General features: G+C 38.5%; 4 protein-coding genes across 4 annotated transcripts; 1 reads left to right on the top strand and 3 right to left on the bottom strand.

The window, feature by feature from the left end:
* Positions 1 to 35,659: 35,659 nt before the first annotated feature.
* Positions 35,660 to 37,591, bottom strand: LOC149822923 (peroxidase 70-like). The gene is made up of 3 exons (XM_089980176.1): positions 37,199 to 37,591; positions 36,877 to 37,071; positions 35,660 to 36,487 (listed from the first exon to the last, which is right to left on the bottom strand). The coding sequence occupies exons 1-3, from the start codon at positions 37,406 to 37,408 to the stop codon at positions 35,906 to 35,908; spliced, it is 987 nt and encodes a 328-aa protein (XP_089836302.1). The 5' UTR covers positions 37,409 to 37,591; the 3' UTR covers positions 35,660 to 35,905.
* Positions 37,592 to 53,921: 16,330 nt separating this feature from the next.
* LOC149822921 (peroxidase 70-like) lies at positions 53,922 to 55,638 on the bottom strand. Its single transcript, XM_089980175.1, has 3 exons — positions 55,276 to 55,638; positions 54,958 to 55,152; positions 53,922 to 54,571 (listed from the first exon to the last, which is right to left on the bottom strand). Exons 1-2 carry the CDS (start codon positions 55,483 to 55,485, stop codon positions 55,021 to 55,023), a joined length of 342 nt encoding a protein of 113 aa, XP_089836301.1. The 5' UTR covers positions 55,486 to 55,638; the 3' UTR covers positions 53,922 to 54,571; positions 54,958 to 55,020.
* On the bottom strand, positions 53,990 to 54,853 carry LOC149822922 (peroxidase-like). Its single transcript, XM_089980409.1, has 2 exons — positions 54,674 to 54,853; positions 53,990 to 54,571 (listed from the first exon to the last, which is right to left on the bottom strand). The coding sequence occupies exons 1-2, from the start codon at positions 54,851 to 54,853 to the stop codon at positions 53,990 to 53,992; spliced, it is 762 nt and encodes a 253-aa protein (XP_089836535.1).
* An 11,171-nt stretch (positions 55,639 to 66,809) lies between the features above and the next one.
* On the top strand, positions 66,810 to 69,552 carry LOC149822920 (Pentatricopeptide repeat (PPR-like) superfamily protein). Its single transcript, XM_089980408.1, has one exon. The coding sequence runs from the start codon at positions 66,810 to 66,812 to the stop codon at positions 68,712 to 68,714; it is 1,905 nt and encodes a 634-aa protein (XP_089836534.1). The 3' UTR covers positions 68,715 to 69,552.
* Positions 69,553 to 72,089: the final 2,537 nt, after the last annotated feature.

The raw sequence follows: 72,089 nt of genomic DNA, 5'->3' as shown, positions 1-72,089 counted from the left end.
TGAAAAATTCTTATCAAGGAAGAACTCTGATATTTGACTGTTGCCGTGCTGAGACTAGGACCTCTGCCTCTGGGACTTATGCTATGCATTGGCTTGCGCAGAGGGATGACGCTCATGAGAATCGAACCTTAACTGCCCGTCAAGCAAGGCCCTACCCCCACTACGCCAACCTCCTTGGGGCCATGACAAGGCCGACTTGACTGTTTTTTAGAAATCCTTGCCCTTTCTCACGAAAGACTTTTCCCTTTCATGAGAATGAAGCAAACGGGTCCTATGTGTTCCCCCACACGCCAAGTGGTTGAAAATAAGACTCAACCAACAAGTTGGAAAAGGGCCAGAAATAACCTGTTATGCACTATAAACTAGGTGTTTGACATAATGCCTCAACGGAGACAAGGAGGAGCCTTGCATAGCAATGTGACGGGTAGTATATGGTTATGTGCCTGTGTATGTGTGTGCTCACCTTGGAAAAGATGCCCAAGGAGTTGGTATGCAGTGAACCTGCACACTCACTGTTTGAGGGATGTCCTAAACTAGCCCTTGATTAAGGGCTGGGGATAAAATCTGGTATTGTGCACACCAGAAGAGTGAAAGAATACCAGTTATATAAGTGCTAAAAAGTATTATTTGAGGAACCACATGGGAAGAGTATGAGTGAACTCTTGCCCCCCTCTGTAAGGGAGATGAAACAAAATTGAGGGAGAGGGCAGCTGGAGAGGAGAACACATCATGGATGGTCTCCACAGAGATCTATGCTTAGCCTCACTTCCACCTGGGCTTATTTTTCCAAGCCAGCAATAAGAAGTAAAATATGGCATGCAAAATCAACAAGTATATTTAGAGACCGGTCTGAAGAAAGTACCTCAAGGAGTTGCTTCCTCAAGTCATCACCGAGGCTGTTGCAACCTTCCATGCGTAAGACTTTCAAGGAATTCAATCTTTCAAGAAGTCCAGGAACATCAATTAGGTTCTTGCATCCTTCTAGATCCAATATCTCTAACTTACTCAAGTTTGAAACATTCGAAACTGTTTTCAAAGCAGTGGTTTTATTGGCAACAACAGTGACTATGGATGAGGGGAGTTGAGGAAGGGATTGAAGGCTTTGGCAATGACTCACATTAAGCTCTTTGAGTTGAGAAAGGTTAACAATGGAATCTGGCACTTGTTCAAGATCAAAGCAGTATGATAAAGATAGCCGGCATAGCTTCTCTAGGCTACCTATGGAATCAGGTATCTTTCTTATTGAGACAGTTCTATTGAGGATGAGCTCTTCTAGAGACACCAACATTCCAATTGAATCTGGTACATGCTTCAGTGAATATGAATCATTCACCGTAAGCTTGCGGAGGTTCTTTAAGGATTCTATTGAATCAGGCAATTTTTGAATTTTAGCACAGCCGCCAATGAAGAGCTCTTTTAAGGACTCCAATCTCCCAATGGAATCTGGAATTTCTTCTAGTAATTTGCAACTCCATAGGGAAAGTTTTTGAAGTTTTGTCAAGTATAAATCAGGCATCTTTTCCATTGAGCTGCAGTCAACGATGAGATCCTCTAAAGATTGCAGTCTTCCAATGGAAGCTGGCAGTTCTTTTACTGCTCTGCATAGCCATAGCGATAGCTTGCGAAGGTTCTGCAAGTCACCTATATCGCTTGGTAGCCTTCTTAACAAGGTGTCATGATCAAGGATCAACTCTTCTAAAGAAACCATCGCTCCCATGGAAGTTGGTAGCTCTTCAAGTAATCTGCACCAAGCTAAGGACAACTTCTGTAGGTTCGTCAACATCCCCACAGAATCACATACTTTTGTAAATTTCATCGAACAATCGAAGATGAGCTCCTTTAAGGACTTCATTCTTCTAATGGAATCTGGTAATTCTTCAAGTGATCTGCATTCCATCAGTGACAGTTTAGAGAGATTCTCTAGATTTCCTAGAGATTCAGGTAACCGTTTTAAACTTGTGGAACCATCAAGGAGAAGCTCCTGCAGAGATCTTAACTCTCCAATAGAATTTGGTAGTTCTTGAATTGATGTGCACTCCTTCAACGATAGCTGACAGAGATTCTTCGCATCTCCTATGGAAGCAGGTATCTCCATTACTGAACTGCAATCGAGGATGAGCTCTTTTAAGGACTCCAACCCCCCTATGGAGTCTGGCAGTTGGTTGAGTAATCTGCACCCACTCAAGGAAAGCTGATAGAGATTCTTAAGGGCCCCTATCAACTGCGGCAAGGTTGAAAATTTACAGCAACCTTCAAGATCAAGTGTTTCAAGAGAACTCAACTGGCACATACCATCTGGTAGCTCCTTTAGAGATTGGCAATTCTTCATGCTTAAAAGGACTAGCTTCTTAAGATGCATGATAGATTCATTAAGTTCAGCTAAACTACTACAGTCATCAAGCACCAACTTCACAAGGCATGGAAAACATGAAAAATCTGGAGTTTCTAAAAGATTTTTGCAGTGAGAGAGATCAAGAACTTTCAAACAGTTCAACATTTGCAGATCTATTGCATTCAATTTGCTCCGCACTTGAGATATATTGCCAAAAGATAGGTCAAGGACAACAAGTTGCTCCAGATTAGAATGTAAGTGCAGCGAATCCGAGGGGCACCAATGCCATTGTAACCATCTAAGCTCCGAGGGAAAATGTTTAAAGTCACCTTTAAACTTCAAATAATTTATGTGAAGTAGCCTGAGTTTAGCCATTGATGAAAAAGCTTTTTTGCTCAAACATGTCCTGCTATTATTCTTGTAATTAAGAATGATCCCTTGAATTTCAGTCCTTGTTTCCTGCAAATAGGAAAAAATAAAAAACCAATTCAATATGGTTTCGTGTCTGTGACCTAAGCCTTCTATTTTCCTCTAGCCAGCTCAAGGCTTGGGGTGTCATCTCTGGGAAGCTGATCTAGGCCATGGTCTACTCAAATGACACTTTTACAGTCATACAGCCAATAAGGGAATTAAAACCGGTGGGAAATTTTCAAAAAGACACCTAAAGTTTGGGTATTAATAAAAAAAGAGCGCCAAAGTTTTGGAAACTTTAAAAAACTTACCTAAAAAATATCATGGTTAATTAAAAGGGCCATGGAGTTTACTATATTCAAGTTTGCTGTTAACTGTGATGTAGAATTACCATTTTTCCCTTAACATCATATTTTCAAAAAATGCACCTAAAAAAGAGGAAAGGAGTCTTTGAAGGGTTAACTAGTAAATTAACTCTCTTAACTCATCTTTTAGGTTAGTGATAAACCTAAGTTAAATGGATGGAAGTTTGTGTTTCACCAACTGTGCAAAAATTTAGGTGCAAAAATTCTCACACAGACTGGATTAGTTCTAGCCATCTAGATGCATTGGTTGGACTGCAAGGATCAACATATGATGCACAACACCATAGGTCGTAGGATAGGATCCTTTCCACAGACACACGTTAGTATCCACCATTATCCATTATGTTCAATCCACAATGCTAGTCCATTTGTAAGCTTAGACATAAACTTGCCCAAATGGAAGTCTAAACACAATAATGCATTTCAAAAGTCTCTAGTAATGCACAAAAGGATAAAACATTGGACCAAATAGCCACATCTCTTATGAATAGATTGAATTACAAGTATTTCAATGTTCTCCCATGACTTACTAAGGCTTGTCAATCCCTTAAATTGATCTTTTAATAATCAAGAGGTATGAATAAAGTTGCACCTACTATATTATTAGTATTGAGTTCATACAGTGACTGACTGACACTCAAGAGGGCATGACCTTCCTGGTTAGGGGGCGGTCATAGTTTAATTGCCACCTGACATGGGATGACCACAGTTCAAAATCCATGGTGGATGTCCCTTTGCACAAGGTTGAAGCTGGGTTCACTCCCCAGTGGGCTGAGGAGATTTCAACAATTTTACCAACTGAAGCCTTACCAGTATGCAGTCAGTGATGGGAGGCTTTTCTCTTGGCCTAGCCAAAAAGAAAAAAAAATGGAATTGACCGACACTTTATGAGGGCAACATAGACAAAAACATCGAGATAACAATGATATTTTGAGTCTATAGTCTTTTTTGAGTCAAAATCATACTCACTGATAAGTAACTTTGTTTTGTTTCTTTTATATTTAAAAAACTTTTCTAATTTTTTTAGTACTTTTTTGCAAGAAAATACTATAACCTATTATTTCTTAACTTCTAATATTTTTTAGAGATTTTTTTCCAAAAACAATTTAAAAAAACTTCCGAAAAAACCTTGCAGAATGATATTGGTGACTATGGTCAAAATCTATCTAGTTTTTGGCTTAAGTTTGTGAATTTTAAATCTGTTCAGCTAACCTTGCCTTACATGAGTCTCAGACACTGATAAAATAGAAGTTGATATTAAGGAATAGAGATTTAGAGTTAGGTCTTACTTTTGAATTGTGCAACACTTTCTGTATTTCATCCTCATTCCATAGCCTGCTGCGCTTCCCCGGGTCTAAAGCACTCTCTTGCCGGACTATCTCCATTCCCATCGCGCGAATTTGATCATGCATCCTGAACTGATTGGAGCTATCAATCTTGATGAGGCACTTCTGTTGAAGAACCTTAATTGCCATATCTGGGTAAAAACCACAAGCCTCCCACATGTAAATTGCATTTTCTTTAGAACTCCCAACAAAGAAGCAAGCAATGTCCAAGAATATCTGCTTCTCTTCCTCTTCGAGATCTTCGAAGCTTATTTTCAGTCTTTCATGAACTTTTTTGTCTTGAATCTGTCTCAACTTTTCCATCCTTTTTTCCCAGTCTTTTGGAGTTCTTACATTATCAAAGTATGAGCCAAATACTTCTACAGCTAAAGGTAGGGCCCCTGTTAATTTCAGAGCCTGATTTGACAACTCGATGTACTCAGTTGGTGGTTGGTCACTGACAAAAGCATGGCGACTAAACAACTGAAGTGATTGAGTCTCATCCAATTCCATAGGTTTGTAAATGTCATATCCTGTCAGTACCTTTTCATCTCTTGTCGTGACAATAATCTTACTTTCTGCACCAAACCATTGTTCTTGCATTTCGCGTTTGCCAACCAATGCATCAAGCTGGTCAGCATCAGAGACATCATCAAGAACAAGTAGAACCTTTTTACCTCTCATTCGCACTTTGATCAAGGCAGTTCCTTTCTTAACATCACATACCGATGTTTGTTTGTCTGTGCAAACATCTTGAATGAGCTGACTTTGTAGAGAGGCAAGTCCGTTAGGCTGCTTTGACCTTTCCCTGATGTCTGAAATGAAACTAGTCACTTCAAATTCACAAAACAGTTCGTTATAAACGGCCATGGCGATGGTAGTCTTCCCAATCCCACCTTCACCAAGGATTCCAATGATGCGAACTGCACTATCTTCCTTGTTTAACAGATTCATCACATCTGACACGCGGGATTCGATTCCAATGGGATCTAAATCGAAAGGAATTTTGTTTAATATGCTAAGAACTCTTTTAACAACAAGAGAGATCAACTTTGCTTCATGCCTGCCAGTTCAAAAAAAATAAAATACAGTAAACAATATATTATAGAGTAATGCGCTCGTTCTGCCTCGTTAGGCCCCTTGCAAAATCATAGTTTTTTGTATTTTTTCTCACATCTAACACCATAGATGTGACCTATAGGTGTTTTTAGTGAGAACCGGCTTTTGGATCACTGGAATCTGACCTGTATACAGGTTTTTCGGTGATCCAAAACCAATGGCTATGAAGGCATCAAATTTTCCCGACACATAAAAATACATTTTGTATTAGAAAAAACATGATCCAAGAGTCAATAATGGAGCATGCTAAACAATCTAACGGTTCAGATCTATCATAAAACACTTCAAACTATGAAGCCTTATGGGTAGGAACGAGAAAGGAGGGCCTAATATGTTCAGTTCTCATTATATATATATATATATATGAAAGATATAAAAAGCATGATCAACTATCTAGGCGAGGAGGCACATTAAGTAACTCATTCCTAGACAAGTTCCTCGTTGTAAATTAAAGGGAAAAATTTTAAAAGCAAATTTAAGGCATGTTTGGTTGAGTATCATTAGATTTGTAATATCATGCAAATGAGAGAATGAACCATTAATTTTAAGCAATAACAAAAAACACATAAACTTAGTCATGGCTAATTATAAAGACCCGGGGTTTACTTTCATCAAAATAGTTAAATGCATGCTACAATTATCAAAACTTAAGTGTATCTTTTTTTTTTGGATAATCGAAGGGAAAAAAGACTAGACTGCATGCACATTGTTTGGCCTCTGGTTGGTAAAACCCTTGAGGTCCTCCATGCCCACCTAAGAGTACACCTCAATTCGACCTTGCGGCAAGAGATGCCACCCGTGGGTTTCGAATCTGGGACGTCTGGCCAACTTGGGTTCATTCACAAGTCATCCACAACAAATGAGTGGAGCCCTTGTGGGCTAACGTAAGTATATTTTTTATTATCACCAAAAGTTTAGGTGTGTTTATGAAAATTTTTATAAGTAAAAAAGTATTGCTTTTAAGGGTAAATTAGTAACTTTATTCTGTTAACTCAACATTAATTAAGGATAGCCATGTTAAATATTTGACATAATCACGTTTTTAATTAAAAAAAGCATAAAGCTAGGTGTAGGGTTTACTTTCGTCGAAGTAGTTGTTAAATGCATGTTACAATTACCAAAACATCAGTGTAGCTTTTTTCTTTTAGAATAACGTAAGTTTATCTTTTATTATCACCAAAAGTTTTAGTGTGTTTTAAAAAAAAAATTATAAGCAATTTTTTTTTGCCTTTGAGTGTAAATTAGTAAATTTATTCTATTAACTCAACTTGAGTTAATGATAACCCATGTTAAATTGACGAAAACATGCATGTTTTTAATTAAATAAGCATAAATCTATGTGCGCTTTTAAGAGTATAAAAAACTTGGGTGTCTTTTCTATTATCACTTATGTTATGAAGATACATGGACACGAAGACACGTGATGTGGGTTTGACTTGAAAGTTAAAACAGTTTTCGACAAATAAGACATGAGGACATGGAATTTTTTTATTTTTATAAAAAATACTTTTAATAGTAAAAATACTTTTTATTGAAATTAAATTAAATAGATTAAAATATTATTAAAATATTACGGACTGTATGTATTAGTAATCTATGTCAATGTGTCCGAACGTGTCCCTTCGTGTCATGGGGACATGCACCCGAAATGGTTCATCCCTTTGGCATAGATTATCACCAAAACTTTTGGTATGTTTTTGAAAATTGCACCCCCAAAAACATAGAAAATCGCCAAATAATGCCTTGTACATGACATGGTACGATGTAATACATGTAAAATCAATGCATGAATAGAAGTCATGTTGTCTTACTTTTTTTTTCTGCTGTCATGTGCAAGGTTCTGTTAATTCCATGGATATCCCAAACTTGCACATATGACAACACTAGCATTTTGCTTGGCATTTTGACAATATTTCTAGTCACCATATTACTGCTTTTGTTGGATTTTTGTTATGGCAAGTGCAGTATATATAGGGCATGTATCCTAGCCTCTGAGTTTTACGTTGTGGGCATGACGACCGTAGGTATGGCAGGCTGAGCCAGTGCAACCAGGTCAGGTGAGGTTTCTTGGGGGTTATAAATCCAAAAAAAGTGCAGTATAAAGTGCAGTTGGGTGATCCAAACCCGAATTTATGCACAACACCATAAAAAGTGCTGATCAGAATAAAATTCGGATATACTTAAATTTGATCCCAGCGATATGTAGGCTGGGTTTGGGTTATGATTTTTGTTTGGTATCCAACTCGACGCAGCATTTTTTGCTGAGTATTTGACCTGAGTGTTTTATATGTATTTTTAATACAAGTAAACTTCTGAAATGCATCTGGGTTTGGAATTTCACTTTCATGAACTGTCCAATCTCGAACCAGACAATTTGTTGTTCGAGCAGGTTCAGGTACACCCTAATGGGTTGAGTACCCAACCCGTTAGACAGCCCTAGCAATATCACTAATATTTGCTTTTGGTTCCTTCTTAAGTAGGGATTCATGAGGCCAAGACACTGGTTTTCTTGTGTCTTCTTAATCTTTTGTCTGACAAGCTACATACGGTATCCTGTTTGATGTATACATAGGCCACTAGAACATGAGCACTAAACTGTGAACTATGAAATTCTTCATGTTTTCTTTTTCGTCTATACAGATGTGATCTACATGCTTGGTTTTAAAGGCACTGGCTCTTGAATCATGCATAAGCAAGTTTTTTCTAAGGCTTGATAATCAACAGCTTGGAATTTTGGTAAATATTAAAGCACTTAAAAGTCTTTTTTTGTTGTAAAAGCATGAACAAACAATCGATTTGAGCAAAATGGATCATGTGGAACACATTTTTAATGGTCAGATTTACAAAAGTATCATAAATGCCCAGTTCACACTAATTCTCCTATTTCTAGTTTTCATATTTTGGTGGTTATAGATATATATATGAGAGAGAGGGATTACATACCCACTAGTCTCGGTCTTGAGGTTGTACCCACAAATCTTCCCTGCTTTTGTCAAGGCATACTTCCATTTAGCCACCGTCTTCTCATCCAATTCTTTATTCCTTTGGTGTCTCTTAAATGCCTCCTCATATGATCCTCTCTGATGGTGAACATCAGAAGGATCGATATCCAAGAATATGGGGATGATCCACCTCCGAGAGTCGACTGTTTCAACAATGTCGACCATCTTAGAGATCTCTTTGAGGCACCATCTAGAGTCCGCGTATCCCTTTGAGAAGATGGGTATGAATATCTTGGATCTTTCAATGGCTCCAAGTAACTCTATGATCTTTTTTCCCTTTTCTAAATTCTCATCATCTATAAAAGTGTGTACTCCGCGCCGTTCCAGCTCTTTATAAAGATGACCAGTGAAACCCTTTCGCGTGTCCTCCCCTCGAAAGCTTAAGAAAACATCATGACTTTCTGGGGGTGAATGTGTTGATGGTGATTGGGTTTCTCTGTCAAGGATGATTTCTGAATTGTTGGTTTGTATGTCAAACATACTTTCTGGTGGTGGTGCTGCTGGGTGTGGCGCTGGTGGTAATCGCAGGGTTTGTAACAGTGTTTTGCTGTCATGGATGATTTCTATAGTTTGTAATTCTCTGTCAAAGTTGGTTCCTGGTGGCAGTGGTAATGATGATATTGTCAGTGGTAGGGTTTGTCCATCAGAGATTCTTCCTATGAGAAAATCTTTTGCATGAGAATATAGCTGGAAGGAAATGTAAATGACAAGAATGATGATTAGTGGTGTTAATATCGGATCCATCTCCTTGTGTCAGATGATAGAGAAGGGATCTTTTGCTCTTCTTGAATCTATAGGAGTTTGCTAACACGAGAAAAAAAGGAGGAAACAAGTCAAGATGGCTTGGTGTTACGACACTTTTTGATATAAATAGTGCAGTGTACGTAAATGATGAAGGTTTTTTTTTTTTCAGAACAGATAAGGTGATTTGACAAAACACAATTTTTTGTGTTTTTGGAATCACCACCATTCATCACTTCAATCACCACCATGATCCATCCATTGTGAAATAATGATCACACCGTTTCACAGTGAACGGTGATGATTAAAGTGATAGACGGTATTGATTTCAAAACATAAAAAAATTGTCTTATCAAATTATTCACCTGATCTATCCTCTTTCACTCTGTGGAACTGAGAAAACCACCAAGAATCAGAGACCTGGTCTTTGCTTGTTACCATCGGTCGCTATTCAGGTGTCGTAAAGCCCCTTCGACGTTCTTGACTTCTTCTTCTTATCCACAACCCCTTGATCAAGTCAACTGAAGATAAATCATTTTAATCGTCAGCTAAGCATTTTTTTTTCATAGATAAATCAACTGTTACTGAATGATGCCAGCAAATACTGTGAAGTTTATCTTTTTCCTAATAATGTCAAGCAAAAGGATAGCTTGATCAGACACGCTTCGATGGTTGACTTGTTTTGAGTGGGAATCTAGGATTGCCTCAAGAATGTCAACCCCCAATCAGGTTAGAGGCAGGATCAGGTGCAATCATATTGCACAAATATGATTGCACTTGATCCCAATGGATTGCATTTTTTTTTTATATTTACATGGAGAAACCGCCTCTAGGATTAGAGACCTAATTAATCACGTTGGCTCTACCTGTAGTAATTACGGTCGCTACCCTAGCAGCATAAAACTCCATGTGTGATTATGACTCGTATAAACTCGTAAGGTAGTAAGATATATGTTTTAGATGTATTTTATGTGCATTATTTTATAATCCTATCTATTTCAACTACAAAAACAATATATCTTTTCTATAAGCAAGCCGGCTCGAACTTGGCATGTTTTAGATCATGCTGATTATAAGCTTGAACTCAACTTGGATCGCCATAAGAATGAGCGAAGCTTGAACAATTCAAGCTGGTCTCATAACACTCGTTTAAGCCTTTGAGCTCATAACTTTGTTGTGTTGGGATGGGATCTAGGCCAGTAGGCAGGTGGTTGGGAGACAAGCCGAGCCACTCATATCTCGGCTCATGTTGGGCTCCTAAAAAACTTGTTCAAACTCATAAAGTAGGCTTGGCAAGCTAAATATAAACAGTAGGCAGTAGGCTCGGCTTTTTTTATTTTTTTCAGCAAAAGGCAAGTTCGTATTCATGTAATATATATAGCAATTATACATCATATATTTACAACTTTCATGACTGAACCAGGGGGGGGGGGGGGGGGGGGGAGCCCAGTCCTGCCTCGGAAGCCGGGTCGGACCCGACCCGGATCCGAAACTCGGTAGGGTTTTAAATGGGGGGTTCTTTTTAAGAAATGCATAGCTCCTATGTGTAATGCAAGACCTGAGCTCCCTTCGTCGAAGGCTCTGCTCGACCCCGGTGGAACCTCAACCCTCAGGTACTCTCTCTCTCTCTCTCTCTCTCTCTCTCTCTCTCTCTCTCTCTCTCTCTCTCTCTCTCTCTAACCTCCCTCATCGACGCCATCATGGCATCACCCACACACAGGCCCTGCCCTGCCCTGCTACCAATATATGTGCATGTTTTATTCGCTTCTGCTTCTTGATGATTGTCACTTGTTATCGATGATGACATTGGTTACGATAATTGATTTAGCTAGCAAAGTTGTTTTTGTTTTGCTCATTTTCCCAATTGCTTTCGACTTTCTGAGAGTTCTTGTGCTTTTGCTCAGCTATGTTGCCAAAACGCTATATTTTGTGATATGTTGTTTTGTTTGCGTATCCACCTCATTTGAGAAATGATGTTAGTGATAGTGGTGGTGGTTATGTTAAAGAATCTTAGTAACTGTAAACTTTGTAATAGTGGCCTGTAAACTTTCCAATACTTCACCATCAGGTTTTGTAAATGTTCCAATGAATACTTGAGATGCAACATGATAACTTATATAATACGCATACCCAACAACTTGATTGCTGTTAATAGTTTGAGGCGAGGAATTGTGATCACTCTCATTTGAACTTTTTTAAGCTTGAGTTGGTGTTTTCATGGCCGTCATTAGAAGCTTGATGGTATCATATAACCTAAATGATGAGATGGTATTTGAGTCTGCCTTCAATGATGGTTACATGCTTTGCATATTTTTTTACCTAGTCTTAGTGTCTTACAAGGTACAACTTACTTGTATCTTTTTACACTGAGTTACGTTGATTATATTCCTCTACATGGTTATTTTCTTTTTATGCAATTGTTTTTTCAATCATTTTTTGCTCTTATGCAGTATGACCATCAATGACTCAGTGCCACAATGTGATTCCCATCGATCGAGTGCCCCAAAATCTTGTTGCCAATCTGAAGATCTCTTTGTTCTCCGGAGCCTCAGATTTCGTTGATACCGATTTATGATTGCCCTCGTTGACGGGTAATGCTTCTACCGATTGTTCCCCTTTTATTTTTCTCACTTTCTTATTTCAATGCCTTTGTGATTCGATTTTTGTGGAATTCTTGATTGAGTTTTCATTTTTTCGAGTTGTTTTCTCTTGATTCTGTCTAGGTTCCTTATTGGGTATGCGAGTTATTGAGTCGGTTGCATGTTTCTTATTTTTATTTCTTGTTGGTGTTGGATTTTTTTCACCTATTTAGAAGTTTTGGTCTCGCCTCTGCGTTTCTTATGGGATTTATGATATTGGTCTTCTTTGATTTTGCTTCTTTTTCTTTAAGAATAATATGTTTTTCCCCTGTAATCGAGAGTTTGATCCTGTTAAAATGTTGATTGATTGGGAATTGATGCCTCTATTTCTATTTAATTGTGACTATTCGTTTTGTGGATTGGAGGGTCTCGTTGTGATGACGATAGATAGTTTGATTTGTCCATATGAAATAGATTTTTATTAATAATTGTAGCCATTTTTTATTTTATCTAATTTTTTTTTTCCGGGGAAGCTGCCCCCGAACCCCCAACTATCACAATTTTTTTCCCTACGCCCATGTTTGCCCCCCCTCACATGAATCCTAGCTACACCCCTAGACAGAACTAAAACAAAGCAAAACATATATGTGAAATGGGATCAAGCAATTAGTGATCGAGGAGAAGGCATCAGAATCCCTCCAGTTGATATCAAAGGAGCAGCCGCAAAGTGCCATAGCCAATCACATGACAATATTGTATGGAGCCCGCAGCTACAAGGTGCAGCCCCCACATGAAATGCTATCACGTGATTGGCTGTGTCGAATAGTCATGGCACTTAGCTGCTCTCTGGATGGATCCTTGCTCGAATCTCTCCATGTCATTTCCGGCGGGGGATTCGGGATCTGGTGATATGTAGGGGTGGCAAAATCTGACATGACCCGCCAACCCGCTTCTTAGCCGGGTTCGGGTTTGGCTTAAACAGGTTCGTGTCGTAAATGGGTCAACCCGCCTAACCCATTTATTGAACATGGGGGTGGCAAAACCTGACACGACCCGCCAACCCGCCTCTTAAGCGGGTTCGGGTTTGGAAAAAATGAACTCGTTTAATAAACGGGTCGACCCACCTAACCCGTTTATTAAACGGGTCGGGTTCATGTTAGGGGTATGCCAACCCGGCTGACCCGTTTAATAAACGGGTTAGGCGGGTGGGTCAATCCGCCAACCCGTCAACCTGCCATCCTGACCTGCGAACCCGTTTACCCGACCCAACCCATTTATTAAATAGGTTGGTGGGTCGTGTCGGGTTACCCGTTTATTAAACGGACTGGGTTCGTGTTTGCCACAACTGACCCGTTTAATAAATGGGTCGGGTTCGGGTTGAGGTATGCTGACCCGCCAACCCGTCGGGTCGACCCGCCAACCCGACACGATTGTCACCCCTAATTAAACGGGTCGAGTTCGTGTTAGGGGTGTGCCAACCCGCCAACCCGACTGACCGATTTAATAAACGGGTTAGGCAGACGGGTCAACCCATTTACCCGAACCCGACCCGCCCGCCAACTCGTTTACCCGACCGTGACCCACCCGCCAACCCGTTTACCCATTTACTCGAACCCGACTCCCCAACCCACCCGCCAACCTGTTTACCTGAACCCCACCCGCTAACCCGCCAACCCGTTTACCCGACCCGACCCATTTATTAAACGGGTTAACCGTGTAGTGTCAGGTTACCCGTTTAATAAATGGGTCGGGTTCGTGTTGAGGTATGCTGACTGGCCCACCTGACCCGTCAACCCGACCCGATTGCCACCCCTAGTGATACGTCCAAACACTAATTTTTTATTTGTTGAAATCACCATCATCTATAGCCTTAATCTTTGTCTGCTCATGACATTAGTACTTATGTGGGCCCCATTATTTGCCAAAAAGGATCACATCTTTGACATAAAATGAGTTTCATCTTATATCTATTCTAGCTGTCCAGCTAAATCATTTGGATACAGTTAGGATGAGTTCACATCCAAGTGAAATTTTGGTCCTATCCTAGTTGGTGATTGGTTGGTTAGGATTGAACGTCCCATCCTATGTCAAATGATGAGATCCGTTAGGATGAGTCCACGTCCGAGTGAAATTGTAGACCAATCTTATGTGTTGATTGGATGATTAGGATTGAACGTCCCATATCCTATCTCAAATGATGGGATCCTATTCGTTTTTACAATGAATGCATAGGACTGATTCCAAAACACAAAAATTTAGTGTTTTGGCCAATATTATGGTAATCTATCCTATACCTAAATTAACTTTCAAAATAATTTAGAGATTTGATCAATTTAGACTCAAATCAAATAAAGCAAAATCCGTCAATTTTATTTTTAAAAAATCATAAAAACCAAAATGATAAAAAAAAATCGAAGGAAAGGGCTGATTCAACCTGAATTGAGCTGATTCTACCCTATCCAAGGTGAATCAAAGTTTTTCTTTTTTTCTATATTTTACACCAAAAAATCGCAGCTCGGGGTACATAGACTTAGTCGCCGTCTTCCCGGGGTATCAAACACCATGGCTAGGACCCTTGAATCGGTCAATTGTATAGGACCAAGTCAGTCCCTTGATTTTGATCCAATTTTCAACTTTTTATTTATTTATTTTTTTCAGTTAGGCAAACATCCACCAGTTACAATCACATATGCAGTCAGACTCTATCTAAAGGAAACCAATCCAAAAGTTTACAATTCTGGACTGGTTTTGGCTTATCACTTGATTCGGTACCGTTTGGCTTATCAAAGATTAAAAAAAAAAAAAAAAACTTGGGGGCGCCACTTGTTCCTTTATTTAAATCTTGCACTTAAAAAAATAAAAGTAAATTAGTTTTTTTTTTTAAATCAAGCTGGACTTGGGCAGAGACCCCTGCCAGTTATACAAACGATACCATGGAATTTGAACTTGCAACGTCCCACACAAGGTGACGTGCACTAGATGCTCTTACCAAACAAGGGGAGGCCCCGTTTGCAATATAAAAAAATACCTGGGAAAAAAATGTAAGATAAATTTTTTATAGAAAAAAAAATCAAATATCTTTACAACTGACGTTTTCTTCTTCACTAGGAAAGTAGAATTTTTTTTTTTAAATACGAGGAACCTTCGCCGAAAAGCCGGCCACTTAATGGACCCACCCCCAGCGAGGCAAACCGCTGGTGGAGCCCACGATCACCCTATCTTATGTGACCCACCTTCGAAAGCTACGGACATATATACCCATGCGCCAGTGAGTTTTGACTCGGCGCCTTCATCTCAACGTCTCGACAACCACCTCGCTGGCCATGCAGGCAACCCCAAACTCTTGTTTGTTAGAAATGTAAATAAATGGTTGTTCCCACCAAGAAGTTTTTCCTTCTCCGGAAACTTTTACATTCAATCAAACACAATCTTAAGGAAATAGGCAGAACCCCTCTTGAAGAGAGGGAGGAGCAAAATAGTACAGATATTGATAAAAAAATCTCACTCATTCTTTGACATTAAAAAAAATTTCTACCTACATATGCAATGGTTAATATGCACATTAATTATATCATGCAACATTAAATTTTGTGTAAAAAACTTTTGAAACATGGATGGCCATTGATTTTTGGATAGTCCAAAAGACTTCATACATCAAAAGCAAGGTCAGATTTATCCAAAAAAAAATTGAAAGGAAAAAATAAAAAACAATAAAATTAAAAAATTAAAAATTAAAAATTTGCTAATTAGATTTTGCATATAAACGACTGTAGCAAATCTTTTCTTACTGCCTTAATTTTTCATTTTCCGATTTATTTCATCCGGAGGTCTGTAGGTTATGTCCCTCCGTTTAAACTGGATTAAAATGAGATACTGATGACAAAGTTCTATGGGACTGTTCTTTGATGGCAACAAAGTTGCACATTGTCAGGAGCAGGGACTTGTTTGAACTCCACAGATTACATGCCGGACCAGTTTCATGCATGTAAGCTCATGCACACGTACACACACATATAGGGGTGGGCATCGGCCGGGCCGGGCCTGGCCCAGCCTGTTTAGATCTTGGCTGTTGGGTTTTAAGTGTGGGCCGGCCTGGAGATAGCCCAACCCATTTACTAACGGGACAGGTTTTGACCCCTTTCTTAATGGGCTAGGGTTTGAAGAGCATCCCATGACCTGGCCCATTGGCCCAATAGGCTAATGTGAAGCAGGCTGGGTCCAGCCTATCACGACCCAAACCCATTTGTAGGTTATTTTTTAATAAATTAATTCTTATAAAATTAATGCAACTAATTAGGTAAATAGTAATAATTAACAAGTTTTCATGTACCCAACTAATTATCTTTCTAGTTTTCATAAAATTAATGCAGCTAATTAGGTAAATAGTAATAGTTATCAAGTTACTATGCAATTAGTTATTTTTGAATTTTTATATTATAAAAAAATTAATAGATAGCTCAGACCCATCGAGTCGACCTGAGCCCCGTTCCATGCATATAACGGGGTGGGATTCAGTCTGGTAGATAATGAGCCCAAGCCTAAAACCTTGACCCAAACTTGGCCCATGGCGGGCTAGGTCGGCTGGGCCTATCGAGCTGCTCAGCCAGTTGCCCACCTCTATATACATTCACTCAGAATCCTCACCTATAGTGACAAAACATTGAAAATGGCATTTCTTGGCTGCTAATATCTCATGAGAAATAAAAAAAAAATCATATTTTTGGGGGGTTTTGAGCAAAATATCAGCAAATGAATATTAAAGAAAACTATATTTTACCAAAATTAAAATAAAAAATGACTATACTGTACAACAAAATGACAAAATTTTCAAAATCTGCCGGCTGCCCAAAACACCAAATAGTTAATTTTTAGGACCTTTTTACCCTACACACACACGAACGTCACGAAGTTCGCATGATATATCATTTCACCCAGCGGCTTAGGCAAAAACTAACTTAGATGTAAATTTGCAGGTATGTTTTTGTGGTCTTCCATAAGTGCAAAAATAAATGTTATTTATGCGGTCCTCACTGTCTGTCTATCATAAAATCACAAATACCACTGGTAAATCGCATATGTTATACGGAAGTTACATTAAAATCGTGTGAACCTCTTTTTTTATTTTGTAATCTCGTTTAAATGTATATTCAAACCTTTTTATTTGTAGTCCTCACAAAGCGTTCTGATAATTTTATGTGAACCTCCTCGTGATGGTAATGTCACAAATATTTTAGTAAAATTATATATTTTATACCAAAATTGCAGAAAACCGTGTGAACCTTCTTTTTCCTTTCTATAACCTTCATTGAACTGTATATTCACATGTTTTTTGCTATTTTCACGAAGAGCACAAATATAATTACGTGAGCTTCATGTCAATCATAACGTCGCAAATAACTCAATAAAAGTGCATATATCAGAGACACAAATATGTGACTACTTGCACAAATATTACAATAAGATCGCATATCAAAACTACGATTTTTCTTTCAATTTTTGTAGTTTTTCTACTAGAATAAATCCGCCTCTTAGGGGTATAAAAAGTGATTTTCTGCACCCTGGGGCTATTTTCACATATTCTACAGTTTCTTTGTGGTCTCCTTTCTTTCGCATATTGTAGGGTTTTGCTTAAGATGGGATGTTTATGAACTTCACATTTTATAGGAAAAGCCACATAAAAAGAGCATATTCATAATTACTTTATTTGTGCTGTTATTACATTATTTGCGATTGTTTAGAAGTGCTAACTTCACAGAGATTCACATGCCAAAATTTGTGTAGTTATCAACTTATATGCAAATTTAGTAAACTCTTTTCTAAGTTTCTAGGTGACACTACAAAAAAAATGCGTATTAGCGATGAACATTTGCGATGAAAAAATTCTATCGCAAATTTGCGACAGATTAGCGAGAGAAAACTATTTATAGCTAACATTCGAAATATTTGTAGAATTAGCGACGAAAAAAATTTCGTCACGCATCCGTCGTTAATTAGCAACAGATTCTCGACGAAAAAATTTTGTCTCAAATTTTATCGCAAATTAGAGACAGAAAGTTTTTCATCGCAAATTTGCGACGAATGCATGATGAAATTTGTTCTATCGCTAAATCCCAATACAAGAAAAATGTTATCTGTAGTAACTTTACGATGGAATAGCGATGAATTTTTTTATCCCCAATAGATTTGAGGATTAGCGACGGAACAATGATGGATTTTTTCCGTCGCTACTTTTCAATTTACGCAAAATTCTCCCTCGCTCGCTCGCTCCCCCAATTTTTTTATTCCCAAGGTAAATTATCGTGACAAAACAATGTTTTGGTGGGATGTGTGGGTAGATGAGATCAGTGTCAGTGAGGAACTTTTGGCCCTAAATGCTCTTTTATTAAAGGCATCATGATCTAAGCTCACTCAAATCTGATAACACACTATAAATTTAAGGGATCTTCTCTTGGCAAATATGTTGCAATGCAGAGGAAACACATGCTTATTTGTTGAGAGGTGCAAGCACAAAGAGGGTATGACTTTAGAGGAATGGAATAGTGTTCTGGGAGGAAAAACTGATTTGGAGACTTATGCTATATAGGATCCTATGGGAGCTAAAAGAAAGACTACATCTGAGTTGGGTGGGTCACTTAAAATTTGACGTATGATCTAATGAGGCATATTATATTGTATTTCTAATTAGTGGTTGAATCCTCATTGATTTCTAGCTTGTTTTAATTTTTTCTGTCCTGATATCAATAAAATTATTTCCTTCTCTAAAAAAAATCAACAAAAAAAAGAAGATTTGATAATGTTGTCTGGGTTAAAAAGTTTGTTGTAGTGTAGTAGAGAAGAGTCAAACATAACGTTGTGCCCCCTTGGGATTTGCCTATTTGCAAGGAATTTCTCATTTGGTGTTAAGCCACCTACCCCATGTGGTTAACAATGTAACATGTTTTCTTCCTTCCTTTTTTTCTTTTTTGAAAGGCAAGCTGGGGTTAGGCAGACCCCTACCAGTTATACGAAGATACCATTGGGATTTGAACTTGCAACGTCCCAACACAAGGTAACATGCACTAGTGGTTCCTACCAGACAAGCAGAGCTCCCGTTGTTAAGTTCTCTTCCTTTGTTCTTAGTCTGATTTCTTGACTCCTTCCTACCCACCCTCATTTCTCTTGTTATATATAGCTAGTGTGTGATCTCTTTTGAACACACAAAAATCAATGAAGATAAATGACTCTTGTGTTTAGTGAACATAGGAAATGCGATGAACCACATGTATGTCTCGTCCTTTTTTTGTGTTTGTGAGCTTTTGTATGGTATCACATTATTGCTAATATTTGAAACTTGGAGAGATTGCAACCATGTATGTGGACCACAACACACCCATTCTCTGCTTCATCACCTACTCCATCTTATAATGAAATATCAATGTTGTTTTTATTTTTATGTGAATTTGCATTTAGCATTAATTTAATTTGAGTAAAATTTAATGTGAATTTGGACTTTAGAAGTCAAATTTGGATTGGATATGGATCCACCAAAATTAGTTTGGATCTAAATTGGATTTGGAATCCAACATAGAAATCCATGATAATTTAAAATAGGAAATTACATGGAATGGAAAATAGAATTTAATTAGAATTAATTGCAACTAGGAGTTCAAGAAGATGTGATGTCCCCCTATGTGAGCCCATCCTACTTGGCAAAGCTTATGCTTTGATATTTCTGAAAATTCCTAAGAAAATATTTACTTTAAACAAAAAAAGTAAAAAAAAATTTTTACTAAGTTTTCTAATTTAAATCTATTATAATTAGCAATGGACTTGGGAATTTAATTTTATAATTTAGTTAATAAGGCAAAGAGGATTCCTAGGATGGGACATCTATCCATAGTGTGCCCCTATTTGTTGGTTGGAGCTTCTATTTTTAAGCAAGTAAAAAAAATCCAAAACTTTCCAAAATTCTTAATAAGACCCCTAGCTTAGATATTTAAAAAATTTCCTAAATGTATTATCAAGTCAATTAGTCCTAGGAGTTTAGGAGAAGTTGCATAAGAAAATTAAGTGCTAAAAAATAGGAGATTGAAGGGGACTAAAAGATTTTCATATGAAATTTAGAATCCCTAAACATTTATAAAAAAGGGCCTACCCCCCCGCCCCCCACACTCTATTCTTTCTTTCTATTTTCACTCTACTCTATCCGAAATCTGACCCCCTACTCTCTCTTTTGCCTTTCTTCTTTCCTCGCGTGTGAAGAGACTCCATTGGTGATAAAGGTGTTGTTGTAAGGAGGAGGACCAACAAGTTGATCAAGCCAACCTATCCAACACGTCACCATGATTTGATTCTCAGCTTTGGTTTCAAATTTTTGAGGTAGGGATACTCTAGCCATGTGTGTGTGCATAGGATTAGTGTGCATAAATATGATGTGGAGATTCTAAATATTGAAAATATGTATATATATCAGTCCTTAACAATATTAAGACTAATTGGATATAGATTTTAGAAGAATTGGATCTCCAAAAATGGTTTTGACTAAAATCGATTTTTGAGAGATCAAGCATTTTGGAAAAAATGTTCTTGATCACACATGGATCAAAGTGGTATGGGCTCCAAAACAATTTTGGGTAAATTAGTTTTGGATAAAACCATTCACACGAGTTTTTTGTTTTGAAAAATCAATTTGGGATTTTGAAGGCATGTGTAGTATGAAATCAGGTAGGACATGTTTACACACATATAAAATTCAGATTCATGGCAAATCTAAGATTTTATACTTAAGTTTAAAATATGATTTCAAAAAAAAATAAAAGAAAAAGAAGCTTCATTGTGCCTTGGAATTGAGTTGATAATCTATAATTTGGTTTAGATCTTTTGATTTTAGTAATTTTGGCATGCTCAACACTGTATTTAATGAATGTTAAACTTATGTATATAGCATGATTAGGTCTAAAAAAATTGGATGTTGTTTGATGTGTTTTTGCAAATTAAAATGCTTTTATAACTAATTATACCAAAAATTGTTAAATTGGGTGTGGTTTATGTTAAGATTTTAATTTTTCTTAATTCAGCATACGTAGTAATCATATTAGATGCTAATGAATCATGTATAAACCACGTTTAAGTCTGTACCTTTGAATGTATATATTTGCTTTGTCCTTTGCTTGTTTAAAAACATAATTTAGTCGCTTGAACTAAGAGCACGGTTTTGGTGTTTTTGGATTTGAATAGTCCCAAAGATGAATGTAGATCTCCCAAACCACGAGCCCTATGATCGTAAATTTCTTTTGGAGGTCATCTATACACATGGAAGATGTTTAAAAAAAAATTGGGGCCCAGGGGTGACACGGTTTAAGAGAGACGTTCGCTGCAAAATGAGATAAAAAGTATGCTCAGTTTGCAAAGAGGTTCTAACATGTTTAATTTCGTGAATTATTTCTCCTAGAGTAGATGTGATATGAGGACAAGATTTTTACACATGTTAGACATCTAACATGAGATAAAAAATTTTGAATTTATCTTTTTAACAATAAGTACTAGAAAATCATGCAAGTATGTAAAAAATTGAGTTTTTGAGAAACAGGTTTTGTCTTGTTCCATGTGTAGTGTCCGAGTCATGATTTTTAAGTATTTATTGGTAATAAATTTTAATACAAGGCTTCAGTGTCAAAAAGTTAAGACATGTAGAAAGCTTTAATAAAAAAATTTGAAATTTTGATGATTAGCCCCATGCCAAAAACTAAACATGTTGCATGCAATTTGAAAAATAGGTTTCAATATTTGGTTTATAATTTTCAATTTATAAAAAAATTTAATATGAGGTTTTTGTGGTTTGAAAGCTAACACATCGATGCATCTTCCATAAAAATTTGAGACTCGGACTTATGTTGTATAGTATTGGGTAACCCCTATAACAAAAGAGAAGTTTCTACATAATCAGTCTTGTGTAAAGGAGTTGGCCACTTTTGAGTATATGATGCATATGTTTCCTAATGTTATATCATATGCCATGATCAGGATGATTATTCTATGTTATATTGTGATGTGCATGCATGTGTATAGGCTAATGACCCATGCATGTTATTGAATTTTGTAAATACATAAATTTAAAACATGTCAATGCATGTTATTGAATAATGACTCATGCATGTTGATGAATTATGTCAATGCATTATTTGAAAGATATCATGAATTATGTTAATGCATGATTTGTGTAAAACCTAGTAAAAAAATCAATTTCAGATCCAGGTTGGATCCGAGCTGGATCCAACCCGGCACAACATCTTTCTATTTAAACACATAGGGGCTGGGTTTCCCCTTTTATGCAAAAGGGAAAACCCTTCCCCCTCCCCGCTCTTTCTCTCTCCCTGATTACCCCCTCCCCTACTCTCGTCTTTCCTCAAGACATTCCCCCTCTTCCCCCCTCCCCCTTACAACACTCTCTCACTCTCCCTTACTTCTCTCTCTATCTCTATCTCTATCTATTCTCGTTCGTGCCCCGATGCTGCCACCACCGGTGAACCACCTCCACTGCACAACTCAGGTGAGCTCTCCCTCCTCTGCTTCTGCTTGCAGGGTGGTTGTTGCTGCCTTCTTCCATGGCCCCTCTCTCCTTCTGTTTGGCTTGACTAGGGAACCATAGCCACCAGTGGTGGTGGCTCTATTTTTTTCTCTCCTGGCTGCGGCATCAACAACAGCAGGGTCGTGCCGGCAGTTGTAGGGTTGTTGCCATGCCGATCTAGGCTCAGGTTGTCGGGGGACACCCGAACCCTAACCAGGAGCAAGGATGGCTCAACCAGTCAAGCCAAATGCCATAGTTCAGGCTCGACTCAATCAAGCCCAATCTTGTGGAGGTCTCAGGTGGGTTGAGTCGGGCTTGACTTAGTCAAGCCCACCAACCCATTTGGGTTGCCATCTCAAGTGGGTTGGGTTGGTTTCGACTCTGCTGTGCCCACTAGCCCAACTGAGCGTAGCCATAGGTTTTTTGGGATGGGCCCAAACCAATTGGGTCACCAACCCGACCAGGGAGCCCTGAGTCAGAGCACACCCAGTATCTCGGGTTGGACTCAAGCTCAACCCTATTTTTGAAGAGACTAACTCGGCTCTATTTGACAATCAAACTGACATAGTTTAATAATCGAGCCAGCTCGACCCTTATTGTTTTATGAGACCAAGCCTAACAACTGAGACTGACTTCGCCTTGTCTTTTTTGGAATCGAATCCGAATCGGCTTGCTAGTTGAGCCTACTCAGCCTTCAAGCCCCAACCTCGTCCCTCTTTGGTTAGGTTCAGCTCGGGCCCAACCGAGCTTGACTGAGTTAAGTCTAAGCCAAGTCGAGCCCCATCCCTTTTTATTCTTAGTCATTATTATAAAATGAACCCAACTCATATAACTCCTAGCCAATATGTGCATCGGCTCGCGAACGCATCTCAGCCAACTCAGTCGTTCCATTAGCCTAGTCACTTGGGTTAATCATTTTGAGCCCGACTTGGTCCAGTCAGCTCAAGCAAGGTTCGTGTTCAACCCTGACGACTTGACATTTGCCTCCTTTCGCTAGAAAATGCTTTTATAATCTTGTTCTTTTTATAGTGCGATAAAAACCTTTTGAGTGCACCATATCAATGCAACTAACGAGACATTGTACCTCTCACAAGAATATTGAGACATGAAAAAGCTAGCACCTATGCTTCGAATCATCAAGCATTCGAATTATCTCTGAGGTAGGGGAAAGTTTCATACGAGGACAATGGCAGAATACTTCTACCATATATATATATATATATATATACTTTTAACTCAAGGACATAGTTTTGCATATCCTTGTCTATTTAAATTTATGTCATTTACTTTATCGTTGCGCTATCATGTGTATAGGCTACTGCTTACACATTTATTTAGTCGAGGTATAGTTTCATACCACGTGTATTGCTTACACATTTATTTAGTCGATGTATGGTTTCGTACCTCATGCACTACTTACACATTTATTTGGTTGATGTACAGTTTTGTACATCGTGCATTGTTTACGCAATTTATTTAGCCGAGGTATGGTTTCATACCTTGTTCATTGCTTATGCAATGTATTTAGCTCGATGAGTGGTTTTGCATATCGAGTCTTATTTTATATCATTTATATTATCACCGCGTTGTAATGTGTACAGGCTTACGCTCTGTTATATATATATATATATATATATATATATATATATATATATATATATATATATATAAGGTACGTAGTGTCTCATACTCTATCCTACCCTACATTACACTTGTTCTTTTTAAAGACGCGGATTTGCGCATGTCCACCAAAGCTTTAAAGAAAAAGAGATTTCATGCGAGATTCCAGTGTTTGAATATGCGTGGTTTTGAAAAGCAAAAATGAATATCGGATGGTTGCCCATTCACATCCAAGTCTTTTTTTCAAACTTGCATAGCCCTAAGAGGTACGTATTGTCCTTTGTTTGATATCTGAATGGCTCAAATACTACCAGGCTAAAACACGTGACTTTAAGATTTCTAAATGGTATTGAGGTTTCTTTCTAAGAAATCGATATGCCTTTCATCGTAGTGGTACTATCAGACATGCACGACATGTTAGTAGTATGATGATTGGATGAGAGGTTTATGGTAACCTTATAACATGCAAATGCACAATGATAAAAAGGAAATCACATAAATGATGATAAATGGAACATTGAGAATTCTAAATAAATGTTGAAGTTTCTTTCTAAAAAATGGATACCCCTCTTATCGTAAATGCACGACATGTTAGTACTACGGTGATTGGATGAGAGGTTTATGTTAATCTCGTAACATGCAAATGCATAATGATGAAAAGAAAATCATATAAATATTGATTATCGCCTTCATAGGTAAGATGCTCAATTTTGTTTGAAAGACCAGAGCATGTAGAATGGGTCATCAGTTAAAATAGAACCTGACATACCCATTTGTTTCTTGGTTTCGTCAAGGAAAATGATGTGATGATACAAAAACTTTGATAGACAGGTTGTTAACAACTACTCCTCGAGCAAATGGCTTGGTGTCCCTAGTCATTAGAGTTAGGGGACTGGGATACCAAAAATTATTCTAGGTGGTAGGTTCTAATGACTCTGGAGAAGTATGGATGCACCCCTTTAAACAAGTGGCATCTAGGGAATTCTCTCTTGATCGTTGGTCGTCCTCTTAGGAGCATACTCAACTAGTTGTTTAGGGTATCAAAATACATAGCATAACAAACCCTCGAACAATCTCAATTGCTTCTACATTTCTCCTATGTGTACCCTTAGAATAGCTAATATCGAAATAAAGTTATCATGTTCATTTTACTTATTTTGACTTGCACACCGTGAAAAGAACACTAGATATGTTAGTTTTGTTCTGAATTTTGTTAGCATGCTCGTTTTGCTTATTGTTCAAAGACATTTGATAAAAATAGAATGATACAGAAACGAGATTAGCATGCTCATTTTTGTTCATTCTGAACTGTATATCATGAATAAAATTATGCATGTGTTAGTCTTATTCTGAATTATTATATTTATGTATCTACCATATTTTTATCAATCTGACCATGTTTCATGGGTATAAGTGATGATTAAGTTGGTACGACAAGCGATAGCATGATGGCGTGATGATATCAAGATGAGACTATTTCCTTGACATTTCATTCCTGAGGACATCTTTTGTAATTTGGTAAAAGGGTTTATTTAAAATCCCACATTTTGTATAAACTTTAAAACCTCATTTTGAATCTATTTGGTTTCAATGAATGAACAGAATTACGAATTCATTGTGTAATGAAAAAGGTCTACCCGTAATGCACCCAAGGTCCGTTGACTTGCTATTTTAAATACCTCTTTCTGCTGAACTGCTATTTTAAACTCTGATAAAAGAATGATTACAAGGCTTTCAAAATTTTCCTAAAAAGTTACAATTCTAGGATTTTGGGGGCATTACAATTTGAATAATGTCTATGCATGTTAATGAATTACGCCAGTGCTTGATTTGAATGATGCTAATGCATGATGTTGAAATGTGTCAATGCAGGAGCTTGAAGTATGCCCATGCATGATGTGAATGCTTGAAAATGAAATATGCACACGAATGTTATTGGATTATACTTATACATAATATTATGATATGCTTGACATGCCTATGGATAATGTATAAAATCATGCATGATTATGCCCAAAATAGAGGCATGCCACCTTGAAAATGGTTAATTATGTTTATACATGAATGACAATAGAATTAATGAAATAAATATTGAACATGTGCATTAATTCTATTGATGCTTATAATGAGAGGGTAAGTGGTACTTCTAGCTCCATGAGAAGTTTATTTAAAGTGCGGAAGGTTATTTCTTCTCCACCACGAAGATAGATAAATTAACAATAATTGCAACCGCAGGGTTATAGGTATGTAACTCTTGAGTGAAGTCTAATATATCAGGTTTGAGGTGTTGGGAGCTCTCTCTCGATGATGGTCGTCCCTCAACCAGTACTGGAGAATGGTGTATGATAAAGATTAATTTATAAATTGTTTGAATATACTCCCTAAGTCATGGTCTGATCAAGGAAATAGATTTATGTTAATACCCATAGATATTAAATATCGAAACAATAATTGATTGTGTATTTAGTTAGGCATTGTATGCATCATTTAAGCAAGAAAACCTAAATAAAAAATGGTAAAGTCACCAATGCATGAAGGAGATATCTGATTTATATTGGTAAATACATGCATTATTTAATTTTTTATACATGATTATGATATTTGCACCTGAATTGTATTATAGCATGTATGTATTTGATATCGTGTTCTGAATGGGACATTGCTTATGTATTTTGTATGTGTGAATGGATGCATGTTCTATGTATATCTAGTTCTATTCATGAACATTGTGCTATCATATTTCCTACTAAGACTCGACGAGTTTGACCTTACTTATGAACATGTCGATGTTGTTTGAGAAGCCTTATAATGATGGGATGTTGCGATGATGTAAAAGCCAATCATTTTTTTCTTGGGATTGATTTTTAAGAAACAATTATTATTTATTTTGGACATAATCAAATACTTTGAATAAATTGTTAATGCTTTTGAGACTGAATTAATTTTAATGATAAATGTTATCCATATTTTAATTTAATTGAGATGATTGTATGATATATAACTCACCTAAAGTTTTAACCAAAAGCAAAATGATGTTTTTGTTGATTATTTAAAAAAAAATTATGTAATGTAATAAAATCAGTTTGTTTCCTGGTAGTTTCGTGCCATACCTTGTACTAAGAGGCTAAGACACACTCACTTTTGTGCTCAAGCAGGCCATGTAATACTTGGTATGGTTGGAGCGTAGCCAATGGTAAATTCTTTGCATCATTATATATTAAAGTTAATGTTTAAAAAAAACTGTGTATTTTTTGGTTAAAATTTTGAGGCGTTACGATTTTACTTAATCCTTTTTAGTTTTTTTTTTCTAAAGAATGTGGAATTTTCCTACCACTTGTGGGGAATTCTGACTAGATGTTGCATAAATTAGTTTTTGGTGGTGGCTGATAGGGTGAGTCTCATGTGTGTTAAAGAGGTTCATATCTTGCATTTTTTCAATCAGCCAAAGCAGAGAGTATGTCTTCCTAGCTACACAGATCCATGATATGTTGTACCATCAGAAGAGTAAAGTATGAAAAGAGGTGTTGTCAGTGAAGAACACTATTGCATTCCCCTCGTGGTTCTATGTTGATGCTTATAGAAGAACACTTTTTTCTTGTCACCAAAGCATGCACTCGTAAATGTCATGAGAGTAATTTCTTTCTCCAAAGAATGTTGGTGCAACTCCAGTCACTTGGTTCAGAACACATGTAAATATGTAAATGGAATAAAGAATCACTTTCTTTTTATGATTTATTCTCATGATTTTAACACATATAGTTCCTGTCACTTGTGGGAAAATGGCTAGTTTGTTGCTTGCAACTTAAGATTGATAGTGAAATTGCAATATATGAATATAAATTTGGAGTACTTTTTGAAATTGCAGATATTTTTATATAACAAAATTTTGAGTAGGGACTACATCTTGTTGTTGTTGTGGACATTGTTATAGGACAACATTACTGGTAGAGTGTAACATCCTAATTTGGGACCTTAGGAGTTCTAGTTCAATTGGTATTACTTTCCAGAGGGAAAGTGTACAGAGTTCACACAGAGAAAACATGGTTACATTTTTTTTTCATTATCTTTCAATAACTCACTTTCTTTACATAGTTCATCATTCATAAGAAAAGAGAGTAACAATTAAATAGATGTTCAATGACAAGAAAGTAAAAACTATAAAGTGCTATGTCGAAGAAGTAGTCGATCAAGTCATTCATGTGCTAGTCTGCCTGAAACCTACAATTGTAATTAAACAAGCTGGTGAGTGTATAACCCAGTAAGAAATAATTATAAGTAAATAAACATTTAAACTTATAATTGTAGTGGGCTCTAAGCCCCCTAGTCTGATTTTAGTTTTTAATGCTCCATACATGTTTGTATGTTTTAATTACTCTCCAATATACTCTTGAATACTCTATCACATCAAATTAATCTTAGGTCGGCTATACCAGTCATAGTCATCTATGGGCGTAGCAACCCGCGTAGAACACTTCAATTCTACATATTGATCAGACAATGAACCATACACTGTAACGCCCCAAATATTTAGCTTTAAAATTTTGGAATAAATTGTTTTTTCTAAACAACAGCGGAAAAGCTTTATTAAATCCTTAGTCAAATTATTTGGGCGGGTTACAAGTAATAGCACAGACTCTAGGCATTTAAGTAAAATAAATTCTTGCATTGAAATAATACAAGTTATCATTTTATCGTATTTATTTCAAAGGATTTTATCCTTTACTTAGTTTGATAATTATCAAAATTTTACGGGTTTTACATCCTTTCCCCCTAAAAAGGAATTTCGTCCGCGAAATTCGTTACAAGAACTAAGCAACTAGATTGGAGTATCTTTCTTGGATTTTAAAATCTTGGTTTTTCCACGTATGTTATCAAATAAAAATCTCTGAGGTAATTTCAAAGATCCAATCTATGGGCTTTATTATATATTATTATCATTTTCATCGTTAGTTATAATACTATGAGAAGAGAAGCCTGTCTCTTTTTAATAAATAATGATATCATTTATGCTTTATGCAAAATCTTATAATATTCATCCATGTAGATATCAATGCATAAGATTATCATAATTTAAATTAGTCAAATCTAATTGTGTCCCTAACGATATATCTAGGTTCAGTATACTCATGCAACAGATAATTTAATTTCTTCAAACAACAAAACTTATTACCAATACTATATACTTACAGAGCTTTTGCAGGGTCGCTGGAAGGCCATGGACCATATATTCTTGTCCTGCTTTGATACCATAATTGTAACGCCCCAAATATTTAGCTTTAAAATTTTGGAATAATTTTTTTTTCTAAACAACAACGGAAAAACTTTATTAAATCCTTAGTCAAATTATTTGGGCGGGTTACAAGTAATAGCACAGACTCTAGGCATTTAAGTAAAATAAATTCTTGCATTGAAATAATACAAGTTATCATTTTATCGTATTTATTTCAAAGAATTTTATCTTTTACTTAGTTTGATAATTATCGAAATTTTACGGGTTTTACATACACTCTCAGTGGTCCTTGGACTATTAGGCACTACAGTGAAACAAAAAGCGGACCCCGCCGGTAGCTAGCAAAGAGGTCAGGCTCAATCTCAATCTCGGTATGGTTTATGCTATATTCTAGCCATGATGGTTCTCAACCATCCATGGTCCTTCAAAGTCTCAAACACCCTGTGGGTGTAACCCTAAGTCATAAGCTAAGTTCAACACATTGAACTATGTTCTCAAACTCGTAATTCACTCAATCTCTGATGAGTGATATCATGACCACAACCGATTTCACTCTTTAATCTCTTGATGATATTAGGACTCACACGTATTTCACACTAAGGACACAACAATGTAGGGTCTCCACATCATTAAATCACTAGCGGTCCACTCTTCATGGTGGCTACACTCTGACCATGAACCAGGTAGCTCTTACCAAAGGTTGTCACTTTCGAGATTTAAGGGGTTATGCATGTTAATCTTAATATGTCCATGCATATAACATTAATAGAATAAACAAGACTTTAATCTAAACACAATCTCATCACAATGCATGTTATTATCAAACACACTGACATGCTATCACAAACATAATATCTTTCTAATATGCATAACATACCATAATTAACATGTATATCACAACTCATATATGTATGTAATCATCTCAGAATATCATGCATGGTCATTCAATGCATATCATGTTCTCACTTAAAAACTATTATGCTAATTCATGACATTACAATAACATGCAACGTAAAAAAGTTTATCCGTATCTAAAAATATTTATAATATCCCTTACCTCGGGTGTGAATACCGTGTTCTAGTCACAATCGAGTCTCAAGATGCTCTGACAGTAGAATCTGGTTATTATATAAGCATATTCGTATTAATGCACAAAACCTCTTATATTCTTACAAAAATACCAAAATACCTCACTTGAATTGACTCATGAGACCTCAATTTGTGTATCCTTGATTTAACTAAAACCAACAAACAGACAAATTCTCCTCTATGATATGAGTCCAACGCACCAATCCTCACTTGATTCTAAGTTTGAAGTGCGAAGTTATGTCCAATTTACCAAAATAGATTTTGGATACTCATAAGGGTATTTTGGTTATTTTAAAATTATTTTCATAATTTGAAAGTAACTCACAACTCGATTTAGATTCATTTCTGATCTGGATTCAAAAATGTCTGACTGAATCTAGATCTATAACTCATCTGGATCTAGAACCGTCTGACTAGATCCAGAATAGTCGGACTGGATCCAGACCTAGTTCTAATCTCGATTCAGATCTGATTCAATCAGATCTAATTATGTTCTTGATCTAGGATGAGATCTATTTAGATCTGATTCTAATTGGATCTATCTAGGTTAACTTGATCAAATTGGATCCAGATTTGGTCTGGTCCAGATCAAATACAAATGGATCTGAGACCTTGTCAGACCGAAACAGTTTGGCCTGACCCGATTCAATCCAAACCAGTTTGGTTCATACTGGTTTGGTCTGAACTGACTCAACCTGAACCAGTTCAGCCAGAACCGGTTCGATCAAAATTGGTTTGACAAACATTTTTTTTTAAGAACCATGTGGTTCGGCCTGGGTGCGACCCAGACCCACCCGGTTCGGTCTGGGTCGCACCCAGGCCGAACATACCCTTTTTTTTAAGCAAGATCGGTCTGGGCGTGACTCAAACCAGCAGGTTTGGTCTGGGTCGCTCCCAGACCAACCCAGTTCGGTCTGAGTTACACCCGGATCGAGCCAACTCCCTTCTTTAAACCCTAAAAGAAGGCGGAAGGGGCATCACCCCTTCCATTTTTCCCTTCTTCTCAAACAGAGAGGGGTCAGCTGCCGGAGCCATCCCTCTATATCCTTTTCTGTGGCAGAGGGATCCTCTCTGTCCTTCTCTGTGGCAGAGGGGGCAGCCATCGGCGTCGACCGGTCGGCCCCCTCCTCTGTCTTTATTTTTTTTCTGCAACTTTGTCGGTAGCCATGGTTGTCGACTCCCTTTGCCCAAAAAAAATGAAGAAATGAAGAAGAAGAAGGGGAGGAGCCTTACCTCGTCATCGCCGGCCAGATTTCACTAAGCTCGTAACTTTTTTTCTTCTTCTCTCCCTCGCTCTTTGTCGCTTCCTCTCTCTCGCTCGCTCTTGATGCAAGATAGGGGAAGTGGGCGTGCGTGAGAGTTTTTATAGCCCTTTCGTAGGGTGAGGAGGTTGAAGATAAACCTCATCCCCTCCCGCAGATTTTGGGGGTGAGGTTTATCCTCACCCCTTTTCAGTTTATCGAAGGCGGTTCCCCCAAATGAAGAACCGTCTCTCTTTTTTTTTTTTTTAACAGTCATCCCCAAATGAAGACGAAATCGTGGGAAGGGGGGTTTACATGGAGCCTGCATTAGTATTACTTGTATCAACTTTTTGAGTGGAGCTTGCATCTGAAAAAATTATTAGGTTTAATATTAGACAATAGAGGTGCCATTTATGTGCATGTTCTGATGGTAATTTTGGCATTTATTGATGTCTTTTATGGTGTTACAGGAAACTGCAACATTAAAGTGGCATTGCCAACATTATTGTTGCACTCAAGAATTTATTTTTGAAACATAGAGCTCCATATTGGTGTGATCCCTATGTCAACTGAGCATAATCATGTTTCCTTTTCTTTCTTTTGGTACTCGATGTTTTTCTTAGTTTTGGTGATCAATGTCCCCTAATTTTGCTCTACCCTGTTTGATTCTATTGAATGGATTGTTGTTGCAGTTCTAACCATTTTGAAAATCTGCAGAACAAAGTGTTACGCCTTCCTAGCTGTTTCTTTTGAACTGATATAGCTTGCTCTCTGTATGCCTATATTTGCTGTGATTATTTCTACTGTTAATTCAGAACAGAAGGTTGGTTATGCACTGAAGACTATATCTTTACTTCATGAATGTTAATCCAGAACAAAATAGTAATTATGCATCAAAAACTGTCTTTTCTTCATGAGATGACACCATCAAAACGACATTATAATTCCTATCTTTATCAATGCTCAAACATTAAACACGTTCGAAGCTCCATGACAGTTGAGATACCCCAATTCCCATCATCGTTGGCCTTCTGCGCCATTCGAGCACTTTGTTCACAGCAACAACAATGTCTCTCGCAAAATTTTCAAATCAATGCTGCTCTTGTAAGTGAATGAATGACCTATTTTATGACCCATGTGAGCTTGAAATTACTGTAAATGAACGAGTGTCACAAGTTTGGTCCTTGGTGCAAAGCTATTTTATTGAATGGATTGTAAACCAGGGTGAGCACAAATACAAAGTAAAAAACCAATGGGGCTCCGCTTGTCTGGTAGGGGCAGCTAGTGCACGTTACATTGTGTTGGGACGTTGCAGGTTCAAAACCCAATGGTGCAGTGTATAACTGGCAGGGGGTCTGCCTAACCCCAGCTTGCCTTTTAAAAAAAAATAAAAAAGCAAATGTTCCACCAATAAGTTGTCGCAAAATATGATGAATAGTTTGCAACCCATCACATTGAAGCAAAAGGTCCACCATGAGCATGAGTTTTGCATGTGTGCACAATCTTAAAATGTTTAGCAATAATTGATTAAATAAATTAACAGCGATTAAAATCCCTAAAAAAATTGTGAAGATTGTAGTCTGATCAGACAATAGCTCGAGCTTATTGGGTTCGTCTAGCGAATAGGCTTAGTTAATGCTAGGTATGTGCCTGTTCACCCTAAGGCGTGGACCTAGTTCATGCACCTTCAATAATATAAAGGTGTAGATCACTTAAGTCCAAGCTCTCAAAGGCAATCAAATGCAAATATCACGTTCGAAAGTTTATTTGGAATCCATGGACTTGACGAGGTAACTATGAAATCATCAGATCCTCCCAAACACCTTCAATGATGGATTTGGAAGTTTTTGCTGGAATTTTGATAGTGCTTCTAAACAAGAAGGTGGGAAGTACCAAATCCACTGGATTTGTGGATTACATACTTTCTTCCCCAGCTACCATGAATGCCGAGATTCCAAACAGGGCCTTAGGAAAGTCAGAGTTTTGAGACTTTAACAAATTTGGATCTCCAGAGTTATGAAAATAACCCCAACATTGAATGCAATAGGGTTGACTGTTCAGCTGCCGCTAGATGAGGGACATCGGCCATGCCATTGATGGTCGGATTCCGGCATGGGGATAGAAATATCATCATCATCCTTCCATGGCAGACTTGGTATGGTTGAAGATGCTGGTTTTGAGGACCGGTTGTTTGGATTGGTTTTCTTCAGTGGGATCCAAAGTGCTCCGATTTTGATCGACGCTGCGGTCACTGGGAGTGGCAAAATCTGACATGACCTGCCAACCCGCTTCTTAACCGGGTTCGTGTCATAAATGGGTTGACCCGCCTAACCCGTTTATTAAACGGGTCGGGTTCATGTTAGGGGTATGCCAACCCGCCAACCCGTTCAATAAACGGGTTAGGTGGACGGGTCAACCCATTTACCCGAACCCATCCCGCCAACCCACCCACCAACCCATTTACCCGACCCGACCTGCCCGCCAACCCATTTACCCGACCCGACCCGCCAACCCGCACGGTAACACGCCAACCCGTTTACCCAACCTGGCCCGTTTATTAAATGGGTTAACCCTGTCGTGTCAGGTTACCCGTTTAATAAATGGGCCGGGTTCGTGTTTGCCACAGCTGACCCGTTTAATAAACAGGTCGGGTTCGTGTTGAGGTATGCTGACCCGCCAACCCGACCCGATTGCCACCCCTAGCAGTCACCCTTGATGATAGTCATAGCGTTGAAGGAAACCCTCTTTCGATTGATTATTCTATGTTGTGATTCCTGGACCTCATGCCTCAAAAACTGCCAACTCCCTGATCCGCTAGACCAACCACAAACCATAAGGTTTGGAGTCCGGATCTATAGGAATCACATGATACAAAATTTGTGCATTAAGCACCTGATTGCCCTCCATCAGGCCTTGGGCCCCACAACTGACAGGCTCTGTCCCTAAGATGGAGGGTGATAAGTTGCTTAATGCACAAATATTTGTGCAATCATATTGCACCTGATCTTTTCGAGTAAGGTTCAGGTACCTTAGTCTGAACCAAACCCGACCCGTTGACACCTCTAATCGTCTATGAAAGTCGTTTGAAGCTCAGATAAAATCGAGTATGACAGGCTTTTGTCATTTTCTTGATTTTCTTCAATTAAACCGTCGAGTAGATTTTGTATTCTACTGTTATCTGGAAGTAACGGTAGAACAATTGGTAACCTAGGGTTATCAATGTACACTTTTCGCTTTCTTTATCTTTTTTTTAGGAAAATTAAAAAAAAAAAAGGCACCTAAAATTTAGGCATTAATCAAAAAAGGCACCTAGATTTTGAAAAAGTTTGAAAACCCACGTAAAAGGTACCATGGTTAATTGAAAAAGCTCAAGAGTTTCCTGCTGTCAAATTTCCTGCTAAATGTGTTGTTGAATTACTATTTTACCCTCAATATATTATTTTCATAAATGCTCTTAAGAAAGAGAGGAGTCTTTGAAGGGTACAAAAATTTATGTGCCTTTTTAAAATTCTCCAAAACTTGGGTGTGTTTTTTTATTAATGGCCAAACTTTAGGTATGTTTTTTGAAAACTTTGCTTCTTTTTTTTACTTTGTTTCACAATCATCTATTTTTTTGTTTTTAAGTTTGAACTTTTTATCCTACAGTTTTTTTTTTGGATAATCCAAGGGTTAGGATCGCTTTTTGAAAAAATGCAGCTTGTTTTACTTTGTTTCTCTATCATCTTTTATTTTCTTTTGAAAAGTTTTATCTTTTTACCCTGCAGTTTTTTTTCTTGGATAATCCAAGGGAATCCCCCTCCCCCAATCACCCACCTCACATTGGCTGGGTTGCCTCAGGTTGGTAAAACCTTATCCTTGAGGTCTCTCTGTCTCACAGGAGACAACACCCAGCTTCCAACTTGTGACCAGGACATCACTAGTGTGTTTCGAACTTGTGACATTCCTACAACTTGGTTATTCTTACTAAAAGAATATAATACAACACTACCTTATATCCGCCATTGATTTTTTAAGGCACTATGAAGAGCTAAATGCCAACTAACGGTGGATTTTATCCTATTTTAGAAAGGAAAACAGAATGAAATTAAAAGACATGACCCCAGCCATTTTTTGCCACTTTGGACCAGTTCTAGAATTGGATATGCATTTCAATTTTTAACATAAAGCACTTAAATTGGTGTCCAATCATGTCAAATTATATGATCAATTAACTTTATTAGTTAAACATATGAGCACACTTTGATTAACTGGCATGAAATTTATTCAGGACAAGTATTACTGGCTAGCCTTGAGCATAATCAATTACTACAGCACATCAATAAGACTCTTTGGTTTAGCGTTCACTCTCCTGCAGTTGGCACGTATTTGGCCTCTGGTGCCTGTAAGAGGGCCTATGTTGCCCATGTTCACCATGGCAGCAGCAAAGTCTCTTCCGAAGGCCAACGGATCAAGGCTGTAGGTCAAAACTTGTAAATCAGCAGATCCACCATTGAAGAGCTCTTGGTCCGAGTGAAGGAGACCTCTCCTGAGCAGCAAGTTGAGGTAGTAGGCATTGTCGAAACGATTCGGAGTCGTGATATCGAAGGGGGCCGGGTTGTCGTCACCACCGGAGACAGGGCACTGTGATCGCCGGAGGGCAGCGAAGAGGGGTCCGATGTTGGTGTCGTTGTAGATCCGGTCCCTAAAAAACTGGCACCGTGCTTGGCCGATGGTGTGTGCACCGGACAAGGCCACCATGTTCTGCTGGTTCAACCCTTTTCGTTGGAAAGCCTCAACGAGTTCGGCAAGGCTGGAAGAAGGTCCAGGGAGGTCGGTGTTGGCTTGATCAAAGCTGGCTGTTATGGAGTCTCTCCTTCCTAATGGTACATCCCAAGACAGCCCGCCAAGCTTTAACATTAAAAAAAAACAATGAAACATAAAAGCATTGAAAATTCAGTCGCAATTTGTATTGTGAATAATGATACGCTAATCTAAGAACCAAGTATCAACATCATCAAGAAGAAGAAGAGCCCAATAGGGTAGGCATAGTGGGGGTGGGGCCTTGGCTGTTAGACGGACAGTCAAGCTTGGATTCTCATGGGCGTTGCCTTTATGTGCAAGCCAATGTGTAGCATAGGCCTGCGGAGCAGGGGTGATCTTAGCCTCGGAGTTTTGCCCTCCCAGCACCATGACAGTAGGTAGGACAGGCTGAGCCAGCGTTACCAGATCTTGGGGTGAGGTTTTTTCCGGTTATAAATTCAAAAAAAGAAGAAGAAGATGAAAGAGAAACAGCTCACCGCAACAACAGAGTCACGAGCAGCGACTGTGAGGATGTCAGCACATGACACAACGCCCACACCGCAAGCTCCATCAACAGCAGTTTTGATGCTGTCGATCACTTCGAATCCTCTCAGAGAGTTGACGTTTGGAGACGCTGTCTTCTCACCGGTGAAGGTTGGAGTGTCGTCCAACAGAACTGAAGCATCACAACCCTGTATTCATTCGGGCGACGAAGAACGCAAAGTTAAGGTGAGTTTGCTTTCAATTGATTTTTGGTTTTCCAGGAGGGTTATGAGTTTATAAGCAGGTGAGTAATGAGTGAAACCTTGTGAGTGTTACCTGAACGAAGCAATCATGGAAGTGAAGGCGGAGGAGGGAGGCACCCATGCGAGCCTCCTGCTGCACCGCCCTCACCACTCCAGCTCTGATGATGGACAGTGCGGTTGGGCAGACGGCGTCGTAGAAAGTGGGGCTTAACTGAGAGGAAGCGCTGGTTGCCAGTGCAACCAAGAGCACCAAGCTCATGCAATAACGGGAAACAGATGCCATGGGAGCTACCAAGCAACCAAACTCTCTGAACTTTTGCTAAAAGAAAGGATTTGCTAGCTTCCCAGTGGGGTGATTGAGTCGAAGATATTGGTGTTGGTCATCCTTATATAATGCTCGCACACCAACCAAATGGAAGAGAAAACGTGTATGTCTTTATTCCGGCTCAGCATGCGAGAGACTTTTCTTAGTGCCTAGACGCACGGATAAGGAACTCCTTAGAATTATCCAAAACTTTACTTGGAATTATCCAAAACTTTAGATGGGAGGTTTTCATTGGACCACTGGATGTTAGAGGATTGGGTATTGCAGATCTTAGGCGGCTCACCAAATGTCTAGGAGGACACTATGGAAATTTCCTCGGTCTGGACATGTCTATGGAAAGAGGACACTAGGTGGAAAAGGGGGACAGGCTTTATGGAAAGAGGACACTAAATGAAGGTGTGATATTTTCCTTGGGAGCAGGGTGAGGGTTAAGGTAAATGACGGTGCTAAAACAAAGTTTTGGTGGGACGTATGGCTAGGTGAGATCAGCCTCAGAGAGGAATTCCGAGCCCTGTTTCATCTTATTAAGGGAAGCAACAAATTGGTTTCCTCAATGTGGCATGGGCATGATGAAGGTTGGGAAATTGTTCTTAAAAGAAACCCAAATGACAATGCGTTTCATGAATGGTTTTCATTAATGCAGAAACTCGAGCAAACCACATTAGTGCAAGGCCAAGACACCCTGCACTGGGGTTATTCAGACAATGGTAACTTCAGTGTATCATCTTGTTATAGATCCTTATGCCGGCATGATGTTCAGTGTCCCCCAAACAGTTATCTTTGGGCAGGAGGAATGCCACCAAGAGGATCAACCTTTGCCTGGTTAAGCTGCCTTGCAGGTGCTGTTAATGTGGCTTATCTAAAGGGTCGGTTGATCATTTATTCAAAGAATGCTATTTTATTAAAGAATTACTGAAGGCATCATGGTCACAGCTCACTCAATTCTGGGAACACGTCACAAATTTAAGGGATCTTCTCCTGGTAAATGAGCTGCAGTGCAGAGGTAACAAGTGGTTATTTGTTTGAAGGTGCTGACGGGTATGGCAGTAGAGGGGTTTGGCTTCAAATGATTGGAATAGTGTTCTGGGAGGAAAAACCGAATTGGAGACTTCTGCTATCTAGCTAGTATCCTATGGGAGCTAAAATAAAGACATCTTAAGTGGCCTAAACAGGATCTCAGATGGGTGGGACTGTCAAGAATTGATGTATGATCTAATGAGACATTATATTGTATTTCCGATTAGGAATTGAATCCTCATCATTTCCTAGATTGCTTTAAAATTTCTTATCCTGATGAGAATAAAATTATTTTCTTCTCTCACAAAAAAAATCTGAAAAAAAACGGGTTTGATAGTGTTGCCTCGTTGCAAGGTCTGTTGTGGCGTAGCAAAGAAGGGTCGAACATGACGTTCTGCCCCCTTTGGGATGGGATTTTCTTATTTGCAAGCTGCGCATTTCGTCTTAAGCCACCTACCCCATGTAGACACACTGTAACGTTTTCTTTTTTTTAGCCTCATTTCTTGACTCCTCCATAGCTGGTGGTGTGATCTCTTATGAACACACAAAAATCAATAAAGATATATGACTCCCGTGTTTCGTGGACTAGGCAATGCTTCTCACCATGTGTATGTCTCAACTTTTCTTTTGTGTTTGTGATCTTTTGTACGGTTAATGTTTGGAGCTTGGGGGAAGTTGCAACCACACATGCGTAGGCCAAAACACACTCATTCTCTATTTCATCACCGACTCCATCTAAGAATTAAGCATTGGTGTTGTTTTTATTTTGCTTTTCTGTTTTACTTGAAGGATCCGTATCAACTGGATCACAGCCCAACCAATGATGGAAAGCTTCTTAGTTAGGTGGGGATCACAGCCCAACCAATACCCAAAAACTCGCTTCGGAAGTATGATAATTCTTGCTTTCAAAACTTGATAGGAATCTCGATTCTTTCACGTTTCTCCTATATTTTACACACACTTCATTTATTCTTCTTATATCTTTTCTCACTCTACTTCTCATGTTTTTTGTGTATTTACTCCCACTCTTCTCACTCACTTTCATATGCTTTCTCTAAATTGGCAATCATTATTTTTAGATTTTTGTTAAAATTTTAATTCTTACACTCAAAAATTATTAAATTTAAGAATAGTCACTTTTATTTTAGTTTTTGTTTGCATTCAATTTTTATTCTCACTCAATTCTTATATTGCTTTTTTTATTCCTCGCTTTCCGCTTCATATGCATTTTAAAATGCATCACTCTCGCTTTTGCTTCCGGTATCATTTCCCGCTTTCGCTTCATAGTCTAGCAACCTTAGTTCAAATTCGTGAAATAGGTTAAGCAAGCCAAGCAGCCAAGCATGAAGAACAAGTGTTCGGCTCTGCAAAGATTTTAAAAAAAAATTAAAGAGATTTTTATAGTATTGTCTAAGTTGCAAGTTCTGTTGTAACCTAACAGACGTTCTGCCCCTTTGGGATTGGAAGCAGATAACAGGAGCATTTTTGCTCATGCCGACACCGTGGCCATCCGATTTGCATTTTAAAAAGCTCAAAAGTCAACAAAACCACATGGCATTCATCCAAAATGCAAACACATGAGAGGGTGGTGTATGTTCCCCCTGGAACACGGGGCCGCGTGTTCGGGGGTCCGAATGAGTGCCATGTGGCACTCATTCGGCTGGTTATGTACGGAGGAAGATCTTGGGTTTTGCAACCCATGTTCAGGGGGCAACATACAACCTGCTCTGCAAACAGATGGCCATGATGTCGGCTTGAGCAAAAAAGCTCATGTTCAGCATGACCTGATCTGCTTCCTTTGGGATTTGGGTATTTTCAAGGAGTTGCTCATTTGGTGTTAAACCACCTACTCCATGTGGTTCACAATGTAACATGTTTTTCCCCCTTCTCCTTAGCCTCATTCGTTAACTCCTTAATCACCTAACTTTTGGCTCCTTCCTGTGCACCCTCATTTCTCTAATTTTGGTGTGTGATCTCTTTTCAACACACAAAAGTGAATGAACATATATGACTTCTTTCTTTCGTGGATGTAGGCATTACGCCGAACCAGATATATATCTTGCATCCTTTAGTTCGTCTTTGTGATCTTTTGTATCTTATATTTTGAACTTGGGGTTGTTACAACCAGGTACATGAGCCCATCTCTGCTCCATCCAAGAATGATGCATTCTTTTCTTTTTCTTGAAAACACAGTATCAACTGTATCATATGAACATTATTTTTAAAGAGCTCGTGACATAGCTCAGCAAACCGAGCATGAGCAACTAGTATTCGGCTCGATTCAGCTTGTATTTACTTATTACTTATTATTATTATATATATATAGATTGTAAATGGTAATTGAAGTGTTTGACTTGCAACAAACAGTAAATGAGCTAATTTCATCTTCTATGAGTTCAATTCCAGTCATCCCTCACCTTCATACCCCCACTTAAATCTGATGATTCAAGTTGTTTTGATCAATTTTGACCCTATAGATGCATTCATCATGGTCCAGTGGGTGTTGACGCTTGGATCATATTTTTTTCAAGAAAAAAAAGTATGGTTTTTTTAAATCACAAAATTTATTGTTTTGTCAACCATTGATTTTTTTTTTTAACTTCAAAAAGTCCTGCTCATAAATCGGATTTCAGCTATGTAAATGTTCAGCTTCACTTATAGATCACATCAGTGGAATTTGATTTGATTAAAACTCCCATCATTCAAATCACGAGGACGGATACGAAGATAGGGATGACAGGGGATGAGTGGATATATTCCATTTGGATTGGATCTGTAGGTTTGGACTCCAATTTGAATTTAATTATTTCCTCTCTTTCTTCGTTACTGTAGTCCTTTTTGTTAATGAGGCATCTCAGCTTATGAACTCGATCTTGGCACAGCTTATTCTGTTAATCGTCTCCTTAGTGTACTTTGTGGTTAAAACTGTATACTAGGGGCACACAGCACAAAGTGGCATGTTTTCTTTTGAAAGAAAAATAAGTCATTCATTGAATAGCACAAAGAAAGAAGACCTATAGGTGACAAGGCTTAACCTATAACTAGAAAAACTACAGTAACGAAGAAAGAGAGGAAAAGATGACTTACAGTCATTTGGAGTCTACAATCTTACGATTCACTCGGCCATGTTGACATCCCTGTCATAATACAGTTACTGTTAGTAGTTTTTTTTTAAAGGTGAGCTGGGGTTAGGCAGACTCCTACCAGTTATACAACGATATCATTGGGATTTGAACTTGCAGCGTCCCAATACAAGGTGACCTGCACTCCCTACTCCTACCAGACAAGCGGAGCCCCCGCCGGCCGCTTTGAGATTTGAGGCCACCGCCTAGAGCCTCAAATGAATATATATATATATATATATATATATAATGCTTATATTTTCACATGCTGACGATCTCCAATGAAACATGGCACATGACTCTTCCCTTTTCCTGTGGTTCACTTTCTTTCTTTTTCCATGGCTGCGTTTCCACGTGATTCACAATGTACATGTTTTTGTTTTCTTTCTCTTGTGAACATGTTTTTGTTCCCTTCTCCATAGATGCATAGCCACCAACCGGTCCAACCCAACCTCACGTGGTCCACAATGTAACACGTTTTTTCACCGATCCCATCATTCGAAATAGGATGGGCTATCCTACATTCAATCCTAGCTGTCCAATCAATGGCTAGGCTTGGTCTACATCTTCATTTGGGTGTGGACGGATCCTAACCCTCCAGTTGGTTTCACTGGATGGCTAAGATCGACAGACGACAGACGATGAAATGAAACTCATCCTATGACTATATATATAAATGCGTAGCTGCACAACCCTTAGTTGCGCAGCTACAGTGGAACAAGCCTGGCCATCCATCACGGGGTGTGATGGATGGTCAGTGCTAAAAAAAAATGCAAAAAAAAAACTAACAAAAATGCTGTTTTTGCTAGTTTTTAAGTTTTAACATCCCTGCTAAAGGAACCAGTTCACGTTTTTTCATTGATTTTTTTTTTTAATTGCCAAAAAGTCCTGCTCATAAATCTGATTTCAGCAATTTAAATGTTGATCTTCATTAAATAATGATATAGATCACATCTGTGGAATTTGATTTGATTAAACAACTTGCATCAAGGGGTACCAAGATGGTGATGAGTGGATACCATGTGACTTGGATCAGTAGGTTTGGGCTCCAATTCAGCTTGTGAACTCGAGCTTGACCCAGCTTGCCACAAAAAGTAAAGCTCAGTTTGGCTTAGCTCGTGAGCTTGAACACCCTTAATTTGTTCAGTTGGTTTACCAGCACTAGTTGAGAAGGTGACACCTTTGTCACCCATTATTCTGAACCAACATTCGTATTGGGCCCTAATGTAAGTCAATGTCATAAGCTTTTTGAAATTTAGATGCTTGTTCATACTCAAGGGGATTAGGGTGTGAACCTTCTTTTCAAGGAAAAGCATTTCCCCAAAGGCACAACGAATATCTCTAAGCACACTCTTATATTTCTAAAAGTTCAGTTGATAAAATGGATCTGAAAGAATATTTCTGAAGGTTTTCAGTGTTTTTAGGTCTTCTAAAAGAAAATTCTGATTTTATGCTTTTGGACCAAAAACTAGTGTCCTCAAACCTCTTCAACCAAAAAGCATAGGTTGTTAGCTTTGCAATGAACCAAAAAAGTTTACTTCCATCTGACATTAGAGTACGGCCAAAACAAGTTTTTTGGTTTTTAAAATATCTTTTTTAAAAAGTAGGGCCCACTTAGAGAGCATTATTTTTGTTCTTTTGAATTGTGAAATTTAGTTTTGAGCCTTAAAAATAATTTATAGTCAAGGATTGTTAGCTTTCAAACTCCATAAAATGTTTCTCAAATAGATTTATAAAACTCCAGATATCACCATTTTGTCTGCATCATGCGAGAATGGTCCAGTTCCATTCATGTTCTTAACCCAAACAAGATCCAGCAGGTTCTTATGGATTTGTGCCAGCATGACCTACTGGCACATACCCATATATGGATCGGGTCTAGGCGGATCAAACCCAATTTGGCCTGAATCTAGATCCATTTGGATATGTGCTAGTGTCTCACTGGTAGGGGTGTCAACGGGTCGAGTTTGGTTAGGAACTAGGTGGAATCTGACTTGGACCAGATATTTTTTGGTACGGTATCAGATCCAAAACTGGGTCTATTCCGGTCCACTATAAGAAAAAACATACCCAATAAGAATTACATGAACCAAACCTGGACCATACCCTGTAAAACCATATTTTTATTATTTGTACATTGAAAATTTGTGGGTCTTATAGTCTCGTATAAAATTTCACAAACTATACTCGGGTGACCTTCAGGTCTGGACCCGATCTTAATCGGGTCTTCTTATTTATCACCATACCCGGACCCTACAGGTCAGCTCTGGGTAAACCAGGCTTGTTGACACCCGTACTTACTCGTGCAGACCTAATGGGTCTAGACACGTTCCTACCCAGATAGTTTGACCCATTGGCCCAGGTCCATGACATATGCCAATGACTCCCACTGGTGCAAACCCAAGAGTGTGTCAGTAGGCACTATTGGAGCAGGCCTATTTGTGCTAGACCCAGTTTGGATTTGACCCCGTCCTATTGTCCAAGTGAACTCGAGTATACACCAGTAGGGCATATTGACGCAAACCCGATTCTGGGCCTATTAGAATTATTGGTTGTCCCTATCTCCAGACACTCTTAACCTTTAAAAAATCAAGAAATTTGATGACTTGGTCCTTGAGCATTTTCATTACAATGTTGAAGCCCTCCCAACAATCAGTAATCTTTATGAGCTAAAGTAGAAAAAAGGTAAGTTCTCTTCACATTTTAAATATCGATGGAGGATGGTGTATATCTCACAATCATCTTAGATAATTTTTTCCAGCCATTAAAAAGTTTGATCAGGCTAACGGTTTTGAAGAAATCTTGAAGAGAGCAAAATGAATTGAAATTTGTTGGGGATAAAACGAACGTACTGGGTCTCCCCACAAGTGTGAATCGATGGAAACAATAAAGCAATGATAGTAGAAGAAATAAAACAAAAAAAAACAACAGCAAAAATAAAATAGCACACAACAATTTACGTGGTTCCCTCTCAACTAAAGTACATCCATGACGACCAATAGGTCAACAACTTCCACTTTCTTCCAACAAAGATTACAGAGTGGCCAAAAGGCATAAGCCTTATAAACACGCAAGGTGTAACAAAATGAATAAGAGGATATACCTCATTGAGGAACAAAGAACGAATGATTTGAAGAACCAGCTTGACGAAGTTGTCCTGAAAGAACTGTAGCAACACTTCTTGCTTTTGTTCATTCCACACCCTTTCGGTACCCTAAAAGAGTTTCTCACACCATTTTGCTCTCTTATGCTTCTTCTTTTGCTCTTTCATCCATCCCTTAAATAGAGGATGAGACTCGCATTTAATATGGAAGACTAAACATCTTGCATAACTTACAATGCATCTGAAGCTCATTAGCACAAATTGCTATCCACTTGAAGCCACAAATTACTATTCGGCGACTACTACAAATCGCTATGCAGCGATACCACAAATCGCTATTCAACTATACTGCAAATCGTTATTCAGGTTAAAGCACTCTTCGCCAAGTCGTTATCGACAAATCGTTGATCCTCAAACTCTGAACAGCTGAATCGTCATTCAGTTGAGAGGACTTCTATAAATTGTTATCCAGTGAATACGAAAATCATCCTCGAGAAAATCAGGCCTCGTGCTTGGAATTTTGTAGCGATACTGAATGTGCATCAAACCAATGAATCCCACAAAGGATGGAAACCTAACAATTCTCCTCCTTCCCAACTTATGTGGAAGCTTCTTCCATTCCTGCTAGGAATCAACACTTCTCATGCTTGTCCTTGGGCAATGACTTGGTCAACATATCTGATGTATTGTCATCATTATGCACTTTCTCCAGTTGCAGTAATTTTTCATTCAAGACATCTCGAATCCAGTGGTATCGAACATCGATATGTTTTGATCTTGAATAAAATAAGGAATTCTTACTCAAGTGAATCGCACTCTAGCTATCACAGTGAAAAACATACTTTTCTTGCTTCAAGCCCATCTCTTGCAAGAATTTCTTCACCCACAATAATTCTTTACTGGCTTCTGTAATGACGATGAACTCAGCTTCTATAGTAGAGAGAGTTACACATTTCTGTAATTTCAATTGTCATGCAACTGTTTCCCCTGCAAAAGTACTCAAATACCCAAAAGTAGACTTTCTACTTTCTACTTTCTACTTTCTACTTTCTACTTTCTACTTTCTACTTTCTACATCACCAGCCATATCAGAATTTGTGAACCCATCAAGAATAGATTCACCCTTTCCAAAACACAGGCTCAACTTCAAAGTGCCTTGAAGATACCTTAGAATCCATTTCACTGATGCCCAGTGTTCCTTCCCTGGATTTGACAGAAATTGACTAACAACTCCAACAGCATGAACTATGTCTAGTCGAGTACATACCATAGCATGCATCAACGAACCTACTACCGAAACATAGAAAATTTTCTGCATCTCAATTTCTTCTTTATCATTTACAGGACATAAACTTGAGCTAAGTTTGAAATGGTCTGCAAGTGGACAATTAACAAGCTTTGCTTTGACCATGTTGAACCTTTCAAGAACCTTTCTGATATACTTCTCTTGTGATAACCAGATCAGCCCATGTGATCTGTCATGAATGATTCTCATCCTAAGAATTTTTTTTGCCGGACCTAAATCCTTCATGGAAAAGGTCTCACTCAACTCCAACGTTAACTTGTTTATCTTGCTGATGTCTTGACCCACAATCAGCATATCATCCACATAAAGCAAGAGAATGGTAAAATTACCATCTGAAAATTTTTTCACAAACACACAATAGTCTGTGGAGGTTCTTGAATATCCATGCTCAGTCATAAAGGAATCAAACTCCTTATACCACTGCTTTGGTGCTTGCTTCAATCCATACAAGTTCTTCTTCAGCTTGCAGACTAGATGCTATTTACCCTTGGCAATGAAGCCCTCAGGTTGCTCCATATAAATTTATTCTTGCAAGTCACCATGCAGAAATGCAGTCTTCACATCAAGCTGCTCAACTTCCAAATTCATGCTTGTAGCTATACCGAGTACAGTTCGGATGGAGAACATCTTTATAATTGGTGAGAAGATTTCATCAAAATAAACTCTCTTCTTCTAAGCAAAATCTTTCACTGCAAGTTGTGCCTTATATCTAAGTTGAGAGTTGATCACATCAGTCTTTTGCCTGAAGACCCACTTGTTCTTCAACGTCTTTTTTCTTTTAGGTGTCTTTACTAGATCAAAGATGTGATTCTCATACAATGAATTCATTTCCTCTTTCATTGCTTTAATCCACTCAGTTTGGTTTTTGTCCTCCAAAACTTCTTTAAAAGGTTTTGTCCTCCTGAATGGTTGTTTCTCTCTGGTAGACCTCCTTATCGGAGTCTAAGAAAGTGACTCATGGGGTATTGGCTCTCTCTCAATTTTTGTCTCATCATATCCTTCCTTTGCATCATTGTGATGATGTGGCATTTCCTCCATGAAATCCTGAACAGTCGGCGCATCAAGGGGATCTAAGTCAACAAGATCACATTTACTAGACTTTGATAGCTCAGACTTACCAATGTCTTCAATGGTCTGATCCTTTAAGAAGACAACATCTCAACTTCTGACCACCTTCTTATCAACGGAGTCATAGAGTCTGTAGCCAAAATCTTCATGTTCATAGTCAAGGAATATGCACTGCTTCATTTTTTGATCAAGCTTGATCCTCTCTTCCTTCGGAACATAAACAAAAGCTCTACAGTCGAACACTCTTAAGTGTCAATAGGAAGGTTATTTCGATGTCTAAACTTTCTCTAGAACATCTTCCTTCAAGGGAATAGAATGAGATAAATTGATAAGATCAATTGTTGTCCTCATTGCCTCACCCCAAAAAGATCTTGGCAATTTAGAGTGTGACAGCAAACATCTGACTCTATCAAGGATGGTGTGATTCATTCTCTCAGCAACTCTATTCTTTTGAGGTGTCATCCTCACAGTCCTTTCATGCTTGATGCCATGATTAGTGCAATACTGATCAAATAGCCCAATGTATTCATCACCATTATCTGAGCGAACACACTTCAACTGCCTGCCAGTTTCTCTTTCAATCATGGCCTGAAATGCTTGAATACATCTAGAACTTGGTCTTTAGTTCTCCGTGTATAAGCTCAGAGTTTCCTAGAGTGATCATCAATGAAAGTCACAAAGTACAATGCACTATCAAGTGTCTTGACCTTCAAAGGTCCATAGACATCAGAATGTACAAGATCTATAACATGAGATTTTCTAGATGCAATGCTTCTATAGAAAGAAACTTTGTTTTGTTTACCATGGAAGTAATGAACACAAGGTTCCAAAGATGTACCTATTGCACCCGTCAGGAGCTCTTTCTTAACTATGACTTGCAGTCCCTTCTCGCTCATATGCACGAGCCTTCTATGTCATATCTCTGTGGATGAGCCAGCATTCACAACATTATTGCAGATCTCCGCTTGCAAAGTGTAGAGGGAGCAGGTCTTAGTTCCTCTTGCTACCACCAAGGAACCCTTAGTTAACTTTCACCTTCCATCACTGAAGGTGTTGTTGTAGCCCTCATCATCCAACTTTTTGGCAGAGATCAGATTCAGTCGGATGAGTGGTTAATGCCTCACATCTTTCAACAACAATTTGCAGCCAATATTTATTTCCAAGCAAATGTAGCCAATGCTAACAATCTTTGACACATCTTCATTTCTCATTCGGACATTCCCAAAATCACCTTGCGAGTAGGAAGTGGAGAGATCAGCCTGTGAGGTAACATGAAATGAAACTCCAGATTCAATAACTCAATCAGTCTCTTGACCGATCAGATTGATGCTAGTGCCATCACAGATAACCATGAGCTCTCCATCTGTGATTGCGGTTGTGGCACTCTGCTTTTATTCTGAGCTCTTCTCTTTCCTATGCTCGAGCTTCTTGCACTTCTGCTTCATATGCTCCTTCTTGTGGAAATAATAACACTCGACATCTTTCTTTGAGCTCGAGTGTGAGTGGCCTCTGGATTTGCCACTGTAGTGCGGAGCCTTACTCTTACTCCTGCTTCTCCCCCGGTTTTTAATCACAAGTGCCTCAGAGGTAGAAGGACCTGATAACTTTCTTCTCGTCTCTTCATTCAGAAGACTATTGATAACTTAGCTCATCGTTATCATTCTATTAGGTGCGGAGTTATTGACTGTGACCACCAAGGTTTCCTAACTCTCAAGAAGGGAACTAAGGAGCAACAAGGCTTGCAACTCATCATCAAAAGTGATTTTCATTGTAGCCAACTGATTTACAATGCTTTTAATCTCATTTAAATGCTCTACAATAGAGTTACCCTCTTTGTATTTGAGGTTCACAAGATTTTGAAATAAAAAGGCCTCATTCCCTATTGTCTTTCTATCATAAAGACTTTCCAGTTTGGTCCAAAAAACATCCACCAAAGTTTTTGTGGATACATGATGAAAGACACTATCATCTATCCATTGCCAAATGAAACTGACAACCTTTCAGTCTAGCTTTCACTATTTATCATCTTTCATCTCTTCTGGTTTGCTTTTATCGCCCTTTATAGGTCCATCCAAATCTTTACAAACCAAAAGGTCTTCTATTTTTGTTTTCCATGTCATCTAGTTTGTGTCATTCAAATTGATCATGCGACTGACGTTGTTTTTCATGACTCACACACAAATATATGACGAACTGAGACTAAAAACCAAAGCTCTGATACCATATGTTGGGAATAAAACAGGCGTATCGGGTCTCCTCACAAGTGTGAATCGATGGAAACAATAAAGCAATGACAGTGGAGGAAATAAAACCAAAACAAACCAACATCAGAAACAAAACAGCACACAATGATTTACGTGGTTCTCTTTCAACTGAGATACGTCCACGGTGACCAATAGGTCAGCAACTTCCACTTTCTTCCAACAAAGATTACAGAGTGGCCAAAAGGCATAAGCCTTACAAACACACAAGGTGTAATGAAATGATAAAAGATGATATACATCACTGAGGAACAAAGAACGAATGATCTGAAGAACCAGCTTGACGAAGTTGTCCTAAAAGAAGTGTAACAACACTTCTTGCTTTTGTTCACTCCACACCCTTTCGGTGCCCTAAAAGAGTTTCTCACACATTTTCACTCTTTCTGCTTCTTCTTTTGTTCCTTCATTCATCCCTTAAATAGAGGAGGAGACCCGCATTTAATGTGGAAGACTAAATGTCTTGCACAACTTATAATGCACCTGAAAAACATTATCATAAATCGCTATTCACTTGAAGTCACAAATCGCTATCTAGCGACTACTACAAATCGCTATACATCGATACCACAAATCACTATGCAGGTTAAAGCACTCTTCGCCAAATCGTTATCGACAAATCACTGATCCTCAAACTCTGAACAACTGAATCATCATTCAGATGAGAGGACTTCCAAAAATCGCTATCCAACAAATACAAAAATCGTCCTTGAGAAGATCAGGCATCGTGCTTGGAATTTTGTAGCAATATTGAATGTGCATCAAACCAATGAATCCCACAAAGGAAGTTAACCCAAAAAATTTGGCATAAAAAGGGGTTGTATGATAGAATAAAATTAAACAGAGAGCAAACAAAAATGAAGGATACAAGAAAATTACTCCCAAAAATTAAGTCTACACTAGAAACAAAAAATGATAAGAAAAACTACAAGCCATCAGAAGAACCATGGGCATAATTAAGTCCAGAATAAACATACAGTGCAGAAAGCGCCGCTTTTACCTCATAAGCAAAAGAATTGTAACCTTCATTGGACCAAGGATCAAAAGTTTTTTACCACCGAGGTGGTATCTCATGTGGTAAGCGGAGCCCTGTTCAAAGCTGAAGGCCCAGGTTCGAATCCCACTGCCACATGGAGCTTAAGAGATATCTGGTAGGGGTCTGCCTAACCCCAGCTTGCCTTTAAAAAAAAAAGGATCGACAAAATGTGTTAAGAAGTCAAAGTAAAAATTTTCAAAATGCCAGCAATTTCAAACCCACTTGTGATGAAAGGAAATGATCTCATTCATTTTTCCAACTTTCAACATGCTATAGGGTACACCACCTAGCTTAGCTGTGTATAGATAGTGTTGAAGCATATCATCCATGATAACCTAGACAAAGAAGAGTCAATGTAGACCGATGGTAGCCAACCCTCTACCTCCAACCAAGATCTTGGTATCTACAAGATTCTTTCGCAGAACACCAGAACAAAGTCAACAACTAATAAATTGTTGAGCAAATCCAAAATTGTTCTGTTTGTCCTCCAAATCCATTCAAAATGCCTGTTAGCCAAAAAAAAGAGAAGTCTTAAGAGTTAGCGCATGAAGAAGAAAAAGTAGAGTAAAAAAATGCACTACTTAGAAATGTCTAAATCTTCTGAAAATGGAGGTAGAATGGATGAGCTGAATTTTGAAAATTAACCACTATGTCCAAAAATCGTCAAACCATCTTCTAGGCTAGAGGCAGAAAACCACAAAATTCTTAAGCCAATCATGGGAAAGAAATAGCTCAAGATACGTGCTTTGGAGTGCACAAGAAGGAAAAAGAGAAACAAAGGAAAGGAATGAAAACATTAAAATATGAAGAGAAAATAAGCCAGAATGAAGAAAGGAATTGAAAAGAAAAAATTATTTTCATGTTCAATTAGTTGCTTATGATGGAAAAGGAATCTCTCGAAAAGACCTTGTTGTTGGATCTTGACCCCTTGAGTCTAGGGACCCAAGAAAATCAAACACGGTAGAGTGGGATTGGGCTTGAATCATCACCAATAGATTCAGGGGATGAAACCATTCTTGAAAATTCCGCATTGCATGTTCTTGCATATTATTTTCTTTTTGATCCAAGGAGAATTGGATCATCATTCCCCAAGTCCAGGTAGGAGAATGAAAACAAAACTTGGGACTTGTAAATATTCAAATTAAAAACACTAAAAATAAAAAAGTCAATCACATTTGAAAAATCATGAGAAGTAATAAAAATCAATAAAATTTGAAAAAAAACAGAAAATCACTAAAAAATAGAAAATCTGAAAAAAAAATGATGTTTCCAAAAGTCTCAGTTTACTCAAAGATTTTAAATAAAAAAATCTTTGAGCATTAAATCATGTTTTAAAATATTTTTCAAAACCTTGTTATCCTCAAAGAAATAAGCAATTTTTTGTTCAAAACCTTGTTACAATTTGTCTACCATTTCATAGCTGAGAAGTCCATAATTGATAAGTCTTGCCTAAATTAATTTTCTAACCTACTTCTTTCATGAATTTGGAAACAAATTTCAAACTAGGGACGTGGACAATCTTTGTAAATTTTTAAAAAGAAAAAGAATCTCAAATTTCATAAAAGAGGTCATATTCTATTAATTTTAAAATAATGATTTTTTTCAATCCTACCAATTGTACTTAAAATTTAAATAAAAATAATTTTATTGGAATAAGAAAACTCTCAGTGAGGTAGAGAGATTTACCCCATTTGCACTAATTCAAAACAAGTAATAATGGCTTAGTGGGCCCAAGTCAAGCTTTTAGATATCGGTGTAAGACCACTAAGGAACCATGTTGGTGACCAACTCTATATGTTGAAGAAATAAAAACATTGAAATCTTAGAAGGCCTATTCTTTAAAGCATTGTGTGCGAGAAAATAAAAAATTTGTGAGACAGAGTGAAAAAGAAGAGAAAAAAAATCATGCATAAAAGAAAAGCACATAAATGCATAGAGCTCTAAAAAAGTTAAAGCATGAGCTGCACTTAGGCCAAGGCTTAGCCTTGGTAAGTATAAAAAAAAAAAAAGGCTACCATGAAGGTAGAGATTGGATTAGCACAAAAAAATGGACAAAGAATTAAAATAGACAAAGAATTAGAAAAATGACAGAAAGGCATGAGAGGTGCACTTAGGCCAAGGACGATGGCAAAAGAGATGACAACCTTTCCAGTTTAAAACAAAAAGACATCAATTTTTATTTCTTAATATAAAGAGTTCAACATCCATGGAGTCACAGTTTGTTGAATAGGTGTTCTAAAACTTGACTAGGGAAGCTCTAAACAGTCATTTCTAGCCAAGAATTGGAAAGAAAAGCTAAGATTTGATTATGCTTAGTGGGTCTCTTATCCGAAAGGAGGACTAAGAGTAAAATTGATTAGATTTGAACATCAATGTCCAAGAACACATAGAATATTTTATCTTAAATGAAATAAGAGATCCATATTATCAAAAGAATTTTCAACATAAAAGATAGGTACAAAATTGATGATAATCATACATCTTCTCCCAAAAAATGCAAATGGTAAAGAATTGGCCCATTATGTCTACGCCAAATGAGAAATTGTTATTGCCAAAAGGACCAAAAAGAAAATCATAAGTTTGGCCAACTTTGTTTCAAGAAACATCCACCACTTAAAAAAAAAAATCTATATTCCATATTCTTCCAAACTGGGGCAACCTCAGCATTTTGAACTTAGGCGTTCTGTAAAAAATGCCCTTGCACAAAAAAATTGAACCCTGAGTCTTCATTGAATTGAAGAATTTTCCATCAAGCCCATGATTTTTAGAAATGCTCCCAACATATTTTAAGGGAAGCCTTGTGTTATCCGCAGTTCTGAGAAGTGCATTACCTGGTTATCCCATAATGGATAGGGTTTTCTTTATAAATACTGTAAATATTATAAATATTAAATTTTAAAATAAAAATTTTGAAAATTAAAAATTAAAAAAGAAAACAAAAAATAAATCAAAATAAAAGAACGATCAATAAAAATCTTCAAAATCATAAAAATTCTTTGATAAGCTTTCTGAAAATGCACCTTGTTTTACTTTGTTTCTCTATCATCTTTTATTTTCTTTTGAAAAGTTTTATCTTTTTACCCTGCAGTTTTTTTTCTTGGATAATCCAACGGAATCCCCCTCCCCCAATCACCCACATCACATTGGCTGGCTGGCCCTCGGTTGGTAAAACCTTATCCTTGTGATCTCTCTGTCTCACAGGAGAGTACACCCAGCTTCCAACTTGTGGCGAGGACATCACTAGTGTGTTTCGAACTTGTGACATTCCGCCAACTTGGTTATTCTTAGTAAAAGAATATAATACAACACTCACCCTATATCCGCCATTGACTTTTTAAGGCACTATGAAGAGCTAAATGCCAACTAACGGTGAATTTTGTCCAATTTTAGAAAGGAAAACAGAATGAAATTAAAAGACATGACCCCAGCCATTTTTTGCCACTTTGGACCAGTTCTAGAATTGGATATGCATTTCAATTTTAACATAAAGCACTTAAATTGGTGTCCAATCATGTCAAATTATATGATCAATTAACTTTATTATGTGAACATATGAGCACATTTTGATTAACTAGCATGAAATTTATTCAGGACAAGTATTACTGGCTAGCCTTGAGCATAATCAATTACTACAGCACATCAATAAGACTCTTTGGTTTAGCGTTCACTCTCCTGCAGTTGGTACGTATTTGGCCTCTGGTGCCTGTAAGAGGGGTTATGTTGCCCATGTTCACCATGGCAGCAGCAAAGTCTCTTCCGAAGGCCAACGGATTAAGGCTGTAGGTCAAAACTTGTGCATCAGCAGATCCACCATTGAAGAGCTCTTGGTCCGAGTGAAGGAGACCTCTCCTGAGCAGCAAGTTGAGGTAGTAGGCATTGTCGAAACGATTCGGAGTCGTGATATCGAAGGGGGCCGGGTTGTCGTCACCACCGGAGACAGGGCACTGTGATCGCCGGAGGGCAGCGAAGAGGGGTCCGATGTTGGTGTCGTTGTAGATCCGGTCCCTAAAAAACTGGCACCGTGCTTGGCCGATGGTGTGTGCACCGGACAAGGCCACCATGTTCTGCTGGTTCAACCCTTTTCGTTGGAAAGCCTCAACGAGTTCGGCAAGGCTGGAAGAAGGTCCAGGGAGGTCGGTGTTGGCTTGATCAAAGCTGGCTGTTGTGGAGTCTCTCCTTCCTAATGGTACATCCCAAGACAGCCCGCCAAGCTTTAACATTAAAAAAAAACAATGAAACATAAAAGCATTGAAAATTCAGTCGCAATTTGTATTGTGAATAATGATACGCTAATCTAAGAACCAAGTATCAACATCATCAAGAAGAAGAAGAGCCCAATAGGGTAGGCATAGTGGGGGTGGGGCCTTGGCTGTTAGACGGACAGTCAAGCTTGGATTCTCATGGGCGTTGCCTTTATGTGCAAGCCAATGTGTAGCATAGGCCTGCGGGGCAGGGGTGATCTTAGCCGCGGAGTTTTGCGCTCCCAGCACCATGACAGTAGGTAGGACAGGCTGAGCCAGCGTTACCAGATCTTGGGGTGAGGTTTTTTCCGGTTATAAATTCAAAAAAAGAAGAAGATGAAAGAGAAACAGCTCACCGCAACAACAGAGTCACGAGCAGCGACTGTGAGGATGTCAGCACATGACACAACGCCCGCGCCTCAAGCTCCATCAACAGCAGTTTTGATGCTGTCGATCACTTCGAATCCTCTCAGAGAGTTGACGTTTGGAAACGCTGTCTTCTCACCGGTGAAGGTTGGAGTGTCGTCCAACAGAACTGAAGCATCACAACCCTGTATTCATTCGGGCAACGAAGAACGCAAAGTTAAGGTGAGTTTGCTTTCAATTGATTTTTGGTTTTCCAGGAGGGTTATAAGCAGCCAGGTGAGTAAAGAGTGAAACCTTGTGAGTGTTACCTGAACGAAGCAATCATGGAAGTGAAGGCGGAGGAGGGAGGCACCCATGCGAGCCTCCTGCTGCAACGCCCTCACCACTCCAGCTCTGATGATGGACAGTGCGGTTGGGCAGACGGCGTCGTAGAAAGTGGGGCTCAACTGAGAGGAAGCGCTGGTTGCCAGTGCAACCAAGAGCACCAAGCTCATGCAATAACGGGAAACAGATGCCATGGGAGCTACCAAGCAACCAAACTCTCTGAGCTTTTGCTAAAAGAAAGGATTTGCTAGCTTCCCAGTGGGGTGATCGAGTCGAAGATATTGGTGTTGGTCCTCCTTATATAATGCTCCCACACCAACCAAAAGGAAGAGAAAACGTGTACGTCCTTATTCCGGCTCAGCATGCGAGAGACTTTTCCTTGTGCCTAACGCACGGATAAGGGACTCCTTAGAATTATCCAAAACTTTAGATGGGAGATTGTCATTGGACCACTGGAAGTAAGAGGATTGGGTATATTGCAGATCTTAGGCGGCTCACCAAATGTCTAGGAGGACACTATGGAAATTTCCTCGGTCTGGACATGTTTATGGAAATTAGAGGACACTAGGTGGAAAAGGGGGACAGGCATTTGGAAATGGGACACTAAATGAAGGTGTGATATTTTCCTTGGGGGCAGGGTAAGGGTTAAGGTAAATGACGGTGCTAAAACAATGTTTTGGTGGGACGTATGGCAAGGTGAGATCAGCCTCAGAGAGGAATTTCCAGCCCTGTTTCATCTTATTAAGGGAAGCAACAAATTGGTTTCCTCAATGTGGTATGGGCATGATGAAGGTTGGGAAATTGTTCTTAAAAGAAACCCAAATGACAATGCGTTTCATGAATGGTTTTCATTAATGCAGAAACTCGAACAAACCACATTAGTGCAAGGCCAAGACACCCTGCACTGGGGATATTCAGACAATGGTAACTTCAGTGTTTCATCTTGTTATAGATCCTTATGCCTTGAGGATGTTCAGTTGTCCCCAAACGGTTCTCTTTGGGCAGGAGGAATGCCACCAAGAGGATCATCCTTTGCCTGGTTAAGCTGCCTAGCAGGTGCTGTTAATGTGGCTTGTCTAAGGAGTCGGTTGATCATTTTATTCAAAGAATGCTATTTTATTAAAGAATTACTGAAGGCATCATGGTCACAGCTCACTCAATTCTGGGAACACGTCACAAATTTAAGGGATCTTCTCCTGGTAAATGAGCTGCAGTGCAGAGGTAACAAGTGGTTATTTGTTTGAAGTTGCTGACGGGTATGGCAGTAGAGGGGTTTGGCTTCAAATGATTGGAATAGTGTTCTGTGAGAAAAAAACGAATTGGAGACTTCTGCTATCTAAGTATCCTATGGGAGTTAAAATAAAGACATCTTAAGTTGCCTAAACAGGATCTCAGATGGGTGGGACTGGCCAGAATTGATGTATGATCTAATGAGACATTATATTGTATTTCCGATTAAGAATTGAATCCTCATCAATTCCTAGATTGCTTTAAATTTTCTTATCCTGATGAAAATAAAATCATTTTCTTCTCTCACAAAAAAAAATCTGAAAAAAAAAGGGTTTGATAGTGTTGCATCGTTGCAAGGTCTGTTGTGGCGTAGCAAAGAAGGGTCAAACATGACGTTCTGCCCCTTTGGGATGGGATTTTCTTATTTGCAAGCTGCGCATTTCTTCTTAAGCCACCTACCCCATGTAGACACTAACGTTTTTTTTAGCCTCATTTCTTGACTCCTCCATAGCTGGTGGTGTGATCTCTCATGAACACACAAAAATCAATAAAGATATATGACTCCCGTGTTTCGTGGACTAGGCAATGCTTCTTCGCACCATGTGTATGTCTCAAACTTTCTTTCGTGTTTGTGATCGTTTGTATGGTATGGCATTACGGTTAATGTTTGGAGCTTGGGGGGAAGTTGCAACCACACATGCGTAGGCCAAAACACACTCATTCTCTGCTTCATCACCGACTCCATCTAAGAATTAAGCATGGGTGTTGTTTTTATTTTGCTTTTCTGTTTTGGATCCGTACCAACTGGATCACAGACCATTTTCTTTTTAAAGAGCTGATTCAAACCAATGATGGAAAGCTTCTTAGATAGGTGGGAAGCTCGCTTCCCGAAAACTCGCTTCGAAAGTATGATACTTCTTGCCTTCGAAACTTGATAGGAATCTCGATTCTTTCACATTTCTCCTATATTTTTACACACACTTCATCTATTCTTCCTATATATTTTCTCAATCTACTTCTCATATTTTTTGTGTACTTCCTCTCACTCTTCTCGCTCACTTCCGTATGCTTTCTCTAAATTGGCAATCATTATTTTTAGATTTTGTTAACAATTTAATTCTTACACTCAAAAATTATAAAATTTAAGAATAGTCACTTTTATTTTAGTTTTTATTTGCATTCTATTTTGATTCTCATTCAATTCTTATATTGCTTTTTTTATTCCTCGCTTCCCGCTTCTTATACATTTTAAAATGCATCGCTCTCTCTTTTGCTTCGTGTATCGTTTCTCGCTTCCGCTTCCTAGTCTAACAACCTTAGTTCAAACTCGTGAAATAAGTTAAGCAAGCCAAGCATTGTAACATGTTTTTCAAGGAGTTGCTCATTTGGTGTTAAACCACCTACTCCATGTGGTTCACAATGTAACATGTTTTTCCCCCTTCTCCTTAGCCTCATTCGTTAACTCCTTAATCACCTAACTTTTGGCTCCTTCTTATGCACCCTCATTTCTCTAATTTGGTGTGTGATCTCTTTTCAACACACAAAAGTGAATGAAGATGTATGACTTCTTTCTTTTCTGGATGTAGGCATTAAGCCCAACCTATCTTGCATCCTTTCTTTAGTCTTTGTGATCTTTTGTATCGTATATTTGGAACTTGGGGTTGTAAAAACCAGGTACATGAGCCAATCTCTGCTTCATCCAAGAATGATGCATTCTTTTCTTTTTCTTGAAGGGACAGTATCAATTGTATCAAATGAACATTATTTTTAAAAAGCTCATGACATAGCTCAGCAAACCGAGCATGAGCAATGAGTGTTCGGCTCGATTTAGCTTGTATTTACTTATTACTTATTATTATTATTATTATTATATATATATATCATAGATTGTAAATGGTTTTCACTACAACAAAAATGCTAATTAGCGACAGAAATTTATGATAAAAAAAATCCATCACAATTTTGCGACGGATTAGCGAAAGAAAGATATTCACGGCTAAAATTTTGCTTATTTACGAAATTCACAACGGAAAATATTCTGTCAAAAATTTGTCGCTAATTAGTGACGGATTAGCGATGAAATTTATTTTGTCTTAATATTCGCTGCAACTTAGAGACGGATCAACGACAAAACTTTTTTGTCGCTACGTCATCACCAAGTAGTGACAACCTAGAGACAGAATTTGTCCGTCGTGAATTGGTCGCTAATTTCCTCGTAAATCCCTAATTTGAACCCCTTTTTTTATCTTTTTTGTTTCATCTCCGCCGACCGTCGCCCGCCGTGTTTCGTCTCCGCCGCCCTTCGCCCCCCAACCTATCGCCTGTCGTCTGACACCCTTCGTGCGACACCCGATGGCAGTCGCTCGACACCCGCCGACCTCCCCCTTCGGCTCAGGTAACCTCCTGACTCCCTTGTCTCTTTCCTTTTTTTGGTGGCCATTTCCTTTTTCGCCAAGGAGGGGCCGAGTCTCTTTGTCTTATGGGATGCGAGGGAGGGGCTTCGCCCCCTTCCTATGCTTTTTTCGCCAAAGAGGAGTCGAGCCCTATGTTTGTTTGTTTGTTTGTTTTGCCAGGGAGGGGCTGAGCCCCCTCTTTGTCTCACTATCTTACGGGATGCGAGGGAGGGGCTTGACCCCCTCCACTATTTATTTATTTATTTATTTTGCCAGGGAGGGGTCGAGCCCCCTCTCTGTCTCTCTATCTTACGAGAGGAGAGGGAGGGGATAAGCCCCCTCCCTTTTTTTTGCCAGGGAGGGGCCGAGCCCCCTCTTTATCTTACGGGGTGTGAGGGAGGGACTCAGACCCCTTCCTATTTCCTTTTTTGCCAGGTAGGAGTCGAGCCTTTTGTATATTTGTGTTTCACAGGTACGTTGCTAAGTTAGTTGCGCGATGCTTAGTGCTAAGCAGCGCATGTGGCTAAAAATACAGTGCAAAAAGAAATAAGAAAAAAATACAAAGGCAAAAGCAATTCAAATCAGGTAAATACCTGTGGTGAGTAAGTGATGCAAGCGCATCACATGTTATTTAATTTATTGAATACAAAACTTTTCTATTCACACACTCACTTAGTTGTGGATATCTAAGACAGATTTGATGGAGTTTGAAGGTCATGCTGAGCATGATTTTAATGTATGAGAATAGAAATGTTCTTATTTTTTTAGTACAGATTTCATGCTAAGCATGGTAGTAGTTAGCGAGATATTGGAATGTGTTTGCTGCAAGTACATGTTTGACATTATTTTGATATGAATGATTTGAATGTATTGCATTGTTTGATGTGTCTGTATCCATGCTTGCATGAAGTTATTTTTGAGTTGATTATGCCTTCCATGTGAAATTGTATCATGAAAACATGCTTCAAATGAATGTATCATTTTATGGAATATGATTTCATATTTCTAAATATCCTTGTGATGTGTATAAATAATTCTCGAGCTAGTGAAATACATCTTATAATACATACCGCTATTTGATATGAATAATTTGAATGTATTGAAATGTATTGCAATAATTTGAAGGTATTGTAATGTTTGAATGTATTGTATAAAGTTATTTTCGATTTGATTATGTATCTTCGATAGGTATAGAGTTATGATTTGAATGTATTGTAACGTGTTTGAATTATTTGAATGTATTGCAATATTTGAATGTCTTGCATGAAGTTTTTTTTTTTATTTGATTATGTATCCATGAAGATATAGAGTTGTGTAACTGATCAAATTGTATTGAAGTTAAGGATAAGTTATCCATGATTAACAAGTGATGTCATATCTTATATTTTAATGTATTGTAATATTTAATATGAATTATTTGAATTTATTGAAATATATTGCAATGATTTGAGTGATTTGAAGGTATTGCAATGTTTGAATGTATTACATAATATTTTTTATTTGTTAGAATATGATTCATGGAGGTCACAATCATCGAGCACCCAGTGGTAGCCAGTCTGAGCCTTCATCTTTACGGGCTACTTCGATAGGTATATCATTTAAATAATTGTATACTTGATTAGTTTAAATGTGCATTACTTTCATAAAGTTAGCACACATAAATATGAAACACATTAGTTATGATAAACGATTGCATACCATTGAATGAGGACATTAATCTGTCCAACACCTCCGTCGGGTACTCTTTCCATTGCACTACCGGTCCTCGAAGATGATGCAGTAATGACATCATAATTTCTCGTATTACTTATTGTTGCTCAAACCTCGCACTGCACATGAATTTATACACATTAACAATCGACTGTAGATATACACTATTTATAAGATAAGTATTGGACAAGTGACAATGAAATACTTATGGTCGACTATCGATATACACTGTTTGAATTACTCGTCGTTTGTCACACTGAAAAACTCTACATTCGGCGTTGTCTCATGATGTGTATGAGTAGCTGGTGTAGGTGGGTCATGTGTAGGCAAAACATCACCTACAGAATAATGAGTAGGAGAAAGAGGCGAGGCTAGTATGGTAGAAGGTAGTTGTCAATCGATTTGTTGACATGCTGGACAATATGAAGACTGCAGTAAAAAAAAACAACTGGTGGGATAGATGATCCACTGTAGTGGAAGGGCCATGGGCCTTCTACTATTCGGAGAGATTATTGAGAGAGCATGTGCAACAAGTGAGCGAGCAATGAATTTCGAAACCGCTAAGCAAAGGCTGCATAAAACTGAGCAAAGATGCCCGATGCCCATCTACACGCAGGTGGATCTAGGGCTTTTGGGAGCCACCAGAAGAAAATGGTAACTCATCAATATATATATATATATATATATATATATATATATATATATATATATATATATATATATATATTATCAAATTTGTAAGTATTTCTGTAAACTTATTAATCGATTTTTTTTATCATTTAACATTACAGGAAGCAGAAAAATGAGACATTGTGCCTTACAAGGATGTGTTTGTTGAAACACATAAACGTAAGAGCACGAGAGATTTTGTATCAGAGAAGGCAAGAGCGACATCGATATGTATTTATTGTATTAATAAACATTATAATATACAAGTTACTATGAATTATGTTATTATAAACATTATAATTCATACTTATTAATTCATATTCTAATCATTATTTTGCAGGATTCATATGAGCAGCAAATAGTACAACGATATGGTGATGATTCCACTCAGCATTTGCCTTCTGATCCTGCAGCATGGGTGACTACAACTGGTAAACCCAAAATGGGTCGTGTGTTCGGGTTTGGGAGTAACATGAACACCACAGCCTCCTGCAACCATGGCTCTCAAAGTTCTCTTGTCAGCATCAACTCCCAACGTCTAATTGACCCTGCTATGTCTTGGGATGGTGTCTGTGAACGTCTTGAGGACAAAATGCAGTATTTTTGAGTTTACTTCCATCTGACATTAGAGTACGGCCAAAACAAGTTTTTGGCTTTTAAAATATCTTGTTTAAAAAGTAGGGCTCACTTAGAGAGCATTTTTGTTCTTTTGAATTGTTAAATTTAGTTTTGAGCCTAAAAATAATTTATAGTCAAGGATTGTTAGCTTTCAAACTCCATAAAATGTTTCTCAAATAGATTTATAAAACTCGAGATATCACCATTTTTTTTGCATCATGCGAGAATGGTTCAATTCCATTCATGTTCTTAACCCAAACAAGATCCAGGTTCGTATGGATTTGTGCCAGCATGACCTACTGGCACATACCCATATGGATCGGGTTTGGGCGGACCAAACCCAATTTGGCCTTAATCTAGATCCATTTGGATATGTGTTAGTGTCTCACTGGTAGGGGTGTCAACGGGTCGAGTTTGGTTAGGAACTAGGTGGAATCTATGGGCATAATCAAGTCCAGAATAAACAGACAGTGTAGAAAGCTCCGCTTGTAACTCAGAAGCAAAAGAATTGTAACCCTCATTGGACCAAGGATCGAAAGTTTTTTACCACCGAGGTGGTATCCCATGTGGTAAGTGGAGTCCTGTTACAAGATGAAGGCCCAGGTTCGAATCCCACTGCCACATGGAGCTTAAGAGATATCTGGTAGGTGTCTGCCTAACCCCAGCTTGCCTTTCAAAAAAAAAAAGGATCTACGAATTGTGTCAAAAGTCAAAGCAAGAATTCTCAAAATGCCAACAATTCCAAACCCACTTTTGATGAAAGAAAATGATCTCATTCAGTTTTTTCAACTTTCAACATGCTACAGAGCACAACACCTAGTTGTGTGTTGTGTATAGTCTCGAAGCATATCATCCAATATCACCTAGACAAAGAAGAGCTAGTGTAGACCGATGGTATCCAACCCTCCACTTCCAACCAAGATCTTTGTATCTACAAGATCCTTTCCCAGAACACCAGAACAAAGTCAACAACCTATAAATTGTTGAGCAAATCCAAAATTAGCATGTTTGTCCTCCAAATCCAATCAAAACCACCTCTTCTCAATAATTCCCAATCCCCATGTCTTCCCAAGAGTTGCCCATCCAAGATGATTTCCTTTTCCTAGAAAATCTCTTTTTCCAAAGAAAATCTTGATGAACCATTTCAATCTTCCATCAATAAAAGTTGTCTGCCAAAACCAAATAGAAACCTCACCATTTTTCGAGGCCTTTCCCAATTTCAAATTCTTACCAAAGTAAAGGTTGACCCAATCCTATGAGTTTCTGTCATAAAAATAGGTTTCAACCCTCAACCTATAATTTTCTGGTATGAGAGTCCCAGCATGCCTGTTAGCCAAAAAAGCAGAAGCCATAGAGTCAGGGCATGAATAAGAAAAAGCAGAGTGCATCATGGAAAAGAAATAGCTCAAGATCTGTGATTTGGAGTGCATAAGAAATAATAAAAGATGAACTTAAAATAAGAAAGAATGAAGAACGAGGAATTGAAAAGAAAAAATCATTTTCATGTTCAATCAGTTGCTTATGATGGAAGAGGAATCTCTCGAAAAGACCTTGTTGTTGGACCCCTTGAGTCTAGGGACCCAAGAAAATCAAACACTGCAGAGTGGGATTGGGCTTGAATCATCACCAACATATTCAGGGGATGAAACCATTCTTGAAAATTCCTCATTGCATGATCTTGCATATTATTTTCCTTTTGATCCAAGGAGAATTGGATCATCATTCCCCAAGTCCAGGTAGGAGAATGAAAACAAAACTTGGGGCTTGTAAATATTCAAATTCAAAACACTAAAAATTAAAAAGTCAATCAAATTTGAAAAATCATGAGAAGTAATAAAATTCAATAACATTTGGAAAAAAATCACTAAAAAATAGAAAATCTGAAAAAAAATGATGCTTCCAAAAGTTTCAGTTTACTCAAAGATTTTAAATAAAAAAAATCTTTTAGCATTAAATCATGTTTTAAAATATTTTTCAAAACCTTGTTATCCTCAAAGGAATAAGCAATTTTTTGCTCAAAACCTTGTTTCAATTTGTCTACCATTTTCATAGTTGAGAAGTCCATGATTGATAAGTCTTGCCTAAATTAATTTTCTAACATAGTTCTTTCATGAATTTGGAAACAAATTTCAAACTAGGGACGTGGACAACCTTTGTAAAATTTCAAAAAGAAAAAGAATCTCAAATTTCATAAAAGATGTCATATTCTATTATTTTTAAAATAATGATTTTTTTTAATCCTACCAATTGTACTTAAAATTCAAATAAAAATAATTTTATTGGAATAAGAAAACTCTCAGTGAGGTAGAGAGATTTACCTAATTTGGACTAATTCAAAACAAGTAATAATGGCTTAGTGGGTCTGAGTCAAGCTTTTAGATATCGGTGTAAGACCACTAAGGAACCATGTTGGTGACCAACTCTATATGTCTAAGAAATAAAAACATTGAAATCTTAGAAGGCCTATTCTTGAAAGCATTGTGTGCAAGAAAATAAAATAAAAAATTTGTGAGAGAAAGAGTGAAAAAGAAGAGAAAAAAAAAGTCATGCATAAAAGAAAATCACATGAATGCATAGAGCTCTAAAAAAGTTGAAGCATGAGGTGCACTTAGGCCAAGGCTTAGCCTTGGTAAGTTTCAAAAAAAAAAAGTCTACCATGAAGGTAGAGATTGGATTAGCACACAAAATGGACAAAGGATTAGAAAAATGACAGAAAGGCATAAGAGGTGCACTTAGGCCAAGGACGATGGCAAAAGAGATGACAACCTTTCGAGTTTAAAACAAAAAGACATCATTTTTTATTTCTTAATATAAAGAGTTGAACATCCATGGAGTCCTAGTTTGTTGAATAGGTCTTCTAAAACTTGATTAGGGCAGCACTAAACAGTCATTTCTAGCCAAGAATTGGAAAGAAAAGCTAAGATTTGATTATGCTTAGTGGGTCTCTTATCCATAGTAATTCCTGAAAGGAGGATTAAGAATAAAATTTATTAGATTCGAACATCAATGTCCAAGAACACATGTGCGATCCATATTATCAAAAGAATTTTCAACATAAAAGATAGCGACAAAATTGATGATAATCGTACATCTTCTCCCAAAAAATGCAAATGGTAAAGAATTGGTCCGTTATGTCTACCCCAAATAAGAAATTGTTATTGCCAAAAAGGACCAAAAAGAAAATCATAAGTTTGGCCTACTTTGTTTCAAGAAACATCCATCATTTAAAATAAAAAATAAAATATATATTCCATATTCTTCTAAACTGGGGCAACCTCAGCATTTTGGACTTAAGCATTCTCTAAAAAATGCCCTTGCACAAAATTTTTGAACCCTGAGCCTTCATTGAATGGAAGAATTTTCCATCAAGCCCATGATTTTTAGAAATGCTCCCAACATATTCTAAGGGAAGCCTTGTGTTATCCGCAGTGAGAAGTGCATTACCTTGTTATCCCACAACGGATAGGGTTTTCTTTATAAATATTGTAAATATTATAAATATTAATTTTTAAAATAAATAAATGAAAAATAAAAATAAAAAACAAAATATAAATCAAAAATCAAAATAAAAGAACGATCAATAAAAAACTTCAAAATAGTAAAAATTCTTGATAAGTTTTCTTTGATCAATTGCAAACATATCAAGGACAAAAACAATGGAAAGTCATGAAAATTCCATATAAATCTAAAATCTTAAAAAATCCCATAAAATCATCATGAAAAATTAATAAAAATTAGAAAAAAAAAACATTAAAGAACACAAACAAGAATAAAATCTTCTTGAAAACAATTTGAGCCTTCAAATAACATACCTTTGCCTCTACTCTTCTGAGAAAGCCTCATCATTTCGATGAGCATATGTTTTTTCGGGATATCCATCTTGGACAAGATTGTTGAATTGAAATTAGAGCAAAAAACACTCAGCTTTGGCATAAAATGAATCAGTTAAAATTGGGGTGCCTAGATCAGACATGAAGCAAAGTTGGTCACAATTGTTGTCAACAGGTTTATTAGTACATTGAAAAAAGGTTTGTTTCTATACAAACCCGGTTTGAATGAAATCTCATGTGTTAGATGTAATGAATCTTTTACAAACTGGAATATACACATTATTGGAATTCACGGTGAAGGTGGGATAGACAAGACAACCATTGCCATGAATGATCTTTTATAATGAAATATTTTGACATTTTGACAGGGTTAGCTTCATTTCAAACAGCTGGAAAAGGTCAAAGTAGCCCAACAGACTTGCCTCTCTGTAAACTCAATTCATTTAGGATGTTTGCTTACGCCATGTTAAGGAAGGAACTGGCTTGATCAAAGAGAGAATGGGAAGTTTGAATGTTCTACTTGTCCTTGATGATGGTTCTGATGTAAGCCAGCTTGAAGCAGTGGTTGTCAAACGAGAACCTGCATTACTGAAAGAATGGTTCTGAAGAGGTAGTAGAACCATTGTGACAACAAGGGATGAGGGACTAGACTCGAGGGGTTTGGCTTAGTGGGATGGGGCCTAGACTGTTAGATCGGACAGGCTAGGTTCAAATCTCATGGGTGTCATCCCTCTCTAAGTAAGCTGAAGCTTGGCGACTCCATGAAATCAAAGAGTTTTATGTTGATATGGACAGAGATGGTTAGTAAGTCAGTGCGGATGGTGATCAATCACTTCAATTGTTCAGCCATGCTCTTACGAGTGACTCAACCTCCTGTAGAATACAGTGAGTTATCTAGAAAGGTATTGTTATCAATGTTCATATAGGCGTCACACTTTCTCCTTTAAAAATTGCCCGTCTATGTGTACGTGGCGAAATTCAGTCAAGGGCTTGATTTTTAGGAGAAAAACATTCATTCTCACCCTATCAGTAGTGAGCGTTTCATGTCCGTCCCTGCAGGGGGGGTTGATGAAGGTGGTGGCGCTCAGACTCCGCCGTTACATCACCACCTTCGTCTCCGAGACCAAAGCAATCGAGCACCCTTCATCATCATCTCTAGCGACCCAAATTCTTGGTCTGTGCAAAGATGGTCTCCTCCCCGAAGCCATCGACGCGCTCAACTCGGTGGTCGACCCTCGCCGTCTCGGCGTCCGACCCGTCGTCTACGCCTCTCTCCTGCAGGCATGCGCCAGAACCAACTCCCTCCGAACCGGCGCTACCCTTCACTCCCTCTGCATCAAATCCGGCCTCGACTCCGACCGCTTCGTCGGCAACAGCCTCCTCTCCTTGTACTTCAAGTCCAGCGACGTCACAGAAACCCGACGCATCTTCGACCATCTAACGATCAAGGACGTCGTTTCATGGACGTCGATGATCTCCAGCTATTCCAAGATGGGAAGGCACCGAGATGCTCTAGAATTGTTTGATTCGATGCAGCGGAGCGGTGTCCAGCCCAATGAATTCTCTCTGTCGATCGCAATCAAGATTTGTTCTGAGATGGGTGATGCCAGATTAGGTAGATTCTTCCATGGGTTAGTGATAGATCGAGGGTTCGATGATAATTGTGTTATCAATAGCGCGCTTGTCGATATGTATGGAAAATGCGGGTGTTTGGAGGATGCGCGAAAAGTGTTTGATGAAATGCCTCACAGAGATGCGGTTTGTTGGACGTCGATGATTGCCGCATTTGTGCAGAAGGAGAGGTACAGAGAAGCGTTGGAGTGGTTCTTGCTGATGCAGAATGACGGTGGGGATTCTGCCGTTGATGGGTTTGCTTTTGGCACTGCACTTACGGCTTGTGGGAATTTGGGACTGGTGAGGCTGGGAAGGCAGCTGCATTCGAGGTTGGTTGTGGCTGTGATCGAAGTGAATGCTGTGATCGGAAGCGCCCTTGTCGATATGTATGGGAAATGCGGGGATGTTTCGATTGCGCGTTTTGTGTTTGATAGAATGCGGCAGAGGAACATGGTGACTTGGTGTTGTATGCTTTGTGGGTATTGTGAAAATGGCCATGGTGAATCCGTTTTGGAGTTGTTTAGGGAGATGCAAAGAGTTGGGATGGGGAGGGACCACTATAGCTATGGGACTGTCCTCAGGGCCTGTGCAGGTCTGCAGGCATTGAAGCAAGGGAAAGAGATCCATGGCCGGTTTCTTAGAACTGGTGGAGAACGTGGAAATGTTGTTGTTGAGTCTGCGCTTGTTGATATGTATTCTGAATGTGGAAGTGTACAAGTTGCACACCGTGTTTTCAAGAGGTGTCCTGTGAGAAATATGATAGTTTGGAACACGATGATCAGTGGTCTAGCACAGAATGGCAGAGGCAGGGAAGCTCTAGAAGTATATGATCAGATGGTTCAGGACGGAATGCGGCCGGATTACATCACATTTGTCGGCGTGCTGTTTGCATGTAGTCATTCTGGTTTAGTTGAAGAAGGAAGAAGGCATTTCAAGTCCATGGTTAAGAGTCATGGAATCAATCCAGGAATAGAGCATCATGCTTGCATGGTGGACCTTCTTGGCCGTGCGGGAGTGTTAGAAGAAGCAGAACATCTGATACAGAACTCAAAATTCGCAAATGATTTCTCTTTATGGTCAGCTTTACTGGGCTCATGTGCTGCTCATTCAAACTTGAATCTAGCAGAACGTGTCGCGACCAGGATGATGGAAGTAAAACCGGCAGACCATCTGACCTATATTCTTCTAGCAAATTTGTACTCTGCTGTCGGCCGATGGCATGATGCAGAAAGGATGAGGAGTTTGATGAAAGATAGAGGGATTAGGAAGACACCAGGAAAGAGTTGGATTGAAATTAAGAGGAGCTTGGCTCCGTATCCAACCTCTGATATGACTAATGAGAGAATGACATCCCTATGATCTGAAAATTGAAGCCAGCATTGGCCATTTTGCATATGTGCAAACTGAGGCCGTTGTGAGAATTTGCGTTGGACCTCTGACAGCAATCACAGCGTCAGTTGGGTGTGGTGGTGGTGGTGGTGGTGCCATACAGAGTTGGCCATCACTTGGTTGTGGTGGGACTCTGGGAATCCCATTCCTTATCTCATGTTCAAACCCACTGTGGGTGTCTCCTGTGCTCAAGCTGAGCTTGTATGATGGCGACCATAGCTCGGCAGAGACATCCAATGCAGCATGTCTTCCGACTCGACATTGGTTTCTTCATGCAATAAACCGAGAAAAATGGAACCAGAAAATATGTTTTAGAAGGAGCTAGTGATGCGGAGACTATAAAATCTTAAGCCCTTTCCTTCCCACTGCGTAGCGCCTATGACTTTGTTCTGGTAAAACAACAGCCAATAGTGCAAAAGCGTAGCATTGAGAGAGGACAGGTTGCAATGAGCTCCTGTGGTTTGTGCCTGAAGTAGGGCTGGTAAACGAGTGAAAAATGAACCGAGCTTGGGCTGTTCAACTGTGAACCTTAGCTCGAAGGTGTGCTGCAACAAGCTTGTGTTATTCAAACTGGGTAGATCAAGTTCATGGCCACCCGAGTTGAGCCCATGATTTTGACGATCTGAACTAGATTTAGCAGAGTTGGAGCTGGGATTATTTAAGGAAATGTGCATATTTTTTATATTGATGGAGAACTTCACCACCTCTTTAGGAGATAAGAGCCTCAACCTGCTGTTCTACACCGTTGTGTGTGTGTTTTAACAAGGCTAGCCAAGCCAAGGCAAGCATCCCCTGTTCATGCTGGACGTAGATAATCTTGCATTTATGGAAGTTCATGTCTGTTGTACATGCTGCTTTTACAGATGGGCAATGTTGGTGCAGCTTCTATGTTTTTTTTTTCATGAGGAACGGGCAAACCACCACTAGGATCAGAGACCTAGTCGTGCTGGCTAAGCCTGATGTACTTATGGTCACTATCCCTACGGTGTAAACCCGTGGCACACCCCTTTCCCCTTGGGAGTCGCCTTGGTTAGGCACAAGCAAGGGGCATAATACCTTTACCCATTCTTATATGCAACGGGTTGACGTCCGTGAGAATGGAACACTGACCACTCGTCTAGTAACCAAGGCCCCCTTCCACCATGCCAAACCTCCTGGTGCTCATCTGATATGAACCTCGCCATGGGTTTGCTGCAAGAAAGGATTGTAAATAGCTAAGGGGGTGAATGGGATCCACATAAGCAAATAAAAAGGGGTTCATAGTTGGTCTTGGGTTCATATCGGGTTGGATATGGATAGTTGTATTTTGTATCCATGAACTAGCTTCTTTTGTAAGGTTATATAAATCATGAGCCTCTTCTAATTCAATCATCCATCTAATAAGAAATTCTCTTTTTTTATCCTTTCTTTAAGAATTGACCCTAGTAATAGAGATTTGGAGGCCCTCTCCTCCTTGAATTGGGTATCATCATGTTGCTTTGCCATTGATTAATGCAAACAATGTGAAACTCTCTCTCTCTCTCTCTACAAGTAATTGAAAATTGCAAGTCAACCTAATTGAGTCTACATCAAGTAGATCTGAACTGGATATTGAGTAAAATATTTATTCATTCAAAATACATTTAAGTTTGCACTCATGCTTCTAAATTTTTATTTTATCTTAAATACAACTAAATGAACAATTTTAGATCCAATCTATTTGGATAGATCGAACCCAACTTTAGATAGGGCTTAAATCTCCTACCCGTTATAGCATGCATAAAAGGTAAATGACATACCAAGTCGCACGCCAATACGTTAATTAAAAATAAATATCATAAACTCATATATAAGCTTCTAACCAACTAATATGATTCATTTTCATACATGACTTACTTTCGGAAATGAATTATTTTTTCAAATGTACCTTAATAAAAATAAATAAACACATAAAAGAAAAGATGGATATGCTAGCTGCAAACAATGGCTGTTCATTTCTTCGCAATATATAAAAAAAAAAAATAGGTGGAACCGTGGAAGGGGATGCACATGGAATTGTCCAGGGGGCGTTTGTTACACTGGGGAGGAAAGCGTCTTTCTCCCGGAAGCCTACCTTTCGGGTGAAAGTCATTCCCCAAAGGGGTGGTGCGACCTTGCTTTCGTGTGAAAACAGGGCCACAATTATTTTCACGATTGCCCTCAGGCCCTTTGGTACTTCTGCGTTTTGTTTCACCTTAAAGCAGTAAAGTGACCCACAACCACCGTAAAGTTAGGGGTGTCAATGGGTCGGGTTTACCCAGACTCGACCCGAACCAAACCATATAGGGTTCGGATATGATGATAAATAATAAGACCCAGGTTTGGACCCAAAGGTCCAATTAATACATGGACCAGGGTATAATTTGTGAAATTTTATATCAGACCTGGACCTGATGACCAGAGTTCTGATTAAGACCCACAATTTTTCAATGTAAAAATATGATTTACCAGGTATGACCCGGGTCTGGTTCATGTAGTTCTTATATGGTCCGGGTATGTTTTTTTTTATAGTGGACCCAATTAAACTGAGGTCCAAACCCGATACCATACCCGAAAATTGAGTCCAAGTCTGGTACCACTTGGGTCCGAACCAAACCTGACCGGTTGGCACCCCTACCTAAAGTGTGAGCCCCTTTCCCACCTTTTGGCATCAAACACACACACCCAGGTGTGCCGCTTCGCGGCAACGATATCAATGCTTCATAATGCACCAACGTTTCACAACTTTAAAAAATCTTGATTTTTATCTAAAAAACATGATCTAAGATGCACGTCCACCAAACCCCAACTTGCCACTCCGAAAAAAAAAGATATGATTTGCAGAGGGTTAAATTGGGTGAGAGAGATGCTCTTGATCTCAATGCAATAGGCCACAACAACTACTTAGGAGGTGTTTGATTGGGTGTCCTGTCCTGTCGCAGATAGCACACACTTTTTTTTTTTAACAGTGTATACACTCTTCTGTCTCATGTTTCAAGGGGGAAGCAGCGTAGGACAACAAAACGTGTCCCCTTTGAGAAGCCGGATAACGTGTCCCACCCATTGACTATTCCCACATTTGTGTGTGGGCCCCACACAGTGGGCATCCTGTCGAATCAAGCAACCCTTTAGAGAGTGTTTGACTCCTTGTCTTGGTTAGGACAGAACATCTTACCCAGGATAGACAGGACAGTTGTCCTGTTCAGGACACACTGTCCAAGTTTGTCCGGGGTAGGGTTCTTTTTTTAAAGTGTATCGTTCCCACCATTTCAGGGGCATCGGTACAATAAAAGGGTGTGCTGCATGTCTGCAGTTTGATTGCTGGTATGCAGTGACCCATGCAAAACC

This window comes from Nuphar pumila, chromosome 11 (assembly GCF_984573655.1).
Source record: "Nuphar pumila chromosome 11, dmNupPumi1.hap1.1, whole genome shotgun sequence".
In the NCBI taxonomy this organism is placed as follows: Eukaryota; Viridiplantae; Streptophyta; class Magnoliopsida; order Nymphaeales; family Nymphaeaceae; genus Nuphar; species Nuphar pumila.
Note: the sequence above shows the minus strand (reverse complement) of the source record. Positions and strands in the feature narration are given on the sequence as shown.

What these genes read in the sequence shown, in the direction of transcription:
- LOC149822923 (XM_089980176.1), bottom strand. Translation starts at nt 37,408, where the DNA reads ATGGCATCTGTTTCCCGTTATTGCATGAGCTTGGTGCTCTTGGTTGCA. An exon ending in TCCATGATTGCTTCGTTCAG is followed by an intron (nt 37,072 to 37,198) that starts GTAACACTCACA and finishes GAATGAATACAG; the next exon opens with GGTTGTGATGCTTCAGTTCT. An exon ending in CTCGTGACTCTGTTGTTGCG is followed by an intron (nt 36,488 to 36,876) that starts GTGAGCTGTTTC and finishes TTAATGTTAAAG; the next exon opens with CTTGGCGGGCTGTCTTGGGA.
- LOC149822922 (XM_089980409.1), bottom strand. Translation starts at nt 54,853, where the DNA reads ATGGTGCTGGGAGCGCAAAACTCCGCGGCTAAGATCACCCCTGCCCCG. An exon ending in CTCTTCTTCTTCTTGATGAT is followed by an intron (nt 54,572 to 54,673) that starts GTTGATACTTGG and finishes TTAATGTTAAAG; the next exon opens with CTTGGCGGGCTGTCTTGGGA.
- LOC149822921 (XM_089980175.1), bottom strand. Translation starts at nt 55,485, where the DNA reads ATGGCATCTGTTTCCCGTTATTGCATGAGCTTGGTGCTCTTGGTTGCA. An exon ending in TCCATGATTGCTTCGTTCAG is followed by an intron (nt 55,153 to 55,275) that starts GTAACACTCACA and finishes GAATGAATACAG; the next exon opens with GGTTGTGATGCTTCAGTTCT.
- LOC149822920 (XM_089980408.1), top strand. Translation starts at nt 66,810, where the DNA reads ATGAAGGTGGTGGCGCTCAGACTCCGCCGTTACATCACCACCTTCGTC.